This window comes from Equus quagga, unplaced genomic scaffold (genome assembly GCF_021613505.1).
Source record: "Equus quagga isolate Etosha38 unplaced genomic scaffold, UCLA_HA_Equagga_1.0 235_RagTag, whole genome shotgun sequence".
NCBI classification, from domain to species: Eukaryota; Metazoa; Chordata; class Mammalia; order Perissodactyla; family Equidae; genus Equus; species Equus quagga.
Genome location: NW_025799850.1, coordinates 1,647,922 through 1,720,010, shown reverse-complemented (window position 1 = coordinate 1,720,010; position 72,089 = coordinate 1,647,922). Strand labels below are relative to the sequence as shown.

Genomic DNA, 72,089 nt, shown 5'->3' with positions numbered 1-72,089 from the left:
ATGAGGCTCATGTCAGACCTTTCAAAGCTCAGCTGCCCCCTTCAGACATAGTCTTACATACACGATGTTAAAGAAGTCTAGGATGTGGTCTTGCTTGAATACATACTGGAGGCAACTGCACCGGGCCAGGTGTACCTCATTTATCCCAGAGTCACAGGACATACATTAGGTTTGCAGTAGCAGAACATACAATACTCATACTTCTGAATAAACTGCTTGTTCATCACTCTTAAACTCTCCAAGCGAAAATAGTTTGGGCCAGATATAACCTTGAATTCCACGCTGTGGAGTTAGAGCAAGCATATGTTACCCAGATTGCCCTGGGAGTCACGCTAATAGACCCTTGGACACGCCCTAGGGTCTAATCTGCAAGTCCCGACTTACTTATGTTGACAAAGAATAACGAGATTAAAGAAGAAGATTAAAAAAAAAGACTCCAAATATCTACCCCAGCCATAGACTGTCCAATTATGTAGTCATGAGGCATTGCAAGACAATTTTTCTACATCATTATTTTATATGTGGTTTTATTTTATTTGTTTTTTGCCTTCTAAACCTATGCATTGAGACATGAAGAAATTTGTATCCAGCATCCTTCATCACCTGGGGGCATGATTTCATTACGTGAAACACTCACTTGCTTTGGACATGTCCTTCCTTTCAACTCGGTTGTGAATGACAGGATGCCAAATTATAGTGTCTCAATGAAATCCCAGCAATTTGGATTCATCATTAGCTTAATCCATGATATTTTAATCAGGGAAGAATTGCTAGAGGTGACACACCTCCGCCTAAAGCTTAGTCTACCTTAGCTACACTTTCATGCTGAAACTCTTTCTCATCCTGGATCACTCTGCTGAGGCAGAGAGCTGATTTGGACCAGAAGCCAGGCTCAGATCCTGGCTTTACCACTTACTAACTTTGTGATTTCTAAGTCCCATAGACCTTGAGCTTTGCTTTCCTCATCAGTAAAGTGGGATTAAATCTACCTCAGGGGTTTGTAGCAACAGTAAAGATAATGTTTGTAACCTTATCCAGAACAGTGCTTGACAAATAGTCCATGCTCATTAAGTATAAATGGAGTTTAAATCTGACAGTTTAGTCTTCTGGAATTTAGCATGTGCAGAAATTCTTTATTGTCTATGATTTTTACTGCCATGGATGGGTTTTATTGAAAAACCTCTAAATTTCAGCAATAAATTAATTGTTAGGGTTTTAGAGGATGAGTTTGTTGTGTTCTGAACCAAAATAAAAGTGCTTTCCGCTAAAAGTATTTCCTTGTACGTGAAATTAAGGTATGTGACTACATGCCAAGCAAATGACAAATAAATATCATATTCTGGGCCACGACTTGCCCTTTTGGAAGCTTTTTTGAGAAAATTAATGAATGTATCCATGAATTTGTTGGACTCAAGCAAATTTTCACTGAGCTGTTGGATCGCTGACTGTTAGATGGATTAAAGGTTATTGGAGAGGGGCCACAGTTGACAGTGTAGCTGATGGACCAGGAAACAGTGAGCCTGAACAATGATGCAGGCGAAAGAAAATCACTCCATATAGGGATTAAGACTTTAATTGGCTTCTCAAGGCACTTGCAGACTCTATTCAGGAGTTAATTCTGAATCTTAAAGGAATACTGGAAGAGTGCAGTCATGATCATTTAGGGCTTTCTATTTTACATTCATAAATATTAATTGAACCTATTACCACTGTCTAAAAGTGGTCTAATAAATATTTACTAAGAGCAGCCGGTTATTAGACTTCTCAGTGCTTCCAACCGTGTTAATTTTGGCAACGAATGCACAAATTACTAAGGTTGTTTAGGGATTCTAAACTTGGAAGGGGCAAAGGTGGGTGCATAGGAGGGAGTTATTTGAAAATGAGCAGGCAAGGGACAGGATAGTGGCAGGTGGTGGCTCAACTCCCTCCATCGATAGTTACCGCCCAGTCTCTTCATCCACTCACACGATCCAGGCTCTGCTGATCAGAGGTGTCTGCCTTGAGCTTCTGAGCCAGTGATGCAAAGAAGCAGGGACTACAGGAAGCCTATGGTGGCCAAGTGGGAGCAGGGACAGCAGTGCTAGCAGCAGCAGCTGTGTCTGCAGTGCAGGCTGCAGTGTGTGTCCCGTGAGAGTGATGTCTGTGCAGTCTTGACCGGATAAGTTGGCTCTGCTGTGTGATTTTGGGTGGTGTTCCTGGCTGCATGGCCTGAGTCTGCTTTTCCATCCTCCTTTGGATTCTGGGGCCCAACAAAAGCATGTTCACAAATTCCTTTCTGCTAAATAAGCCAGAGTCAGTTTCTCTTGCTTGTAACTAAGAATATAATGTGATGAAGAAATTAACTCAATTTTTAAAAAGCCAGTGTTAGGCTGTCAAAAATTTCCATGGATTGGATTTGGTATGGCACAGCAGTTTGAGACCTCCCTGATAAATTATAAGCTCCTTTATGAATCAAGTGGGAGAAGAGAAAATAGGAGCAGAATCCATACATTTAGGTTTCTTCAATTTTTTCTCCTCATTATCAAAGCAATACATCATCCTATCTTTTTAAAATGTTATTTTTAACAGAGGAATATTATAAAGTAATTGTTTAACAAATTGTTATAGGTTCAAAGAAAAGGCAAGGGTCAGGGGTGGAATGGCTGGTGCACAGGGCATGTCTAGTTTGCCCAGTGCCTGGGACAGACCACGGTGCCTGTGACAAGCTAGCTGGAAAATGCATATTCCAGAACACCGAGAACCACCGTGCAGCCTGGTGAGAAAGACAAAGGAGGCTTCTCCTTTTCTTTCTTTTAACAGTCGTGCCAATCAGTAAATGTTTTCTACTTTGGGCAAAACATTTGCTAGCAATCTGGAGAAACTCAGAGAGGTCTGAGTCACCTGACTGGCCTTAAAGGAAACCCATTCACTCATTCATTCATTCATTCATTCATCTTTCAAATGTTTGTTAGCCTCTACCATGTTCAACCCGATGGACACAAAGGTGGGGTAGGTATCACCCTTGTCCTCTGAGGCTTCCAGTTAACAGGTATAATTGTTCACCTGCCTAGAGGCTTGTGTGGCCTCCTGGGGCCTCACAATACACATGAGCCTATTAGATACACTTATTTACTTATTTTTGGTTAACATTTTAAGCATGTACAACCAATTACCATAGCCTATGGTGGTTTTTTTAAAAAATTGATATTCACAGCAGTATCTTGAGTTCACAGATTTAAGCAGTATATAATCAGAAAGTTATAAATATCTGAGATTATACAGGCAGAGGTATGTTCCCAAAGGTGACATGTACAAGTGCATTAATTAAAAGCATGCATCTAAAATTATGACCAAGCTCTTTTTAAAATGCAGAAATGTAAAATTACACTTTTGTTAAAAAATTTTTTTAAAGATTGGCACCTGAGCTAACATCTGTTGCGAACCATTTTTTTTTCCTTCTCCCCAAAGCCCCCCAGTACATAGTTACTTACTGTAGCTGTGAGTGCCTCTGGCTCTGGTGTGTGGGACACGCCTCAGCATGGCTTGATGAACAGTGCCATGTCCGTGCCCGGGATCCGAACGCGAGAAACCCTGGGCCGCTGAAGTGGAGTGTGAGAACTTAACCACTTGGCCACGGGGCCGGCCCCTATATGTTTTTAAAAAGTGAACAAATTATCTGTACACTTCCAAAATCAAACGTGGCTTATATCAGAGATGGATAACAGCTACAGGCTTGTTTTCTTCAAAGCCAACTATCTAATATTTTTCTTGTTACCTAAACAATAGCAATGGTGTTAAAAGAAAATTACACCTCATTTTAATCGCCAGTCTAGTGTTAAGGAAGTTCTGCAAGAAAGTAATGCAACTAGGGGTCGGCCCAGTGGCACAGCGGTTAAGTGCGCACGTTCCGCTTCACGGTGGCCTGGGGTTCGCCGGTTCGGATCCCAGGCGCGGACATGGCACCGCTTGGCAAAGCCATGCTGTGGTAGGCGTCCCACATATAAAGTAGAGGAAGATTGGCATGGGTGTTAGCTCAGGGCCAGTCTTCCTCAGCAAGGAGAGGAGGACTGGCAGTAGTTAGCTCAGGGCTAATCTTCCTCAAAGAAAGTAAAGCAACTGAAAGGCTTCAAACTTCAAATTAAAAACCTTCCAGGCTCAGATTAAAATATGGAATGTTTCAGATGAAAAATAAACATACAATTGGTTTATTAAATGGGATCCAAAGTTGTTGACATTTATTTGAATCTTGGAACTACTAAATTTCATTTCTCTAAATATTTCTTTCTATTACTTTCGTCTTAGTGCAGTGCGTTTTCTCAAATAGCTTACGAAGTTATTCTCTGCAAAGCACTTCTGTTTGCTGCTGTTAAGACTGAACAAAAACTATTTTGCATTAACTTGATACATGTATTTTTGCTATCAAATTTTATCATGACAGATATCTAACAATTTTCCAATAACAAAAAATAGTATAATTTTGTTCTATCAGCACTGCATTAAAAAATGTTAACGTTAGCACAAAGAACCAACATCTTCTGTGGTTATTAGATGTTGAGTTGGATGAACCTACAGTTCTCCTGTGTTTCAGCTTCACTCTCATACTACGCCACACTTGTAACACTTCTGGTCACCAAATGTACAGGGATTTTCCCCCAGACCAAGCAGTTCTCCAGGACACAAGCTTGGTATCCTATAATTTAAGTCAATTCTGACACTGTCTACCTGGAGGTAGCATCAGAAGCCACAGTCTAAGGGCTCAGTCCCACAAGACTGCCCCCACCCTACTTCAGAGGTCAATATCAAGTAGCAAGTCCCCAGGTTACCCACAATTTCTGTCCATCTTGGCTACAAATCTGAGGTTCCCACAAACCCCTCCTTGGGTTCCATTAATTTGCTAGAGCAGCTCACAAAACTCAGGGAAACATTTACTTACATTTACCAGATTATTAAAGGATACCGTAAAGGATACAGATGAACAGCCAGATGAGATCCACAGGGCGATGTCTGGGAGGATCCTGAGCTTAGGAGCTTCTGTCCATGAAGTTGGGGTGTGTCACCTTCCTGGTACGTGGATGCCTTCACCCACCTGGGAGCTCTCCAAACCCCTTACTATTGGGATTTTATGGAGGCTTCCTCACGTAGGCACGATCAATTATTAACTCCATTTCCAGCCCGTCTCCCTTCTCTGGAGGATGGGGTGGGGGATGGGGGACTGCAGATCCTAAGCTTCTGATCACGGCTTGGTATTTGTGGTGACCAGCCCACATCCAGGGCCCATCCAGGAGCCCACGCAGAGTCATCTCATTGGGACAAAAGATGCTCTTATTCCTCTTATCACTTAGGAATTTACGAGGGTTTTAGAAGCTCTGTGTCTGGGCGTGAAGACCAAATATGAATTTCGTATTATAAATCACAATATCATATATATATTTTAAATCTCTTACTAGAGAGAAATCCTATGAACAGAATGCAGAATTTCTTGAAATTTAAAGACTGAAGAACCTCAAAAGGCAAAATCCAATCAAGTGATTGAGCAGCCTGAAAGGAGGTTAAAGACACTTAAATATCTTAAGACCTAAGTTAGCATCTGGGCTTCCCCTCCTTCCAGGTACTGCACCCTCGCTAAGTAACAACCTCTCTGAGCAGTTCCTCCACCTGTCGAATGGGGATTAATACCCACTTCACAGGACTGTTGTGAAAATTAAATTAGTGAGTGTAAGATGTCTGTCTTGTGAGACAGGGCCATCTGCAAGGACTCTGGCCTAACAAGATAAGGCCTCTAACCAATTAATATGTTAGGAGAGTCAGGTAGAGGCCACCAAGATCCACATTCCGCAGTTTGGGCACTTTCCTGGGCTTACACATGGCCCCTAGCACCTAGAAGTCATGTGAAGGTGATCCTAGCCTCATTACCATAGTAAAAATCACACTCAGGGGTGGAGAGCTAGCGTGCTAATGATACATGCAATGCACGTGGTGGCGTGTCGAACAACAGCGCAAGCGCAAGGAAAACCCCATCTCCACAAGCCATGATACTACACTCTACAGGCACTCCTCCTCAGCCTTCGCCTAATAAAACCCCCATAATCCTGCTCCCTAACTAGTCAGTCACTTGCCCTTTCCTTTCCCACAGGCCCCCTTGTGCCTCCCTTGTGCACAAGCTAATAAACTTTCACTTTTCTACTCCCGTCTGTTGTCTCTCCTGATTTCCATCCTGGGGGACAATAAAAACCCAATGTTCTGGTAACAGTAGCAAGTAACTCAACAAATATTTATTCTTTTTCTTTTCTTTAGGAGCTTAAGATCCAGTTGGGATGATAAACTGTAAACCCCTGAAGAGGTAAAGAAAAATCCAAGCGGTAAGCCACAATTCACATGCACTGAGGTGGCTGGAGAAGATGATCTTTAGTGTCCCTTCCAGCTCTAAACATCAATTATTCTCTGGCAGCCGCATGAAAAGTGTCACCGGGCAGTGCATGATGAATTGGCAATTGGGAGGTGCAGACACTAAGGGCTGTGAGGTCGAAGAGGGGAGGGGCTGCCCCTGGCCAGAATGGTTTAGGAAGACCATTAAAAAATTCCGAGCTGTCTGAGCTGCAACAAAGCCCAATTCAATTAGAGCGCCTGGCAAGAGTCTGATGATAATACAAATTCAGGCCAAGCTGAGGAGAATAAGAAACATAAAATACCATAGAGAAAGAAGAAAGGAAAAGGCAGTATCAGCAATTTGGTTTGGGAAACACACAAAGAATACTAAACAGCTTCATGCTTTTCATCCTGACAATAGTCTTGGAGGGTAGGCAAGTATATCAGCCCTGCTGAGAATCCCCTGTGAGTGAGCAATCTGGTAGAAATATGTTCGATGACAATAATAGACAACCTGGCCAACAATGGCTTAAACCAATCAAGTGGGATTTTTCCCTAAAAAGAAAGAACTCTAAAGGTGGACGGTCCAGGGTTGATGCCTGTGCATTATAACACAGCCAAGACAGGGCTCCTTCCAGCTCTCTGCCTCCTCTTCCTTCGCATGATGGCACTTGTTGCCTTCTGGTCAGCAGATGTCTGTTGTGCCCCCAGGCATCACATTTGCAATTCAGACAGGAAGCAGAGAGAAGGGCAAAGGAGCAAAGCGTGAGGGCAAAATGGCATACCCACTGAGTCTGTGCCTTTTTATTAAGAAAGCTAAAGTGTTCCTGGAAGATTGCCCAGTAGATTTCCTCTTGCAGCCTGCTGGCCAAAATTGTGTCTCATGGTTGTTCCTAGTGGTAAGGAGAGTGAGGAGAAGGGGAATGTGGACGGGTTAGTCAGGCGACCAAGGATGAGGCGAAAGTGTTGAAGCCTTCTGAAAAAAGTTACTACAAAAGATAAAACCAGGGAGTTGTTTTCCTCAAATAGAAATTTATATCCTATTTTTTTTTTTCTTGGTGAGCAAGATTGGCCCTGAGCTAACATCTGTGCCAATCTTCCTCTATTTTCTATGTGGGACACTGCCACAGTATGGCTTGATAAGCAGTGTGTAGGTCCACACCTGTGATCTGAACCAGTGAACCCCAGGTTGCTGAAGCAGGGTATGTGAACTTAACCACTATGCCACTGGGCCTATTTTTTTAAAAATCAAACTTTTAAAAACCTTGTGATAATTGGAGATTCACAGGTAGTTCTAAGAAACAATACAGAGAGGTCCCCTGAACCCTTTAACCTATTCCCCCTGTGGGGACCTGGAATTGGCCACCCCAAGATATGTCTCTTTGGCATCAGGATTATTTGAGGCTGATTGCTTTTGATAAACTGGCACAGGGGAGGAGGCTCTGAGGAATGGAACTTGCCCTTTGTTAGGACACGTTTACATTTGTAAGGTAAATCTCTATCTGTAAAAGGTGTCTCCCTCTCTGTACCAGGAAGAAGAAAGGAGATGACCTTCTCTCTAAAAACTCTTAATCAATACCAAAGGCAAGGACTTAAAATCTGCATTTTATTGTGCTAGTCTGGTAACCTCCTGTAACTGACTTCCCTCCTCCTCCCAACGTTGGCATTTCTTTAAGGATTAAGCATCTTTCCTTAGGCTAGGAACTGATTGCTGCGCTCACCTGTGACCACCCAGTTCCAGACAATTGACTAGCCTCCTGCTACGCCCACCGAGATAGCCAACCACTACCTGCTGTGTCCATTAAGCACTGTGCCGACAGGGCAATCTTGTGACTATTGTGGGAGGGACATTTCAATCACATGTGAAACACCCTGTTTGGGGGTATATAACCACTCTGTGCACCTCACTTCTTCGGTGCCCTTTCTTCCTTCGGGAAGAAAGGCCCCGGGCCATGGTTCCTCGTAAAGCTTTGCTTAATTTTCTCTTGCTATTCTGTCTCATGTGAATTTACTTCGTTCTCCGGCCAGACGAACCCCCATTTGGGGAGAGGAAATGTCCTCCTCCCCTACACCCCCAAGGGTAACATCTTGCAAAACTACAGTACAATATCACCACTGAGACTGACATGGATACAGTCCAAAGACAGAACATTTCCGTCCCCACAAGGATCCTTCATGTTGTCCTTTTACAACTGCACCTACTTCCCTCCTGCCCTTTGCCTTAATCTTATTTTCCGGCAACCGCAAATCTGTTCTCCAGCTTTCTAATCTTGTCATTTCAAGAATGTTATATAAATGAAATCAAACAGTATGCAACCTTTTGGAATTGGCTTTTTTCACTCAGCATAATTCTCTGGAGATTCATCTGGGTTGTTGTTTGTGCAATAATTCATTTCTTCTTGTTGCTGAATGGTATTTCATGCAGTGGATGTAACACAGTTTGTTTAATTGCTCACCTGTTGAAAGACATCTGCGTTGTTTTGGCTGTTACAAATAAAGCTGGTATAAACATTCGTGTACAGGTTTTTATGTTAATATAAGTTTTTCTTTCATCACTGTAACTGTGTAGGAGTACAATTGCTATGTTGTATGGTAGTTGCATTTTTGGTTTTTTAAGAAACTGCCAAGTTATTTTCTAGAGTGGCTATACCATTTTACGTTCCTACCAGCAGTGTACTAGCAATCTAGTTTCTCTGCATTTTTGCCAGCATATGGTGTTATCACTACTTCTTTTTTTAGCCATTCTGATTGATGGGAAGTGACATATCATTGTGCCTTTAATTTGCATACCCCTAATCACTAATGATGTTAAACATTGTCGTATCTGCTTATTTGACTACTAGATGCCCTCTTCAGTGAAATGGCTCTTCATATCTTTTGCTCATTTTCTAATTGAAGTACTTTTTCACTTTCAAGTTTTGAGAGTTCTTTATATAGCCAAGATACTAGTCCTTAGTTAGATATCGTTTACACATATTTTCTCTTGGTCTGTAGCTTGTCTTTTTATCTTCTTAACATAGTCTTTCACAGAGCAAAATTTTTAATTCTGTTGATGTCCAACTTACTAATTTTTCCTTCTATGGATCATGCTTTTGGAGCCAAGTATAAGAATTCTTTGCCTTGTCCTAGATCCCAAAGATTTTCTCCTGAGTTTTTTGTAAAAGCGTTATAGTTTTACATTTTATCTTAAATCCGTCATCCATTTTGAGTTAATTTTTATAGAAGGTGTGAGACCTAAGTCAAGGTTTATTTTTTTCCTTATGGATGGATATCCACTTGCTTCAGCACCATTTCTTGAAAAGGCCATCTTTCATCCATTGAATTTCTTTTGTACTTCTGTCAAAAATTGTTGGGCATATTTTGGGGGTTCTATTTCTGGTTTCTTTATTCTGTTTCAACCATCTGTATGTCTGTTCCTCCACCAACACCACACAATCTTGAGTACTGTAGCTCCAAAAACAAAATCTCGAAATTGGGTAGAAAGATTCCTCCCACTTGAGGTTTTTTTTTTTAAGATTTTATTTTTCCTTTTTCTTCCCAAAGCATCCTGGTACACAGTTGTGTATTTCTAGTCGTGGGTCCTTCTAGTTGTGGCATGTGGGATGCCATCTCAGCATGGCTTGACGAGGAGTGCCATGTCTGTGCCCAGGATTCCAAATGGCGAAACCCTGGGCCGCCAAAGCGGAGTGCGAGAACCCAACCCCTTGGCCATGGGGCCAGCCCCTTCCCACTTGAGTATTTTCCCCCAAATTGTTTTAGCTATTCTCTTTCCTTTGCTTTTCCACATAAATTTTAGAATAATCTTGTCTACATCTACAAAAAAACCTTATTGGAATTTTGACGAAATTTCATTACATTTATATGTTAATTTGAAGAGAATTGACGTCTTTACTATGTTGAGTCTTTCAGTCCATGAATAGGGTGTGTCTCTCCACTTATTTAGATCTACTTTGATTTCTTTCACCAGCATTTTGTAGTTCTCAGCATACAAGTTTTGGACATTTTGTTAGATTTACCTAAGTTTTTCCTTTTTTGAGCAACTGTAAAGGGTGTTGTATTTTAAATTTCAGTGTCACATGTTAATTGCTAGTGTATATAAATATAATTGACTTTTAATGTTTATCTTGGATCTATGACCTTAACGATCTCACTTATTAGTACTAGCAGATTTTTCTTTTCTTTTTTTGTAGATTCTTTGGAATTTACCCATGTAGGCAGTCACGTCCTTTGCATTTAAGGGCAGTTTTATTTCTTCCTTTCTGTTCTGTATGCTTATTTCCTTTTCTTGCCTTACTGCCCTGGATAGAACTTCCAGCACTATGCTCAATAAGAGTGGTGAGAGTGAATATCCCTGTCTCGTTCCCAATCTTAGGAGAGAAAACAGTCACTCTTTTACCACTAAGTATAATGTTATCTGTAGATTTTTTTGTTGATGCTCTTTATCAGGTTGAAGAAGTTCCCCTCTATTCCTATTTTCCTAAGAATTTTCATTATGAATGGGTGTTGAGTTTGTCAAATGCTTCTTCTGCATCAATTGATGTGATCATGCGATTTTTCTTTTTGAGACTGTTAATATAGTGGATTACATTGATTTTCTAGTGTTGAACCAGGCTTGTATCCCTGGAATAAACCCCACTTAGTCATGGTGTACAATTCTTTGTATATATTGCTGAATTCTACTTGCTAATACTTTGTTAAGGATTTTTGCATCTACATTTATGAGGATATTGGTCTGAAGGGTTTGTTTTGTACTGTCTTTGTCTGGTTTTGCTATCAAGGGAATAATAGCTTCATAAAATGAATTGGGAAGCGTTCCCTTCTCTTCTCTTTTCTGGAATAGAATTGATGATAATTTTTCTTTAAACATTTGGTAAAATTCTCCAGTGAAATATCTGTAGGTTTTTTAGGACAGAGTGGGGTTTTTAAAGTACAAATTCAATTTCCTTAGTAGTTATCAGGTTATTCAAATTATCTACTTCATTTTGGATGAGGTGTGGTAGCTTGCGCTTTTTGAGGAATTGGTCTATTTCATCCAAGTTTTCAAATTTTAGTGTGTAAATTTGTTTGTAGTATTTCCTTATCAAAATCCAACTCTTTCCCAGTTGTCTAAATCTTCAAGATATTCAGAAACACTGCATATGTTGTCAATTTTTAGTTCCTTGTAGAAATCTCTCACAGCCAGTCTGGAGTGAAACCCCTCTGTGCAGCACACAGCTGTCACCTTGGGATTTTGCTAAACTTCTCTCTTGTTTCCTGAGTCCTGTCTCTTCCTTTTTCTTGGTTTATATCTGTCAGTAACTTCCTCAGAAGGGAAACTGAGAATACCAGTTCTACACTCACACTTTATTGATAGTTTGATGTAGAATAGAATTCAAGGTTGGAAATAATTTTCCTTCAGAATTTTCAAAGTATTTCTCTATTGCCTTCTTGTTTCTGATGGTGTTGTGGAGAAGTCTGAAATTATTGTGAGCTTGATCCTCCGTATGTGACCTGGTTTTATCTCCCTGGAAGCTTCCAGGATCTTCCTTTCATCACAGTGCTCTAAACCTCATGATAATAATCTCTAGTGTGTGTGGGCCAGCCCAGTGGTGCAGTGGTTAAGTTCACACGTTCCACTTCTTGGCGGCCCAGGGTTTGCCGGTTCAGATCCCAGGTGCAGACATGGCACCGCTTGGCAAGGCATGCTGTGGCAGGCATCCCACATATAAAGTAGAGGAAGATGGGCACGAATGTTAGCTCAGGGCCAGCCTTCCTCAGAAAAAACAGGAGGAGTGGCAGTAGTTAGCTCAGGGCTAATCTTCCTCAAAAAACAAAACAAAACAAAACAAAATAATCTCTAGTGTGTACTTATTTTCAGCTATTTTGATGGGAATACGGTGGATCCTTTCAATCTGTAAATTCATGTTCTTACATTCTGGAAAATATTTCTTGGATTATTTCTTCAATAGTAATAATTTTTATAACAACGTGGGAGAGCAAATGGAAGGCTTTTCAACCAACTGAAAAGCATCCTAAAGTAAATCAGCTACACACCTAGACATTTCAGAAAATACTTTTTTCTGACATCCAAATCTGCTTACTTGCACTCCCTGTACATCCTTGGAATCTTGCCTGAAACTTAACTTCAAATGATATAAAATGTCCATGCATGGGCTGACCCTGTGGCCGAGTGGTTAAGTTTGCATGCTCTGCTTTGGCGGCCCAGGGTTTGGCTGGTTCGAACCCTGGGCGTGGACATGGCACTGCTTGTCAAGCCATGCTGAGGCGGCATCCCACATGCCACAAGTAGAAGGACCCACAACTAAAAAAAATGCACAACTATGTACCGGGGCGCTTTGGGGAAAAAAAGGAAAACTAAAATCTTTAAAAAAAAAAAAAGTCCACCTAGGCAAAGTAAGTTCATTTCTAAAGTGCGTGGGGAGGCAAATTCTCCCTATCACCGCCACACTGGCTGGTCATTACAAGTGCAGTTTTGCTGTCTTCTGCATTCTTGCTACACAGGTGAAATGAGAAAACAGAGCACCAACCATCTCTGAGACCACCTGAGGGGAGGAGGGGAGGAGGATTTCAGCACGATTGAGACAGTGACATGATAGCAACTGCCGAAAAGAAGGATCAGAGCAAAAATGTCAGTCGAGTATCCCCGGGTTCTTAGTTCTGTGAGACCCAGTGCATATGAAGTTTTATTGTTGGAAGATATGTTGGTGCATCTAAATTTGTTCATTTCTGGTTTTTTCTTTGTTCATCTTCTCTTTTACCATATCTACAAAATTTATCCTTATAAAATATTTCTTCATCTATGACTATAGGAGTAGTTCTCTCATCACTAACATCTAAAAGCTAAAAGTCATTCAGAGATTCTGTCTTTTAAAAATTGCAGTAAAACATTAAAAATTCAATCTCTGATATTTTGGAATTTGCAAAAGTGGAGAAATTTCTCAAGTATTACTATTGCAATTTTATTATTTTTTTCTGTTTTATTTCTTTTGATTCTATTTATTTCCTGAGATTTTATTTATATCTTTTAAACTTCTTGTTGAAGTATAACACACATGGAGACAAACACACAGATCATGTTATAGCTGAATGAATTTCACAAAATGAATACTCAAATTTTATTTTGTTTATAATTTCTTTATATCATAATATAATTTCTTTATATTGTAAACTAATAGTGAAGATTGCAAGGGAGATGTTTCCAATTCTGTACATTGGATGTATCAAATACAAACCATTCCTTGCTATTTAACGCAATTGTTGTTAAGGAGCTCCACCTGAGAATCACACGCCTCCATCCACAATAGCTTTTTGCAGTTTACAAAGCACTTCTTTTTGTGGCTAACTAACGCTTCTACATACCTTATCTCAGTCTGTTCTCACAACTTTATGAGGTAAGGGTTATTTCATGGTTTTAGAAAGAAGGAGACAGAAGTTCAGGGAGGTAAAGCAACTCCTTCAGGCCACAAGGTCTATAGGTCACAAACGTTGGACATGAAGCAAGGCCCTTAAAGCTTGGGTCTGGTATCAGCTTGAGGAGACACTGCTTTTCTGTGGTGAAAGCTGTGAGGTGCTGCCCAGACCCTCTTCAGGAATGAAGGACTTACTCCTTATTCCTGCTGCTGCAGGAAGCTCTCCGTTTCACCCACTTCTGTGACCACCTGGCTGAAGACAGAAACCTCACCCAAAGTTACGCCTCCTTCCGGGGGCAGTCGCATCCAATGACTCCTGGATGAGCAAAGGCCTAACCCCCTGGGGAAACTCTGAATGGTCCTCTCAGCTTCAGAGCTCCCTGTGGTTGGGGATGGCCGCCCTCAGACTGCCCCGCTGCACGACTTCTCCCTCTACCCAATTGTGGTTCTGGTCCTTCCCTCCCACAGGTGATGATTCCAAGTGTACTTCCAATAAACCTCTCCTGTGCTAATCTCCAATCGAAGACATCCCGGTATCCCCAATGTGCTGTCACATTCGATAGTGTGAAAAAATCACACCACACATTTGAAAGTTCTGTGCAGAATTTTATTGATTGGCAGACATTAATTGAGCATTTACTACTTGCTAAGTATTGAAGATACTTAAAGTTAATAAAAGTCTACCTATTTTAAAACATTCATTCAATCTATCTACTAGAAAGTTATGTTTAATTTAAAACAAAAGAGGTAAAAATCAATAACTATATTTACCTAATCGTATGAGGAGATTTTATGGATTCTGATCTAATTTCTTTTCATTAGTTTGTGGATAACGAATCTGGAAAATGAACCTGTAATGTGCTAGAAGGTCACAATCATCTAGTCCTTCTACGAATTCCATTTTAACACCAACGTCAAACACACAGAATTTAAGATTGTAAAAACATACTAAAGCTAAGATTTGAATAAGGACAGATACATTGAATGTAAGGACTATAGGACAAAAGAACCCATTTTTCCAAGGTGAGATTTGAGGATTAAATAAAAAACTGCAAAATGAGTTTCTCCGTGGTATAATTTGCCAATATTATCCCACTCTGAGACTAATCCTAGCAAGTTCATCCTAGGCTTGTGGCACTAAGCACTTACTTCTGACATCTGGAGATCTTAATATGAGGGGTGGGAAGTGAGAAGAAAGATACAGGTACTTCCTGCCACATGAGTATTTCATTTATCAAAAGCCTGTGGCCTTTTAGCACTAATCAGAGAGGGGTCCATATGGCACTGTTCTGAGTTCCCTCTTGTAACTTAAAGGGAAACTTTCACCGTGTCTGGAGCCTTTGATGTCCTGCAAATGAAGGAGGAGGATGTCTTCAAATACTTTGCAGCAGAACCCACTTAGATGGTGGCCCCAACCTTGACTTCCAAATGGAAAAGTACATCTACAAAAGGAAAAGTGATGGCATTACCTCATAAATCTGAAGAGAAGCCTGGAGAAGCTTCAGCTGGCAGCTCGTGCCATTGTTGCCATTGAAAACTTGGCTGATGTCAGTGTCATGTTCTCTAGGAATACTGGCTGGTGAGTTGTGCTGCCACTGGAGCCATTCCTATTGCTGGTTCTTCACTCCTGGAATCTTCATTAACCAGATCCAGGCAGCCTTCAGGGAGCCGTGTCTTCTGGTGGTCACTGATCCCAGGGCTGACCACTGGCCTCTCCCAGAGGTGTCTTATGTTAACTTGCCTACTCTTGGCCTGTGTAATACAGACTCTCCTCCGTGCTTTGTGGATATTGCCATTCCACGCAACAAGAAGGGAGCTCACTCAGCCGGTCTGATGTGGTGGATGCTGGCCTGGGAAATTCTGTGCTCGTGTGGTACCATCTCCTGTGAACACCCATGGAGGCCATGACTGATCTCTACTTCTCCAGAGATACTGAAGAGACTAAAAAGGAAGGGCAGGCCACTGCTGAAAAGGCTGTGACCAAGGAGGAGTTTCAGGCCCCGAATTTACTGCTACTCAACCTGAGGTTTCAGACTGGCCTGAAGGTGCAGGTGCCCTCTGTGCCTGTTCAGCAGTTCCCGCTAAAGACTGGAGTGCTCAGCCCACCACTGAAGACTGGTCTGCAACTCCCACTGCTCAGGCCACTGAATGAATAGGCACAACCACTGAGTAGTCTTAAGGTGTTCTTCCACAGACTCTTAAATGGAAAATGGAAATAAGGTTGATGAAAAATAAAGAGTTTCTTAAAAAAAAAGCCTGTGGATAAGAATAGACGGCTTACGCCTCGGAAGGGCAGGCGGTCTTGTATGGTGGTAAGGGCACAGGGTACAGAGTTAGACAAACTATAGTTCAGGCCCTGCCTCTGCCACTTAGTTGCCATTAGAATTTTCAGCAAATTACCTAATCTTTTGGAATATCAGCCTCCTCTGTAAAACGTAATCTCCATGAGGACAGGGACCACGTCTGTGTTGTTCACTGCTGTATATCCAGTACCTAACAAGCCTGGCGCTGTGGCACTCGGTGCCAGTCAAATATGGTATTATAGGGGTATAGTGAGAAAGAAACAAAGAGTAGCCCCTGACATTCAGAGGCTGGCCTGGACTCACAGGGAGGCCATGTTATTTTCCTGTTAGACAAACAAGTTCGTCAAATACCAATCTCAAAGTTACCCCGAGACTATGATAAAACGAGACAAAGCAAGGCCACTGCATAACTTTGTCTAAGCACAGATAAATACAAGGTCACTGCGCCACCCACAAGATACCAAACACTCCCTCTGTTGGCCAAAATGAGTGACTGCTACTTCTTTACTAATTGTGCCTTATCCTTCTGGCTCTCTTCCTATACATATGATTTATTGAGATATCCAGTCATAGAATTGCGTCTGCTTTCTGACAGCATCCAATCCAGAGAAACCCCTGCTTTTTTAGACCCTCCCTCAGTCACCCAACCAAAGCCCAAATTCAGTGATAGGTTTTTTTCCTAACAATCCCTTACTGCGATGCTCCGTGATTCCTCATGGTGTGTTTGCATTCACTTTGATAAATAATTAACACAATCTGTTTAACTAGTGGTGTTCCCAGTGGTATTTGGGTGAAGGGAAATGATAATGCAAATGGAAAAATTGGGGAGATAAACAGTGTCTCTTCAGAGCTGTTGTGAGCATCAAATGGATAATTAACTTACCGACATATGTCGAGGGTCTGTTTTGTGCCAGGCACTGTGCTGGGTGCAGGAAATACAGAGAACAAGACCCGGACAACTCTCCAGGAGTTTGAACCTGTGGGACTTGCAGAGTAGGAAATTTATGATCCAGTTTAATGTCGTTAGCACTATTACAGAGGCATACACCTGCTATAAACATGTTACAGTGATGAGGATTTTTAGGCTGGTTACTTTTAAAACTGCAGATAAGAAGCAGGCTCCGAGGAGTGGAATTTGCTTGCCCTTTGATCAGAGACAGTTGCATTTGTGAAGGAAATCTCCATGCCTCCCTCTCTGCGCCAGGAGGAAGGGGGGATGGACTTATCTCTGGAAACTCTTAATGGGGAAGGCAAGAACTTAAGTTGTTTACTGTCTGGCAACCTCATGTAACTGACCCCCCACCCCAAAATCCTCCTTTGTCTTTAGTTGAAGACAATATTTGAGCAGTGACTTCTGCCATTTACTCAATCCGGTTTGATCCTTATCTAAAAGTTGTGGGACCGCCCAATGGCCGGACCCTACCGGCACTGGTACCATTTTAACTTTTATTGCTTTGTCTTGTAAAGAGATGACTCACATACCCATGCCTTAAATTTAGCCCTAACCCTCAACTCGGGGCAGCAGCAGGAGCTCTGACTGCCCGTGGGTCCTGTCCCCACACACCAGCTCTGCCTGCCCATCGGTCCTGTCCCCTTGCCAGCGGGGGCAGCAGAAGCGGTGGCAGCAGAAGCTCTGACTGCCCATGGGTCCTGTCCCCATGCTATTCTATACTATTCTCTAAATAAAAGAGCACTACTGCCAGATCTTGAGAGTCTAAGAAATCTTTCTTTCGACTCCTCGGCTCACCGACCCCGCCTCAATAGGACCATACATAACGGAGGAGCATGTTTTCAGACTTAGAACTTCCATTAACTGTAAGATAAAGTTGTGTTGTTTTAAGCCACAAAATTTGTGATAATTTGTTACAGCAGCAATAGAAAACTAATACAGGATTCTCGAGCTTAATCTTTAAAGTGGAGCGCCACAGGTATAAGCAAAGGGAGACCAATTCCTGCAGGACCTGCCAGTTTTTCTGCACAGCTGTGTGCTTAGGAATGTGAAAGAGTACGTCAGGGTTAGAAGCTGATCAGTCTCCTATGCAGAGAAATTGGAAATAATCCGGAAGGCGATCAGAGACCACTGAAGGATTAAAAGCAGGGAGTGTGACAAAATCAGATTAGCGTTTTAGAAGGAGGGATGGAGTCTGGAAATAAGCAGAAGGTATGAGAGACTCCTTAAGTCCCCTAGGCAAAAAATCGGAGGCCGCCTTTGATCACCTTCGACAAGATGACCTTACTTATTCCTTGAGATTTGGGGTGAGAACGCAGAAAAAATACGGTTGTGCTCTTCAAATATTTGAAATTCTGTCATGAGAGAGTGACCGACACGGTCTGTGCTGCTCTAAGATCAGGTACAAAGTCATAAGGAAATATTAAGCAAGCACATTCTAATAAAGAGAGAAGTCTAAAAATAGACTTCTTCACAAATAATTATGCCGTCCGTTTCTTTCATCTGTTCAACACATCATTTGCGAGGTTCGGATGTGGCAGGCATCAGGCACACGATGGTGAACAACAGGCGAAGGCGCTGCCCGTGGTGGACTTTAATTCTTTGCGTGACGCGGGGCTGTTTACAGATAACTTTTATACAGTCATTTGACTAAGAAGCAAGCTCCCCATCCGGATATCTGGAAAGTGATTTCTACACGTGGGCCAGGCTGACTTGGAGTGAACCCTGGCCAGGGAGAACCGGCAAGGAGAATAACCCAGTGGCGGGCTGGAAGGTCTGCGCAGTCTCAGTCACCCTAGGACTAGGGAACCCAGGGCGTGTCCCCCCGTTGTCCCCCGCAGCTCCCGGCTCTCGCCCCGCCCCACCCCCGCCGCTCGCCGGTGCCCCGCCTTCCCCCGCCCACACCCGCCCCTTTAACTCGCGTCGCTCGGCCCACGGGATTGCGAGCTCTTCTCTCGCGAGATCTTCACTGTACCGGTGCTGGCTGCGTTGGCTCCACCAGGCGGCGGTAGGGAAAGGTTCCGTCGCGATTTTTCCGCTCACCTGGGTCTGGGCCAGAGGCCCTGGGTGGTTCTGGGGGCCGGGACCGTGCGGCTGTCGCGCGGGGTCCCGGAGGAGAGCGTGGGGCGGACTCACCGGGCTCGGGCCGGCCTGGGCCGCGTGCGCGCCGCGTGTGGCCGCCGTGTCGGGCGGGTGGCCGGCGGGCGCGGGGACACTGCCCGGAGACTCGGGCGGCGGGCCGCGCGGTCCGGCCGCCGCAGGGCCAGGGCGCCCAGACGACGCCAGGGGTCCGCGGGCAGGCCTCGCGGGGCAGGCCCCGCCATCCTCTGGGCGCTGGTGTCAAAGGAGTTCCCTCTTCCACAGTCCCCGCCCGGAATTGCCGTCTGTTTGCCGCGTTGTGGCGCTTGGCTGCCTTCCTCGGAGAGGCGGGAGGAGGATCGGGTCGCGAGGGGAGCAGACGAGGCTGAGATCCCGCGGCGCGCTCTCGTAACATCGGGGGCCCCGGAAAATGGAGTACATGGCGGAGGCCGCCGAGCGCAGCCCCGGACACATGTGAGTCGCGGCCGGTTCCCAAGCCGCTCCGACGTAGAGATGCTAAAGTGACTCTTTGACACCTACGGGGGGGAGAGCTTTCTTTTTTTAGAGAGGGGATTTATTTTGTCTTCAGTGGGAAAAATGACAAGCCGTATTTCCTGAGAGAATAGAATTCATTTTTAGGTGGCAATTTGTTGTAGTAAATACTTGCTTTGAGAGTGGTGTTCACCATACATTCTTCTAGCTTGGCGCTGGCCCCTTCCATAGCCATTAGCCTCCTGTGGCTGTTTAAATGCAAAGTAATTGAAATGAAATAAAATTAAATATTCCGTTCCTCGGTTATACGAGCTGCATTTCCAGTCCTCGTGAGCCACGTGTGCCTGGTGGCCACCATACTGGACATCACCAATTATAGAGCGTTTCTTTTCAGTGATTCTTAAACATGTTCTGCCCCCACTGCACTTGGGGTGATGACAACCCCGTCGCTGGTCCTGAATCACTGAACACGGTACTCTTTCCCTGTTTTAAAACGTTTTCTGCTCTAGGTAAGTGTTTACACTTGGGCAGTCCCTGTGTGATGCTGAGGCTTTAAAAAGATTGCCTTTGGACCGTAAAGCTGTCTCGTGATTACTATCAGAAATAATTTAGACTCTTTAGACATGGGCCGTATTCATTCAGGATTTTTTGCAGTTGTGGCCATCCTTGTTTTTTTGCCCTAGTTTTCCAGGCTTGTTCTTTATCTGTTACATCTTTGAAGATTGCTCTAAGTCAGTTTTTAAAAAAGGGCAGAGATGCGATAGCCTAACTTGAAAGCCTTTGTTTGTTTGATAGTTTTTGAATTTAACCAGTGCATTTATGAAATCTAATTTGAGAAATTTATGCTTTATTTATTTAAGCTTGTGCTGCGAGTGTGGTGTCCCAATTAGTCCAAATCCTGCCAATATTTGTGTGGCCTGTTTGCGAAGTAAAGTAGACATCAGCCAAGGCATCCCAAAGCAAGTCTCTGTGTCTTTCTGCAAACAATGCCAAAGGTACGGTGCGGTATTATTTTATCCTACTTAAGCTGGGATTCATATACAGGAGAGCCACAGGGATATGCCGAGGTTACGCCAAGAGACAGAGAAAAAAGCATGTAAAATTGAGATTTAATTTTTATTTATGTTGGTGTCACCAAAGATTTTAGAGTTTGCAGTTTTGTAGTGTACTTTTCTAGTTTGTCCTGCTAATCTCGTAAGATACTATAAAGGTATTTGAATCTGTCGTTTTCTGTTAAGGGAGTAATAGATTTGATGTGTACAGTTAGTAGATATGAGTTGATGTTTGTGAAAGTGAGAGCAGATCATTAAGGACGTGTTACTGTTATTGCCATGATGGTTTGTCACTGGAAGCTATGTACAATAAAAAGCATCTTATGTTTTAAGTAATTTAACAGTGTGTTTTAAGAATTATATCTGTTAATGTTCCCATGTAACCAAAATGACTGTAGTTGATGGAAATAAAGCTCAGTAAACCATATCTGGGGTGGTCTGAAATAAAGACTGGATTTGAAGGCAGACGTCTTCTTCTGAAAGTTAGTGTTTTATCCCTTTGTTTTCTTTAGTAGTTGGCATAAACAGCTTATATCTAGTAGGCCTTTGAGTAACAAAACTGCCCAGTGAAACTGCCCATATAAAATTATAATTTTCCAAATGGATTAGGACTCGAGTGGTTCTTAACTTTTTTGCGGGAGAGGGGTTCATGAGAGAATTTGGAAACTCTCTCTCCAGAAAAATGCTTAAAACATGTACTTAGGTGCAAACAGGTGAAATTGTTTTAGGGAGTTTACAGTTTGCAAGCTTGGCGAGTGTGAGGCTTAATCTGTTGTAAGTATTTGCTATTCTTAAAAGCATGCTGGAATGAGACAGCACTGAATCAGGAGACCTGATTTGTCTTGGATTTCTCACAAGTTAGTTTTTTGAAACTCTTGGCCAGTTAACCTGAGTCTTAATTTCCTCATCAGAATGAGGGGGCTTTGTTAGATGACACATGATGCTCTTTCTAATGCCAAAAGCATGCTTATAACAAAGGGACCTGTTTAAAGTTTTTGAATAAACCTTTACAGGTAAAAATGAGAACATTCACTTAACAAGTATGGCAAAAAGAATCATTGACATGACATTTTTAGGAGTATTATGTATTTAACAAACACTGAGCACTTACTGTGTGCTAGGCACTGTCCTAAGGCCTGGGCGGGCTGGGCTAAATAACTTCAAGCACATGCATGAGGGATTTAAGTTTTAATTTAGTCAGGCTTTATGTAAGATTCTAAAAGTTGATTTTTACCATTTAAAATTTGGAAGAGACTTGAGATAGGCGAATAGTCTGAACTATTGTTGATACATGGTGTGAGGTACTAATTTCCTTGTTTTGTGTGTGAGAAATAAGCAGTTCTCAAACATTTTAGATGTACATTATAACTGGTTTAATGCTGTTTTGAGATGATTTCTACCTGTTTTTCAGAGCATAGCTTCAAGGAACTCTTGGGCATTTTGTCATCCTCACTGGAATTCTTACTGGTGTCTAAAGTAATCAGACTTCTTTAATAGGTTATTTCAGATTGGCTTTCTCAAATACTCAGAATTTTACCTTTTCAACTACGGCGACTGGTCTAATTAAAAGTTTTCTGAAACTATTAAAATTTATTTGGGATAAGTGCTTCAGATCACTCATGGGTATTGTTATATCTGGTTAATAATCAGTGTTATTTGGATATTTTTGTGTTTCCTGAGAGATGCTGGGTTTCAATGTATTATCTTCTCTTTTAGATATTTCCAGCCACCAGGAACTTGGATACAATGTGCATTAGAATCCAGGGAACTTCTTGCTTTGTGTTTGAAGAAAATCAAAGCTCCTCTGAGCAAGGTAGGTCAAGTAGCTAAAATCAGTTTTTATAGGTGTGTTGTTTTCTTTTTATAATCTATCCTTTTCAGGAAATCCTTGTATGAGTAGGTCTTTCAATGGTTGCTAATAAATACTATCGGTAAGCACTCTACTACAAATGCTGTTTTCATTTTTAAAATTATATATATTATTTTCTTATGGAAATTAAAATCTTACTTTACAAGATTTAATATAGAATCAATTTTTTTATTCATGATTTATTGAGATCCTCATGTACAATATTTTTTTCTGAAAATATTTATATAAAACCATCACTAAACATAATTTAGGAGGTTATAGTATTAGGGCTCTGGTATTCAGTTTCTTTTTATTTTCATTACTGCCCTGGAAAGAAAACATTTGTGCCTGTTACTTAAAATCAGTGCAAGGGCCGGGCCCAGTGGCTCAGGGGTTAAGTGTGCACATTCTGCTTTGGTGGCCTGGGGTTTGCCCATTTGGATCTGGGTGTGGACATGGCACTGCTTGGCAAGCCATGCTGTGGTAGGCGTCCCGCGTATAAAGTAGAGGAAGATGGGCATGGATGTGAGCTCAGGGCCAGCCTTTGTCAGCAAAAAGAGGAGGATTGGCAGCAGATGTTAGCTCAGGGCTGATCTTCCTCAAAAAAGAAAAAAAAAAAACCAGTGCTTAAATGTCTCCAAAAGTCAAATAGATTTGTCAGTCCAGTTTACCTCTCTACGTAACACTTTCAGTTTTCTTTATGTTAAACTTTATGACTCATTTCCACTAGGTGTGTTTTTAGTTGAAATGGACTCTTTTGGTTTGACGGCCATCAGATTGTCTTTTAAGCTCTGATAACATTTCTTGTAATAGTTCTTTGAAATTTCTCACTTTATTTTCCTCCCTGGAGTTTCTGTTATTCAAATGTTGGCCTTACTGGCCTAAAACTTGGTCTTTCTTTGTAATCCCTTGGTCTTTTTTCCTGGGTTCCTGGATATTTCCTTTTCTTTATCTTCCAATCTTTGTATTGATTTTTTTCCAGCAGTAATATTTTTAAGTTCCAGACTCTTTAATGTTCTTGATGCATTTTGTTCTTGAATTTTTCTGAAAGTTTGATAATTTTTTTTTAATTTCTTTCTGTTCCCTGATTTGTCTTTGGTTTTTTCCTGGAGTCAGTTTGTTGTGTAACTTGGTCTTTCGCTTTCATATGTCAGGCTTTCATCAAATGTCTACTGAGCTTTAATATTTCATTAGTTTATTCAGAAGCTGTTTATTAGGTGTCAGGTCTGTGCCAGTCTGCTTTTGGTGTTGGGGATCTGGCAGTGAATGAGAGAGACAAAAACCTCTGTCTTAGGGAATTTTTATTTTAATTGGCGGGGAAGGTGTGGAGTAGGCAAGGAACAAGATAAGTAAGTATAAATTCTGGGGAGGAAAAAACCAGGAAGGGGATAAGACTGGCACAAGGAAGAGTTGCAATTTAAAATAGAGTTGTTGCGGAGGCCTCACTGATAAGGTGACATTTGACTAAACAGTAAAGGCCAGTAAGGGAGGGAGCTGTGCAGAAATCTGGAGAAGAGCATTGTGGGTAGAGAAAAGAAGTGTAGAGGCCAGAGGCAGGAGCATACCTGTGTGGTTAGAGCGGAGCGGGGAGGGGAAAAATAGTTGGGGATGAAGCCAGAGAAGTCATGGAAAGCCAGAGTAGGTCAGGCCTTGTAGGCCCTTGTAAGGACTGGTTTTTACTCTGAATGTAATGGGCATAGAGGATATAGGGTGGAGTACAGAGATGAATGATTTACGATTTATCAGGATCCCTCTGGCAGCTGTGTTTAGAATAGATGTGACGGGGTTGGGGGCTAGGATGGAAGGTGGGAATCTTTAGATTTTTTTATTTTTCCTTTTTCTCCCCAAAACCCCCCAGTACATGGTTGTGTATTTTTAGTTGTGGGTCCTTCCAGTTGTGGCATGTGGGGATGCTGCCTTAGCATGGCTTGGCGAGCAGTGCCATGTCCGTGACCAGGATTTGAACCGGTGAAACCCTGGGCCACCGAAGCGGAACACGCGAACTTAACCACTTGGTCACTGGGCAGCCCCGGAGGTGGTGAGAAGTGGACAGATTCTGGATCTGTTTTGAAGGTAGTAGGATTTAGTGATGAAGCTGGATGGGTTTATTGAGACGGAAGGGAGTTGCTGTTATTGAGGTAGGAAAGGCTTCAAGAGGAGCAGGTCAAGGCGGGAGAGATCAGAGGTCATCTCAAAGTGTTGCTTAGATGGCTGTTAGATATGGAAGTAGGAAGACTGAGTTGGCAGCTAGGTAAATAAACAAGAGAGTGGTCTGGACTGGAGATAATGAATTTGAGATATAGATGGTATTTAAAGCTATGAAACTGAATAAGATATCCTAGAGTGTATTGATAGAGAAGGGGAGAAATTTGAGGACTGAATCCTGGGGTCTTTAATGATAAAAGTTTAAGAAATCAGCAAAGGACACTGAAAAGGAGCTGCTAGTGAGGTAGGTGAAAAATTAGGTGAGGTGTCTTGGAAGGCAAAGGAAGCATTTTACAAACGGAGTGACTGGCTGTGTGATTTGCAGCTGATGGGTCAAGTAGTGAGTTCTGTAGGTTTAGCAATGTAGAGATGGTTGGTGACTTTGAACAATTTCTTTAGTGGTGGAGGTAAAGACCTGATTTGAATGGAAATGAGAGAATAGGAGGAGAGGAATTGGATGCAGCAAGTGTAGATAATTCTTTTGAGATTTGCTGCAAAGGGAAACAAAGAAATGGGTTAGTGGATGGAGAGAAATAAGGAGAAGGGACACATTTCTTAAGATGGGAGGCGTTACAGTATATTTGTAAGCTACTTGGGAAAGAGTACAGAGGGAAAGATTTGTGAAACTGCAGAGGGAATAATTGGCTGGGGGATGTCCTTGAGGAGTGGAAAAGAGACAGAATATAGCATACTAGTGGAAGAGCATGTTTGTTTGTTCATTCAGCAAATATTCGGCACTTAGTCTCTGCCAAGCACCATTTTGGGAGCCTGAAATATTTCATGGAACAAAACAGATCTCTGCTCTCTAATGGGGCATTCTAGAGGTTGCTCTTGATAGGCACATGGACGGCTCATCTGTGGTAACAGATGTGGTAAGTGGAAGCGTCTGGAGAATCTCTTCTGATTGCTTTTTTTATTGAGGGGACAGAAGCATGGGCAGTAGCTATGAGGGAAAAGCTACTATTAGATGTTTCAGGAGAGAGGAGAAGGTATGAAATAGTCCTCTAGGAGAGTAGGAGAGAGAATTTTTCCAGAATGATGATGTATGGTTGCTGGGCAGTGCTAAGGGTTACTGTTACAAATTTAAAGACTAACATGGTGTGTATTGATTTTTCTAGGCCCATCAGCTGCACAGGTAAGCTGTAGAGCAGGCAAGAACATTGGATTTAACCAAGGTTATGATTTAGCCAAGTGACTAAGGTGAAATGAGAGAGGGACCAAGGGAATTGAGTGTGTGAGTGGGAATGATTTTGATGACTGATCTTGAGATTAAGCTGGGATAGTATGGAAGTGAGTACATAACGGGGGATGAGGGATGATGAAAAGTCCGTAGAATGAATAGATTTTAGGTTGCAGTGGATTGAAGGGTTTCTGGTGCCCAGGAACTGGAGAAAATGAGCTGGAAAAATGGGAGGTGGTAGCCAGGGAGTGAGGGGTTTGGAATTGAGATTTTGGAGAGATTTCACTTATTGATAATAAAAAGGGTATTGAGTAGCTGAGATAGGAAAGAGGATGGGATCTTGAGGGGAAAGGAATTCAAAGAATGGAAAGGCCGTGGTATTGTGGGGATTGTCTATGAGGAGATTGAAATCACGAAGTGTTAATATTATTGTTGGAAAGAGTGACAGGGAGCCAGGAGCTAAAGTCTTTGAGAAATGAGAGCAGGTGGCCCAAAGATTAACAGATGACTATAACAAAGAGAGGTGGGTGGCATAGCCTGAAGACTTCAGGTTCAAAGCTGGATGTATTTAAGGAGGAGGCAGGGAGAATGATTTACAACTAGCAATTAAGAGCAAGGAGGGTGCCTGTCTGGCTCCTGGTCCAGTGATAGGAAGAAAATGAGAAAAAAAAAAATCACTTATTACTTTAATTAGCCACAGGGGGAGCAGTGTATATAATCAGGACATCTAAAAGGTGGAGGGAATGTTCAACAAAGAAATTGAGGATTTAGGAGGTTTTATTGTTAGTGAATATTGAGTTCCAGAGGGCACAGTAAAAGGGTTTCAGGATTTGGGGACAGAATGGGGAGTGTGTGGAACCATGTGGAGATGGGAGTGTGGGAGATGAGGGATGGCTGAGGTGTCTGGGACTGTGGTAAAGAAGGATAAAGGGTCCAGTAGGGTTGGTTAGTCCTGCTTGGTTTAGGACAGATAGAGTGGGGAGGGTTTGTTGGGGAATGGTGAAGTAGATGTCCAGGGTCCTCTCTCCATTACTGCAAATGGGGCTTGGAGGCTGAGGGAAGGACAGGTTTAGATAGTGCCCGTGGGCCTTCCTCTTGACCCCTGCAGGTGGAGACTGCACCCTAAGAAGCTGCCTGTCACCTTTGTACCTGGTGTGGCTTGTTGACTACTAGGCTTTGTTTTAGGGGGGTAAGTCATATGAGGAGGGTTTTCCTCTAGAGTGCTGCATCTACACCAGCTGGTCTAGTTCTCAACAGATGCGACTTGATAAAATTATTGTCTGCCCACTGATGTCTCCCAAATCTGTCATCTACAGTTCAGATTTCTCCATAGAGCTTCAGACCAAATGTGGATCTTACTATCTGCTGAAAAACTTCACTTGGATGTCTCATAGATAAATCCTCTTAAACTCAAATGTCTGAAACCAAATGCAGCATCTTCTTCCCATCAAAACTGTTCTTTATTTGTGTTAGAAAAATAGTATCACCTAGATGCCCAAGCTGGAATCTATTGAGCATCATTCCAGAATCTCCTTTTCCTTCTTCCCATGTCCTGTAATCATTAAATCCTATAGATTTTATGTCCTAAATAGCTCTTGGATCTTTCCACTTCTGTTATTTCCAGAGCCTCTCAGTCACTTAGAATTCCTGCCCAAGTTATTGAAACAACCTCCATTCTTCTTCCCCCACCCCTTTCCTCAAAACACCCATTTTAGCCATATTGAGCTGCGTTCAGTTCCTCACATATAGCTGACTGTTTTTGGCGGCCTCCTATCCTGCTGATTTAGCAGTGAATTACCATTGTGGATTCAGTATTCAGTGCATGAGACAAACTCTAAGGAATGTTTATTCCTTTTTGTTTTTTTAAGTCACATGTGGCAAGAGTAATCCAAGTATATACTTTTTTCCCCCAGTAATTTTATTGAGATCATAATGGTTTATAACATTGTATAATTTTAGGTATACATTGTATTTATCAATCTCTTCATTGTGCTCACCACCGTTAGTCTAATTTTTGTCTGTCACTGTTCATTTGTGCCCCTTAACCCCTTTTGCTCACCCCCTTCCCCTCCGGTAACCACTGATCTGTTCTCTTTATCCATGCATGTGTATCTTCCACATATGAGTGAAATTATGCAGCATTTGTCCTTCTCTGTCTGACTTATTTCACTTAAGATCATACCCTCAAGGTCCATGCTTGTTGTTGCAAATGGGATGATTTCGTCTCTTTATGGCTGAGTACTATTCCATTTGTATATACCACATCATCTTTATCCAGTCATCTGTAGAAGGGCACTTAGATTGCTTCCATGTCTTGGCTATTGTGAATAGCGCTACAGTAAACATGGGATGCATAAATCTCTGGATCATTGATTTCAAATTCTTTGGATAAATACCCAGTAGTGGGATAGCTGGATCATATGATATTTCTATTTTTAATTTTTTGAGAAATCTCCGTACTGTTTTTTTTTTGGTGGCTGCACCAGGTTGCATTCTCACCAGCAGTGCATGAGGGTTCCCTTTTCTCCACATTGTCTCCAACATTTGTTGTTTTCTGTCTTGGTAATTATAGCTATTATGACTGGTGTAAGGTGATATTGCATTGCAGTTTTGAATTGCATTTCCCTAATAATTAGTGATACTGAACATCATTTCATGTGCCTATTGGCCAACTGCATATCTTTGGGAAAATGTCTGTTTATATCCTCTGCCCACTTTTTGATCGACTGGTTTGTTTTTTTGTTGTTGAGTTGTGTGAGTTCTTTATATTTTTTGGAGATCAACCCCTGGTCAAATAAATGATTTGCAAATATTTTCTCCCAGTTGGTGGGTTGTCTTTTCATTTTGTTCGTGTTTTCCTTTGCTTTGCAGAAGGTTTTTAGTCTGATGTAGTCCCATTTGCTAAACTTTTTCTTTTGTTTCTCTTGCCTGAGTAGACATGGTATTTGAAAAGATGCTGCCAAGACCAGTGTCAAATAGTGTGCTGCCTATATTTTCTTGTAGGAGTTTTATGGTTTTAGGTCTTACATCCAAGTCTTTAATCCATTTTGAGTTAATTTTTGTGTATGGTGTAAGATACTGGTCTTTCATTCTGTTGCATGTGACTGTCTAGTTTTCCCAACACCATTTATTGAAGAGACTTTCCTTTCTCAATTGTATGTTCTTGTCTCCTTTGTTGGAGATTAACTGTCCTTAGATGTGTGGTTTTATTTCTGGGCTTTCAAATCTGTTCTGTTGATCTGTGTGTCTGTTTTTGTGCCAGTACCATGTTGGTTTGATTACTATAGCTTTGTAGTATATTTTGAAGTCAGCGATTGTGATGCCTCCAGCTTTGTTCTTTTTTCTCAGGATTGCTTTGGCTATTCAGGTCTTTTGTTGTTCCTTATAAATGTTAGGATTCTTTGTTCTATTTCCATGAAGAATGCTACTGAGATTCTGATTGGGATTGCATTGAATCTGTAGATTGCTTTAGGTAGTAGGGACATTTTAACATATCCATGTTCTTCCGACCCATGAGCATGGAATATCTTTCCATTTCTTTATGTCTTCTTCAATTTCTTTCAATGTCTTATCGTTTTCAGTGTATAGGTCTTTCACCTCTTTGCTTAAGTTTATTGCTAGGTATTTTATTCTTATTGTTGTGATTGTATTCTTGATTTCTCTTTCTGCTAGTTCATTGTTAGTGTATAGAAATGCAGCTGAGTTTTGTAAATTGATTTTATACCCTGCAACTTTGCTGTAGTTGTTGATTATTTCTAATACTTTTCTGTAAAGAGTGAGAACTTCACTTATTCCTTTCCAATTTGGATTCCTTTTATTTCTTTTTCTTGTCTAATTGCTCTGGCCAATACCTCTAGTACTATGTTGAATAGGAGTGGCGAGATTGGGCACCCTTGTCTTGTTCCTGTTCTCAGAGGGATGGCTTTCAGTTTTTCACCATTAAGTATGATGTTTGCTGTGGGTTTGTCATATATGGCCTTTATCATGTTGAGGTACTTTCCTCCTATACCCATTTTATTCAGAGTTTTTATCATAAGTGAATGTTGGATCTTGTCAAATGCTTTTTCTGCATCTATTGAGATGATCACGTGATTTTTATTCCTCATTTTGTTAATGTGGTATATCACATTGATTGATTTGCAGATGTTGAACCATCTCTACATCCCTGGAATAAATCCCACTTGATCGTGGTATATGATCTTTTTAATGTATTGCTTTATTCAGTTTGCCAACATTTTGTTGAGGATTTTTGCATCTGTGTTCATCAGCAATATTGGCCTGTAATTTTCCTTCTTTATGCTGTCTTTGCCTGGTTTTGGTATCAGGGTAATGTTGGCCTCATAGAATGAGTTAGGAAGTGTTCGTCTTCTTCAATTTTTTGGAGCAGTTTGAGAAGGATACATATTGAGTCGTCTTTGAAGGTTTGGTAGAATTCTCCAGAGAAGCATTCTGGTCCTGGACTTTTGTGTTTTGGGAGGATTTTGATTCCTGTTTCGATTTCTTGGTTTCTTCATGATTGGTCTATTCAGATTCTCTGTTTCTTCTTGATTCAGTTTTGGGAGGTTGTTTGAATCCAAGATCCAAGAATTTACTCATTTCTTCTAGGTTATCCAGTTTGTTGGCATATACTTTTTCATAGTATTCTCTATAATCCTTTGTGTTTCTACAGTTTCTGTTTTATTTTCTCCACTATCATTTCTAATTTTATTTATTTGAGCCCCCTCTCTCTTTTTCTTGGTGAGTCTGGCTAAGGGTTTGTCAGTTTTTTTATCTTCTCAAAGAACCAGCTCTTAGTTTCATTAATCCTTTCTACTGTTTTTTTAGTCTTTATTTTATTTATTTCTGCTCTGATTTTTATTTCCCTCCTTTTCCTGACTTTGGGCTTTGTTTGTTCTTTTTCTAGTGCTGTTAGGTGCAGTTTAAGGTTACTTATTTGAGATTTTTCTTGTTTGTTGAGGTGGGTCTGTATTCCTATGAATTTCCTTCTTATGACTGCTTTTGTTGCATCCCTGTAAGAGTTGGTATGTTGTATTTTCATTTTCATTTGTCTCCAGATATTTTTAAATTTCTCTTTTGTGGTTGTTCAGTAGCATGTTGTTTAGCCTCCACATATTTCTAACTTTCCCAGTTTCTTTCTTGTAGTTGATGTCTAGTTTCATAGCATTGTGGTCGGAAAAGATGCTTGAGATGATTTCAGTCTTAAATTTATTGAGGCTTGCCTTGTTTCCCAGCATAAGGTTTATCTTTGAGAATGATCCGTGTGCGCTTGTTTGTGTATTCTGCTGTTTTTGGATGGAATGCTCTCTATATATATCTCTTAAGTCTATCTGATCAAGTGTTTCATTTAAATCTACTATTTACTTGTTGCCTTTTTGTCTGGATGATCCGTCCACTGATGTGAGTGGGGTATTGAGGTCCCCTACTATTGTTGTGTTGCTGTTGATTTCTCCCTTTACATCTGTTAAAATTTTCTTTATGTACTTTGGTGCCCGTTTGTTAGGTGTGTATATATTAATAAGTGTTATGTCCTCTTGGTGGAATATCCCTTTCATCATTATATACTGCACCTCTTTGTCTCCCATTGTCTTTTTTAACTTGAAGTCTGCTTTGTCTGATAACGGCAACATCTGCTTTCTTTTGTTTGCCATTAGCTTGGAGTATCATCTTCCCTGTCTTCACTCTCAGTCTCTGTTTGTCTTGAGAGCTGAGATGTGTTTCCTGGAGGCAGCATATTGTTGAATCTTGTTTTTTAATCCATCCAGCTACTCTGTGTCTTTTGATTGGGAAATTCAACTCATTTACGTTTAGAGTGATTATGGATATTTGAGGGCTTAATATTGCTATGTTATCTCTTGTTCTTTGGTTTTATGTTTCCATTGTTTCTCTTCCTTTGTATTTCTGGCTGCCATTTCATTTTGGTGGTTCTCTGAGGAGGTTTTCTCAGTTTTCTCAATTTTTGTGAATTGTAGCTCTACTCTAATTTTTTGTTTAGTGGTTACCATGACATTTGTATAAAAGATCTCATAGATGAAATAGTCTATTTTTTCATAGTCTCTTATCTCCATTAACATAAGCAGGTTCCATCTCTTTCACCTTCCTGAGTTATTGTTGTTAGAAATTATTCTGTTTTGTTTTTGTTTTTGAGGAAGATTAGCGGTGAGCTAACATCTGCTGCCAGTCCTCCTCTTTGCTGAGGAAGACTGGCCTTGAGCTAACATCCGTGCCCATCTTCCTCTACTTTATATGTGGGACGCCTAGCACAGCATGGCTTACCAAGTGGTGCCATGTCCGCACCCGGGATCCGAACTGGCAAACCCTGGGCCGCCAAAGCAAAACGTGCGGACTTAACTGCTGCGCCACCGTGCTGGTCCCAGAAATAATTCTGTTTTTAATGTTGTGAGTTTGTGACTAATTTGAAGTATTTATAGTTACTTTTGAGGCTTTCTTTCCCTCCAAGTATATACTTTTGCTCATGCGATTTCTAGTAGATGATGAGGTTACCAGGTCTTTGTTTTCTTCTGGAAAGTACAATTTCCATTCAAAAAACAGTGCACTTTTTTTTTAGGGAAAAATGTTTTTTTCCTATGCAAATATTTTACTTTTTGCTTGAATTATTCCAGTTGTATTAAAATAGTCATCAGATTGTCCTTATTCGCGATTTTTGTTGTTGTATCTCTGCTGATAAATCTTTTTTTTTATTGGTGGTGTTGGGTAGTGATGTTAATCACAGATTCCTTAAGCATCTTATGAAATCCATTTACCAATGAATTGTTCTTTCATCTTTTTTCTCCTCAGATTGGAACTTATGTTGCTTCTTGTTTGTGTTTTGTTGAAGGTACGGCTTGTAGATGCTGCCTTTGTTTGGACTGAGCCCCATTCTAAGAGACTTAAAGTTAAACTAACTATTCAGAAAGAGGTAAGCTATATGTAATTTTCTCAGCATGGTTAAAGTGTAGGGAGTGCACATGAGGGGCTGTTGGTGCAAATGAGTGGCTATTGGTAGGTTGGCTTCAACAGCTTAAAAGGAAAAGAATACACTCTTAATTTTAACCCTTTGTTTGCAGAAGCTGTTGCTCATGGTTAGTGGGCTAAGATAATCTTTTCAGTTAGTTTCTTTAGGAAAAAGATTGAAGTAAAAACGTGAGCTAAGGCAGTGCTTCTCAAACTTGGCTGATCATCATGACTCACAGTAACTGAACCAAACTGGGTTCAACTAGATATGAGTTGGAATCTATATGTTTAAAAAGCTTCCCAGGTGATTTCTGATGATTAAGCTATGATTGGGAACAATTAAGTTAAGGATTGTTTTCTTTTTTGAGAGTTTTTTTTTTTTGTCTTATTTTTTTTTTTGAGGATGAATTTTACACATAGACACACACACATAGATATCAAAATTCTTCAAAGAATATTCTTACAACCTCTTCAGCTAAAGGTAAATTTGAAATGTTAATCTAATAGATCCTGCAAATTAAACCTGTATGTCTTTCTTGAAATAGTATAACTTATGACTTTAAATATAACTGATTTATTGTTGATGTCTTCAAAGCATTTATGGAAAAATATTTTAAGTTAAATATTAAAGCATCTTCTTCTCTTTTATTTTGGTGAGGAAGATTGGCCCCGAGCTAACTTCTGTTGCCAATCTTCCTCTTTTTGCTTGAGGAAGATTGTTCCTGAGCTAACATTTGTGCCAATCTTCCTCTGTTTTGTATGTGGGATGCCGCCACAGTGTGGCTTGACGAGTGGTGCTAGGTCCACACCAAGGATCCGAACCAGTGAACCCCCGGCCGCCGAAGCAGAGTGTGTGAACTTAACCACTCTGCCACTGGGCTGGCCACTAAAGCATCTTCTTTTAAGAAAAATATTTGTTGTTAAACAGAAAGGAAAGAATGAAGGAGTGTGATTGTTTTCTTTATCAGGTGATGAATGGTGCTATCCTTCAGCAAGTGTTTGTGGTGGATTATGTTGTTCAGCCCCAAATGTGTGGAGATTGCCATAGAGTAGAAGCTAAGGATTTCTGGAAGACTGTGGTTCAAGTCCGGCAAAAGGTAATGAGAGAATGATGATGAGTGATTCCTCCATCTTGTATTTTCTCTTTGTCAGTCATAAATAGCTGGTAAAACCTCCTCCTTTCCCTTCTGTGCAGATCCTTCCGTACCAGGGGTGGTGTAGGTGTGTGGAGCGTCTCCCTGTAGAAATAGGTCACTGTAGGCTTTCACATAACCTCAAAGACTGTTCAGTGTGCTGTGTCTATTGACGGCCTTTCTTTCCATTTCACCTATTAATCTAATAATGCACTTGTGTTTAGACTTTGCACAAAAAAACTTTCTACTATCTGGAACAGTTGATTTTGAAATATGGAATGCATCAGAATACACTTCGTATCAAAGAGATTCATGGTGAGTTAAAATTTAAAAGCATTTGAAGTGATGTTAGAATTTTATTTCAGCTGACCTGTGGAGCGTTTTTTCCTGTACTGTCCGAAAGAACTTTCTGTTAGAGAGAAAAAAAATCTTAGTTCTTTTGCACTGTCCAGTATGGTAGCCACTAGCTGTGTGTGGCTATTGAATACTTGAAAGGTGACCAGTGCTACAAAGGAACTGAATTTTTAATTTTTTTCTATTTTAATTTAAATTTACACCAAGTAGCTGCCGATTGAGTAAACCAGTATGTAGCTACGTTAATGGAAAGTAAAATGCTATGATAGAAAGCTCATTAAAAACTTGTTTTATGCAGAGATCAGTTTCTGACTGGAAGAAAATTATTTTTGACATCTGTAAGTTCTTTTGTAATATTTTTGTTTTTTAGATGGCTAGAGGCATCTGTGATGCATACATTAAATCAGAAGCCTAAACTCAGTAATAATAAACAGTGATGTACAAATGATTTAACTAGATTTCTTGAAGATGGAATTAAAAAATTTTGCATTTAGTTTTATAATGGCTTCTTAGAGTGTGTTATATCTCAGCATTTACTGTTGATGTACCACACTTATACATGCTAGTGATGGATGAATATATCTTTAAATAATAGTAGAAAACATAAATATTCTTTAGCAAACTCTTAAGTTTCTTGCTAAAGTTTAATATTTTTAGATGGTGCTTGCTACTGGTGGACATGTATGTTATTTTCCTAGTCTCTAAAGAACAGGTTTAGAGAGAGCTGTTCTTGAAGGAATGACCAAATTCTTATATTACACTCCTTATTTTTTATTTTTGTTTTTTGATGAGGAAGATTGGCCCTGAGCTAATGCCTGTTGCCAATCCTCTTTTTGCTTGAGGAAGATTGTCAGTGAGCTAACATCCACTCTAGTCTTCCTCTGTTTTGTATGTGGGTCACTGCCACAGCATGGCTTGATGAGTGGTGTAGGTCTGTGCCCAGGATCCGAACCCACGAACCCTGGGCTGCCAAAGTGGAACATGCTGAGCTTGACCACTATGCCACCTGGGGGACAGCCCCTATATTCCTTATTTTAAAACTGAGTTCTGGGGTTGGCCCTGTGGCTGAGTGGTTAAGTTTGCATGCTCCACTTTGGTGGTTCAGGGTTTCACTGGTTCAGATCCTGGGCACGGATATGGCACAGCTCATTAAGCCATGCTGAGGCGGCATCCCACGTGCCACACCTAGAAGGACCCAGAACTAAAAATATACAACTATGTACTGGAGGTATTTGGGGGAAAAAAGGAAAAAAATAAAACTAAAAATTTGTTTCTTTTAAAAGAAAACAAAACATAAAACCTGAGTTTCCCTGTTAACTTATTGATCTGTTAATTCGTTTATCTTGTATGTCTTGGCCAAAGTGCTCAGAAGTTGGTCTTGGGTCCTTAAATAGGGGGAAAGTGATTATCAGTTATGTCACCTGGAGAAAATCTTTTAAGCTTTCTCTCTGACCTGAGTGCATTACCAGTACGTATAAGGTTAACAGTCTAAATTGGTGAAACACAGTTTAGTGAATACTTCTTGTAGGTAAGGTACCTTGCTGCCTGTTTGAAGTAGTACCTGGTTGTGTGTGGTTAGCCACCAGGCAAAAATACACGCTTGTTCTGAGTAACTTTGTTTTGAGTAACACTTGGGATTAAGGAGATTCAAATATTCTAGCTAAGGAAGCAAAACACTATATACTCACACAGTATATACTCACAGAAATATACTCACACAGAATTTTTTTTTTGTAGCAAAGACTTGCATACATTCTGGGATATACGTTTGTAGTCACTTTCAAAACCAAAAATGTTACAAGTTTAGCAACCTTTTTTTTCTTCCAGAGGAATCAATCTCTTTTCTTCCCCCTACTGGTTCTTGGTTTGATTTAAATGAATCTTTTGTTTGTTTGGTTATTTGTGACTTTGTTTTTAAAATCATAATAATCGTAAAAATTTAAACATAGAAGCATGTATAAAGGACTGCTATGTCCCATTTGTATGCTTGTTATCCCCAGAGGTAGCCCTTAAAACAAGATAGTACAATATGTGCTCTGTATGTAAATCGTTAGTGTTGGTTTCCCCCATATTTGGGATCGTTCTGTAATATTCTGTGACTGCCATCTTACGTAGTATATTTGGAAACATTTCCGTGTCATTGCGTATAGTCCTATTTCATTATTTTTAACCAGTGTGTGTGTATTCATTAATTAATGTATATTTATTTAGTTATTCCTTATTGATTGGCTTACAAGATGTTCCATTTTTTTACTGCTACAAACGGCATTGTAATAAATATCCTATGCATATTCAGTGATTTTTCTGTGAGATTGAGTTCAGGAATTGAACTTACTAGGCAAAAGTATGAAAATATTCAGTTTTTATATGTATTGCTAGGTTGTCTTCCAAAATCATGTTAGTTTACGGTCCCATCACTTGTGAGAGTTTCCATTTTCCACACACTTGCCAACAGTGCATAAGATTGTATTGGCCTTTCTAAGTTTTGCTGTTCTAACGTTAGAAGAAAATAATGGCATCTGGTTTTAATTTGCATTTTCTTGATTACTAACGAGGGTTAACATTTTTATATGTGTATTAGCCATAATGTTTATCTCTAATGTGAATTGTCTGTTCTTCATGTATCTGTTTTTTCCTCATTTATTTTGTGTCTTATTCAAGATATTGATCTCATGTGTGTGCGCATAGAGAGAGCGGGCCAGCATGCGTTTGAGCATGAGCCTGAGAGAGCAGATACTTTCTTATAGTTGCGTCTTTTATCATTTGAATTTTTCATTTCTTAGTTATGTAGCTGTGGTTTATGACTTTTGTGTCTTACATAGGACAGTTTTCTATACTCCCAAGATTATTTTTAAAAAAGTAAATTATAGTTTTTGTTTTACTTTTCGATCTTTAATCTTACCTGGTAGGAGTTTTTCCCAGAAGGTTAGCTTGCATTATCTCAATACCTGTCTGCTGAATAGTTTATCCTTTCCCCACTGAGTTGAAATATCTCCTTGTATGTACTAAATTCGTTTATATACATGGTTCACCTCTGGCTTATTTTGTCTTACTGTTTCTGCATACTTTGTAAATTATGCTTTATGATATGTGTTCCCTTACTAGTATTTTTGCAAAACTTGGTTGATACTGAGTAAGAGCATGGATTCTGGAACCAAATTTTTTGGATTTGACTCTGTCCCACCAGTTTTTTGTTGTGTGTGACCTTAGGCAAGTTAATTAACTTCTCTGAGCCTCAGTTTTCCCATCAATAAAATAGGATGATGATAGCACCTACCTCATAGAATTATTAGTACCATGCTTGGCTCATAATCATGTTTATTCAGTTCTTTTCTCTACTTCAGTGGCATTTTATAGTTTTCCTCATAAGTATTTTGAGTATTTCTTGTTGGTTTTTTGGCTATTCTATACTGTTTGTTCTTGTGGATGGCAACTTTTTTCATCAGATTTTCTAATTGATTAATTGGAAAGCTCTTGATTTTATATATTGATCTTTCTGAAATTTCTTAATATCACTCATAGTTTCAGTTGATATTCTTTATTTTCTAGGCAAACAGTTATCTGCAAACAATTGATAGTTTTATTTCTTCTTTTGCAGTATTTTGTCCCTTGTCTTTTCCTTTCTCTTTTTCTATTTGGCTAGGAGTGGCGAATAGCATTGAGTGGTAAGGTATCAGGCGTTATCATGTTTCTATGTTTCACCCCTAAGTATAGTATTTGAGATTTTTGTTTGATATGAATGCATATGTAATTATGTACCTATTTAAGCTGTTCTATCCAGTCTTGCTATCAGTTATGTTAGTGGCATTGAAAGAGTTGGAAAGTTTACTCTCTTTCTACCTAGTGTTTATCAGCCTCTTAAAGTTTTCTGAGAACTTGCCTGTTAAGCCATCCTGTTTGGTATGGGGCGAGGAGTAAAGGTTTTTCAATTTCTTTTATTAGGATATTAGTCTCTCAGATATTCTATTTCTTGAATCAATTTTAATAGCGTTTTCCAAAGAAATAAACCATTTCATCTAGCTTTTCACATTTGTGGCATAAAATTGAATGTAGTATGTATATATATATATCATAATGTTAACTCTCATCCTTAACTATGTTATGTCCTCTTTATTGTTCTAATGTCTTTTCTCATCTTCCCTCACCACCCCATCAGGGCTGCCAAAGTTTTGTCTATTGTGTTAGTTTTTTCAAAGAACTAGCTTTAGTTTTATCAGGAAAGTCTTAGTTTTTCCTTTTTCTTAATTTTTGCTTTTATTACTAATTCCTTCTACTTTTTAAAAATTTACTTTTTTAGTGAGATATGATTGACATATAACATTCTGTTAGTTTCAGGTGTACAACATAATGATTCAATATTTGTATATGTTCTTAAATGATCGCCACAGTAATTGTAGTTACCATCACCATACATAGTTACAAACATTTTTTTTCCTCTACTTTCTTTAGTTTTATTTGAATTAATTGAAAGCTTAGTTTGTTTCTTTCAGTTTCTAATAAATATGCTTAAGGTTACAGATTTTCTTCTGAGTACCATATTGACTCTAGGTGGTATTTATGGCTACCTTTATCCACTAGCCATTGCTATTTCTTTTATTCTCAGCAAACATCTCAGCTATTTTATTGTCTTGAGTACATACCTAGGTGTAGAATTGCTGAGTATATGGTAAATTTATGTTTATCTTTTTAAGAAACTGCCAGACTGTTTCCAAAGTGGCTGTACCATTTTACATTCCCGTCAGCAATGTTTGAGGGTTCCGGTTTCTACATATCTTCCCCAACACTTGTTATTGTCTCTTTTTGTTTATGGCTATTCCAGAGTGTGTTGTGAAGTGGCATCTCATCATGGTTTTAATTTGCATTTCCCTAATGACTAATGATGTTGATTATCTTTTCATGACCTTATTAGCCATTCTTGTATCTTTTTTGGTGAAATAGCTATTCAAATCTTTTGCCCATTTTTCAGTTGGATTGTTTGTCTTATTAAGTTGTAAGAGTTCTTTTTAATATATTCTGGGTACAAACCCCTTATCGCATACATGATTTGCACATGCTTTTTCCTAGTCTATAGCCTGTCTTTTCATTTTCTTCATGGTATCTTTTTTTTCCCAGTTGTGGTAAGAATACTTAACATGAGATCTACCCTCTTAACAAATTTTTAAGTGTATAATACATTATTGTTGACTGTAAGTACAGTGTTGTACAGCGGATCTCTAGAGTTTACTCATCTTGCTTAACTGAAACTTTATGCTCATTAATTAGTAACTCCTCATTTCACCCTCCTCTCAACCCCTGGCAACCATAGTTCCACTCTTTGATGCTGTTAGATACTTTATGTAAGTGAAATTATGCAGAATTTGTCTTTCTGTGACTGGCTTATTTCACTTAGCCTAATGTCCTCAAAATTCATCTGTGTTGTTGCAGATTGTAGAATTTCTTTCCCTTTTAAGGATGAATAATATTCCATTGTATGTATATACCACATTTTATCCATTCATCTCCTGTGGAAACAACCTGAATGTCCGTCATTTTGGCTGTTGTGAATAGTGCTGCAATAAACATGGGATTGTGGGGCTGGCCTGGTGGCGCAGCGGTTAAGTTCGCACATCCCACTTCTCGGCTGCCCGGGGTTCACCTGGTTCGGATCCCGGGTGCGGACATGGCACCACTTGGCAAAAGCTATGCTGTGGTAGGTGTCCCATGTATACAGTAGAGGAAGATGGCCATGAATGTTAGCTCAGGGCCAGTCTTCCTCAGCAAAAAGAGGAGGATTGGCAGTAGTTAGCTCAGGGATAATCTTCCTCAAAACAAACAAAACAAAACAAAAAACCATGGGAATGTTAATAGCTCTTTGAGATCCTGATTTCAGTTCTTTTGGATAAATACCTAGAAGTGGGGTTATTGGATCACATTATGGTAGTTCTATTTTTAAATTTTTGAAGACCCTCCATGCTGTTTTCCATAGGGGCTGCACTATTTTGCGTTACGGGTTCCAGTTTCTCCCAATCCTCATCAATGCTTACCTTTCTTTTTTTTGATAATAGCCATCTTGACAGGTGTGAAGTGATATCTCATTGTGGTTTTGATTTGCATCTCCCTGAAGATTTGTGACATTGAAAATTTTTTATATACCTGTTGGCCATTGGTATGTCTTCTCTGGAGAAATGTCTATATAGTTCCTTTGCCCATTTTTTAATTGGGTTATTAAGTTTTTTGCTAGTGAGTTGTGGGAGTTCCTAATATATTTTGGAGATTAACCCCTTATCAGATATAGGGTTTGCAGATATTTTCTCCTATTCTGTAGGTTGCCTTTTCACTGTGTTGGTTGTTTCTTTTGCTGTGCGAAAGGTTTTTAGTTTGATGTGGTCCCAGTTTTTCATTTTTTTGCCTGTGCTTTTGGTGTCATATTTATGAAATCATTGCTATGACATATGACATATCATTGATATGTCATGAAGCTTTTCCCCTGTATTTTCTTCCAAGAGTTAACATTTGAGTCTTGAATCTATTTTGAGTTGATTTTAGTATATGGTGTAAGACAAAGGTCCAATTTCATTCTTTTGCATGTGGATATCCAGTTTTCCCAGCGCCATTTGTTGAAGAAACTGTCCTTTCTCCACTGTGTATTCTTGGCACCCTTGTTGAAGATCAGTTGACCATAAATGTATAGATTGATTTCTGGGCTCTCTGTTTTGTTCCATTGGTCTGTAGGGCTGTTTTAATGTCAGTACTATACTGTTTTGATTACTGGAGCTTTGTAATATATTTTGAAATCAGGAAGTGTGATGCCTGCATTTAGTGGTGTCTTTTTGAATTGCAGAAGTTTTAAATTTTGAGAACCAATTTATCAGTTTTTTTCTTTTATCTGTCCTGCTTGGGTGTCATGTTTAAGAACTCTTGTCTAATCAATGTCACAAAGATTTTTCTCCTGTTTCTTTCAAATGTTTTATAGTTTTAGCTTTTATATTTATCTCTAACCTTTTTGGGTTAGTTTTTGTGCATGGGGTGAGATAAGGGTCTAAATTCATCTTTTTCCATGTGGATATCCTGTTTTCCCAGTGAAAAGACCATCCTTTCTCAATGAATTGCCTTGGATCCTCTGTCAAAGATGTATTGACAGTAAATGTGAGGGTTTATTTGTGGATTCTCAAGTCTGTTCAGTAGGTCTGTTATCTATTCTTATGCCAGTACTACCCTGTCTTGATTGCTTAGAGTTGTCAAGTTTTGAAATTGGGAAGTGTAAGTTCCCAACTTCATTCATCTTCAAAATTGTTTTGGCTATTCTGAGTTATTTTAGTTTCCTAGTTAGCTGAGTTGTTTGGAAGAATATCTGTAAACATTTCTTAGGTAGGTTTGCTTTTAGTTATCCCTTTGTTGCTGATTTTTAATGCTTCTGCATTGTGATTGGATAATATCTAGTAATTTCTACCATTTGGAATTTATTGAAGTGATTTTTTTTTTCTTTTTTTGCTGAAGAAGATTCACCCTGAGCTAGCATCTGTTGCCAAACTTCCTCTTTTTTCTTGAGGAAGATTATCCCTGAACTAACATCTGTGCCAGTGTTCCTCTATTTTCTGTGTGGGTCATTGCCACAGCATGGCTGATGAGTGGTATAGGCCTGCACCTGGGGTCCAAACCCACGAACCTGGGCCACCGAGTGGAATGTGCCAAACTTAACCACTATGCCACAGGGCCAGCCGTCTTGAGTTTTTTCTTTAATCCTAGTACATGATGATTTTATGAATGTTCTATAAGTTTTTGGAAATAATATATATTCTTTCTTAGGACCATGTTTTATAATCGCAATTAAATCAACCTTGATAGTTGCTTATTCAAGTTCTATGTATCCTTCTTATTTTTGGTCAGTTTAGTTATTTTGGTATTGATAGTCTTATACTAGTTCCCCACAATGACTGTGCATGTTTTAACATTTGTTAATTTCTTCTTTTCTTTTTAATAGTTTTTGTTTTCTGCATCTCAGTGCTGTGTTATTAGATGCATTCCTATTGTCTTTTTGGTAGATTGTTCCATTTAGTACATAAAATATCCTTCTTTGTTCTGTTTAGTGTTTTTCTCTCCCCCCTTGACCTTGACTTTTATTTTGTCTGAAATTAAAATTGTGAATCTTGTTTTCTTTTGTTAGCATTTGTCTATCCTTTTGTCACACAAGTCTTAAGTGATGTATTATCCCTAATCTGTTATGACTGCAGTGTAATATTTTTTATATTTTCCTAATAATTTGGTTGTTTATTTAATTTCTGATATAGTCATGTTAATTGAAAATCTTATTTTGCAGAATTATTTTCATATGCTTTTTTTTTTTTTTTTAAAGATGGTCTGGATTTCTATTATTCCTCAAAACAACATGCTCAGAAGATGGTAGAATTTCTTCAATGTACAGTTCCCTGTAGGTATGTTGTGAACCATGGATGTGGATGTAGATCATATCCATTCTTCAGGCTTAGACAACTTCTCTTATGTTAAAACATTTAAAATTGTGGTAGGAATACTTACACAGTTGGCAAGGAGTTATTGGATTAGCCACCTTAAGAGTTAGCCAAACAGCATGTAAGGCTCTGGGGAGCTAGACCTCATCCTGTGATAATAAGCACTGTAGTACTTGAATTGAATTGAATGAATACATTGATTGAATGTATTTAAATAAGAGAAAAAGAGAGATGGGGGTAGAGGGTTTTGGGGAGAAGCTTCATGGAGGAGGAAGGACTTAAGCTCCTGAAATGGGAAATTGTCAAAGGTGGAGTTTCTGTTGAAAGGTGAGATTAGTGTGAACAAAGACTTGCGGTGGGCATTAGTGTGGCTTTTACTGGATACCATATATAGACGAGATAGGTCTGAACCAAGGGCACGTTTTAGAGGTTTTTGGTAGATAAAGGTGAAAATAGGTAGGGTGCAGTCAGATTGGTGAAGGTTTTGAAATGTAAGTGGATGAAATCAGGCTTCACCACGGCAGACATCAGGAATCTCAGACCTTGGACAGTGGTGATTTGATTTGATAAATAATCAATATTCTCCAAACTATTCGAGTAAGGACCTTTGCCTTTTTATTGCTATTAACTTTTTCTCTTAATAGATACAAAGCCTCACAGAGACTGATCTCTCAGGATATCCATAGTAACACGTACAATTACAAAAGCACTTTTTCTGTGGAAATTGTTCCAATATGCAAGGTACTTTTCCTCATTTAATTAATCCATGTCTATAAAAGAGTACAAGTAACTAATTGGTTTATATGTAATTATTAGCTCCTGGTTTCCTTTGGGATTGGTTAAAAATTTAGAATAACTTCCTTCTTAAATGATTTCTGACACATTCAGCCATGTTAAAATGATGTTAAAAAGTAGTCATGCTTAAAATTATAAATTGGCTTACCTTTCATTTTGGTGTACTAATTAAAAGACCTGGTTACAGTTCTTAATGTCCTTATTCCTTAAAATTTGTCATCCTAGTGGACACATGACAGTTCTCTGAAACTTTGAATATAGGAAATGACATTAAAATAAATATCTGTGAACCACTTTGTGGAATATGTGCAAACTGGATTTAGCATGGTGAAATTAGATAGTATTGTGGAAGTGAGATCATTTTTGTGATTTAAAAACAGTCTGAATAACACTTAAAATGTAGAATATCATTTCATTTAATTGTATTAAGGTAAAAACCCTACTTCAAAAATATAAATGAATTAAAATTCAACAAATATTTATTGAGGATCTACTGTATTAGAAGACTGTGTGTTAAGGATTATTTATCTAGAGGTCTTTGCCATATAGGAACTTATATGTCCATACTTAAATCACTAATAGGTAAGTGCCATGATTTATTGTGAGCATTCTATATAAAGTTAATATCTGAGAACTTGGGTATATTTTACCTCTTCACATCTCATAATAGCTAGTGTAAATCATATTGTCATTTTGAAGATGAGGAAATTGATGCTGAGGGAGGTGAGATGACTTGCCCAAAATTACATGACTACAAAATGATGAAGCCAGGATTTGTGCCTAAGTCTGTGACTCTAAAGCTTTAAAGCTGTCACTATTTTATGTTAGCACAGTACCAGAGATGAAATGATGGCTTAACACAGGGTCAGCAAACTTTTTCTGTAAAGGACTAGATAGTAGAGATTTTCAGCTTTCAGGCCATATAGTTTCTTTCGCAACTACTTAGCTCTGCTGTTGTTGCAAAAAGTAGCCATAGATAATAAGTAAACGAATGGCTGAGGCTGTGTGTCAGCAAAATTTTATTTACAGAAATGGGCAGTGGGCCTAATTTGTTCAGGGGTCATATTTTGCAGACCTGTGGTTTAAAACAGTGAACATTTTCCTGGTGCAAGGCCTAGGAAATATGATTCTAGATGTGAGGGCATGTTTAGGCCTTGTGTATTAAGTGCTTTGAGGGATTCATACAAGTAACTGGATGAATACACACTGTGGAGTATTTTCATTCATCTTTGGAGACTCTTATTAAGTTAAAAGTGAAGAGCCAGACTAGGTGCTATTAGGGATGCATAGAATGTGCCTTCAGTGGAGGAGCCTATGATCGTGAATAGATACAGCTTAAAATGTAACCCAGATCCTTTATATATATATATATATATATATTTATTCCTAGGGAAGATTAGCTCTGAACTAAAATCCGTCCCAGTCTTCCTCTACTTTATACGTGGGTCGCCACCACAGCATGGCTGACGAATGGTGTAGGTCTGTGTCTAGGATTCAAACCTGTGAACCTGGGCCACTGAAGTGGAGCATGCTGAACTTTACCACTACATCATGGGGCTGGCCCCCTTTTTATATTTTAATATAGTTTAAAAATAGATAACCATATGGCTGGTAGTTTCTCCCAATGTAGACTTAGAATATGTGCATTTTTGAGCATTAAATCTTCGATTCCATACTGGTACATGTAGCCATGAAAGAGAAACGTGGCTCCTCTGAAGTTTGGTTGTTTTGGAGGTACAAAGAAGTCACAAGTAGATTTGGAAAATCATTCTCCTCCTGATGTTTATAATCCTTGGCTTAGAACATGATAAGCAAACATTCACACTTCAATAAAATTGACATAAACTTCATAACTTGGCAAATAGGATCTGGGAAAATTTTCTTATAGCATTTTTAATAAGACATATCCCCGTCTGAAGAAGGTGTAGCTTATTTTCTGTTTCTGTAAGGTCTGTTCTTTTCTTGAGGCCTTTTATTGATACATAGAATTAATAATAATGTTTTGGTTTGGGCAAATGCACTTGGATGCCTTTTACGTTGATGAGTGTTTATTGGAGACTGTTATTTAGGATTTGCTTCACTCTAAAATGTTGGTTCTTATGCCTAGGATAATGTTGTTTGTCTGTCTCCAAAACTGGCACAAAGTCTGGGAAACATGAACCAGATTTGTGTGTGTATTCGAGTAACCAGTGCCATCCATCTCATAGATCCAAATACCCTACAAGGTAAGTTATAGGAACTGTTTGCCTTGACACTTCTGGCCACTAAGTGGGGATAATATATGTTAATTTTATCAAACTTTGTCAGTAATATTGTTTTGAAAAACTAGTTAAAACTTTTTCTTCTGTTTAATTCTTACAAAATACTGGAATTTTAAAAGCTCTTCATAAGTTACCCTTGTATTTTTTATTTAAAAAAACAATTCTGTGCACTTTAAAAAATTTACTAGTTTCATTCCCTTTAGTTTTACTGAAATTGACTTATTGCCTCTTTTAATTTTTGTGGTTAATTATTTAAGTTCATTGCCAAATTTTAGTGTAGCAGATATTTTAGAGTTTGGAATATTTGACTTTTTGTAATCCAGTAGAACATTTGGTTTTCAATATGAATTTTAACTAACTTCATCCTTAGTGTACATAAATTTTAACATTCCCTTTATAAACACTGATTTTTAAAGAAGACCCCATATTGATACTTGGTTGCATCTCCTACTTCTTAATCTTTTTCATTTATTTCCTATAATGTAAATATATATAAAAAATTGAGTTTATTTTGATATTTTCCAGAAAGTCATTCGTTATGCTTGTCAATTAGAATTCATCAGTCAGAGGTCTGTTTGCAATATTGGGATGAACATCTGTCAGGTAGACTTTATTTCCCATAAACTAAGCAGCTAGGATGACTGATAATGTTTCTAAAATAAAATGCTAGCACATGAACAACTTTTAAAGGCACTTTAGCTCTGTGGTGTTCTGATAATAGTTCCTACTTAAGAAGTGTTTGACGCCTGACACTTCTCTTGTGCTGTGAGAAGTTTGGGGCTGATTTATAGGAATAAAAGACCTAGAGAGAGGGTTTCCACTGTGGTTCCTGTTGACCTGATGCTTCCCAGTTCATATATAGCAACTTCTTTCTAGCTAACACTTTTGATGACTTTTGAAATACTTTCATTCTCTTGTTCTTTGATGTTCTCTGTTTGTTCTTAGTTGCAGATATTGATGGCAGTACTTTCTGGAGTCAGCCTTTCAATAGTTTATGCCATCCCAAACAGCTGGAAGAGTTTATTGTGATGGATTGCAGCATAGTTCGAGATCTAAAACGCAGTGCAGGTGCTGGAATGATATCAAAAAAGGTAAGTTTCATCCTGCCCACCTCCTTCCCACCCCCTCAACTTACTGTTTTGGTCCCGTCTTTTTTTGGATATTTTTGTTTTTTTTAAATCTATTTGTAATTCCAAAAATGTGGTTCTAAATAAAATTAAAACCACTTTAGGTTAAAAATGTATTGCATGTTTGATTGTTGTTTGCTCTTGACATGTGGTCATTGTGAAAATTACCAGATTTATACTATCTGATAAGTTAATTTTTTCTCTTTGATTTTGCGGACATTTTAAAAAATGTTTACTCTGTTGTTATGAAAAAGCGTTTCCTTTTGCTTTTGTACAGGAGGACCAAATGGCAAGCTAATCTTTTTGACTTTTTAAAAATTTTGAAATATTTTGAATTAAATATATGCTATATTATCACTAAATACTGAGTACTTCAGTATGCATCTCTAAAACATAGGAACATTTTTCTATACTTCAAAATATTATCATACATATAAAGTATTTAGTTTGTGTTCAAATTTCCTCATTTGTCTCCAGATTTCTTTTATGGTTGGTTCAAACTAGTATCTGTTATGGACCATACACTGAATGTGAACATTATACCTCTTAAATCTTGTATTTAGTAATAGCCACCCCCCCCTTTTTTTTTCCATGATACCAGCTTGTTAAGCAACTAGGTCATTTATCTTGTGGATATATCTTATTGTTTCCTCATGATGTCATTTAATTTGCTTCTTAATTTCTTGTCTTTCCTTTAAACTGGAAAGTAGACCTAAAGGTTTGCTTAAATTTAGGTTAGTTATTTTTGGCCAGAACATTTCAGAGGTGATTCTGTGTGCTTTTTACGATATATCAAGAGACAAGTAATGTTTGGCTATTTCACTGATAGCCAGATCTCTCTATTGTAATGTTAGGATTTTTTTCCCTTGTTACTTGCCTGCCTGCCTTCCATTCTGCCCCAAGTTTAGCCGTGGGAGCCCCCTCAGAATAGTTTCTATGTCCTTGTTTAAAAAAAAATTTTAACAACTTTTACTTTTTTAGAGCAATTTCAGGTTCACAGCAAATTAAGAGGAGGTAAGAGATTTTTTCCATATACCCCTAGTTTCCATACATGCATAACCTCCTCTATTATCAGTATCCCTCCATCACAGTAGTACATTTGTTGCAGTTGATGAATCTGCACTGACTTGTTGTGATCACCCAAAGTCCATGGTTTACATTACATTTCCCTCCTGGTATTATACATTCTGTGGGTTTGGACAAATGTATCATGACGTGTGTCCATCATTATAATATCATACAGGATATTTTCACTGCCCGAAAAATCCTCTGTGCTCTGCTTATTCATTTCTTCCTCCCTCGTAATCCTGGGCAATCACTGATCTTTTTACTGTCTCTATAGTTTTGCCTTTTCCAGAATGTTGTATGGTTGGAATCATACAGTCTTTTCAGACTGGCTTCTTTCACTTTGTAGTGTGCGTTTAAGCTTCCTCCATGTCTTTTCATGGCTTGAGAGCTGTTTTTTTTTTTTAAGTGCCCAATCATATTCCATTGTCTGGATGTACCATAGTTATCCATTTACTTACTGAAGGGCATCTTGGTTGCTTCCAAGTTTTCGCAATTATGAAGAAAGTTGCCATAAACAACCTTATACAGGTTTTTGTGTGGACATAAGTTTTCAGCTCCTTTTGGTAAATACCAAGGAGCATACTTCTTGGATTGTTTGGTAAGAGTATGTTTAGTTTTGTAAGAAACTGCCACACTGTTTTCCAAAGTGGTGGTACCATTTTGCATTCCCATCAGCAATCCCCTCTTGATCCACATGCTCATCAGCATTTGGTGGTGTCAGTGTTCAGCATTTTGGCCATTCTAATGAGTGTATAGTGGCATCTCATTGTCAATTTAATTTGTATTTTCCTGATGACATATGATTTCGAGCATCTTTTCATGTGTTTATTTGCTGTTATCTTCTTTGGTGAGGTATCTGTTAAGGTCTTTGGCCCATTTTTAATAGGATTTTTTTTATTGTTGAGTTTTAAGACTTATTTGTATATTTTGGATAACAGTCCTTTATCAGATGTCTTTTGCAAATATTTTCTCCCAGTCTGGATTATCTTCTCATTCTGTTGACATTGTCTTTTGCAGAGCAGAAGTTTTTAATTTTAATGAAGTGTAGATTATGAGTTATTTCTTTTGTGGATAGTGCGTTTGGTGTTGTATCTAAAAAGTCATTGCCAAACTCAAGGTCAACTACTTTTTCTCCTATGTTATCTTATAAGAGTTTTATAATTATGTGTCTTACACTTAGGTCTATGATCCATTTTGAGTGAATTTTTGTGAAAAGTGTAAGGTTTGTGTGTAGACTTTATTTTGCATGTGGATGTCCAGTTGTTCTCCAGCATTGTACTGCTTTTCTTCGTTGTCAAAAATCAGTTGACTACATTTATGTGGGTCTATTTCTGGGCTCTCTGTTCTGTTTCATTGATCTATTTATCTGTTCTTTTGTCAGTACCATACTGTCTTGATTACAGTAGCTTTATAGTAAGTCTTGAAGTTGGGTACTGTCAGTCCTCCCGCTTTGTTCTTCTCCTTCAAAATTGTATTGACTAATCTGGATCTTTTGCCTCTTGATATAAATTTTAAAATCAGTTCTTCGATATCCACGAAATAACTTGGGATTTTGATTGCATTGATTGTATAGATCAATTTGGCCAGCACTTACATCTCGACAGTTTTTTTCTTTTTTTTTTTTAAAGATTTTTTTATTTTTTCCTTTTTTCTCCCTAAAGCCCCCCAGTACATAGTTGTATATTCTTTGTTGTGGGTCCTTCTAGTTGTGGCATGTGGGACGCTGCCTCAGCGTGGTTTGATGAGCAGTGCCATGTCCACCCCCAGGATTCGAACCGTCGAAACACTGGGCCGCCTGCAGCGGAGTGCTCAAACTTAACCACTCGGCCATGGGACCAGCCCCTTTTTTCTTTTTTTTTTTTTTTGCTGAAGAAGATTCTTCCTGAGTTAACGTCGGTTGCCATTCTTCTTCTCTTTAGTATGTGGGTCTCAACCACAGCATGGCTGCTGATAAGTGGTGTAGGTGTGTGCCTGGGAACTGAACCTGGGCCACTGGAGTAGAGTCTGCTGAACTGAACCACTAGGCCACAGGGCTGGCCCATCTTGTCTATTGAGTCTTCCTATCTGTGAACGTGAAATATCGCTCCATTTACTTGGTTCTTTGATTTTCTTCATGAAAGTTTATCAGAGTTTGATAGTTTTCCTCAGACGGGTCTTATACATACAATCATGCACTGCATGGCGACATTTTAGTCTACAGTGGAGTGCATATATGATGGTGATCCCATAAGATTAGTACCACATAGCCTAGCTATACCATCTAGGTTTGTGTAGGCTCACTCGGTGGTGTTTGCACAATGATGAAATCGCCTGACAATGAATACATTCTCACCATTAAGCGATGCATGATTGTATTTTGTTAGATTTATACCTAAATATTTCATTTTTGGGGTGCTAACATAAATGGTATTGTGTTTTTAATTTCAAATTACACTTGTTTGTGTTGATATGTGGGAAAGTGATTAACTTTTGTTTATAACCTTGTCTCCTGTAGCCTTGCTATATAGTTCCAGGAGTTTTTTTGTCCATTTGTATTTTCTACATAGATGATCATGTCATTTGCAAACAAAGATAATTTTATTTTTTCCTTCCCAAGCTATATACATTTCATTTCCTTTTCTTGTCTTTTGCGTTAGCTAGGATTTCCAGTGGGATATTGAAAAGGAGTGGTGAGATGGGATATACTTGCCTTGTACCTGATCTTAGTGGGAAAGCTTCAAGTTTCTCACCATTAAGTATAATGTTAGTTGTAAGTTTCTTATATATATTCTTTATCAAGTTGAGGAAGTTTCCCTCTGTTCCTAGTTTACTGGGAGTTTTCATTATGCATGGTTGTTGGGTTTTGTCAAAGGCTTTTTCTGCATCTATTGATACCATCGTTTGATTTTTCTTTTTTAGCTTGTTGATGTGATTAATGGGTTACACTAATTGATTTTCAAATGTTGAACCAGCCTTGCATACATGGGGTAAATCACACTTGGTTGTTGTATACAATTCTTTTATATATATTTTTTTGTTTGTTTTTTTGAGGAGGATTAGCCCTGAGCTAACATCTGCTGTCAATCCTCTTCTTTTTTGCTGAGGAAGACTGGCCCTGAGCTAACATCTGTGCCCATCTTCCTCTGCTTTATATGTGGGATGCCTTCCACAGCATGGCTTGCCAAGCGGTGCCGTGTCCACACCCGGGATCTGAATCAGTGAACCCTGGGCCGCTGAAGCAGAACGTGCGAACTTAACCGCTGCGCCACTGGGCTGGCCCCCAATTCTTGTATATTTTGATGAGGGTTTTTGTATCTAGGTTCATGAGAGATTATTGGTCTGTAGTTTAGTTTCTTTGTAATGTCTTTGTCTGGTTTTGATATTAGGGTAATGTTGGCCTTGTGAATGACTTAGGAAGTATTCCCTCTGCCTCTGTCTTCTGGAAGAGATTGTAGAAAATTGTTATAATTTCCTCCTTAAATGTTTAGTAGAATTGACCAGTGAGTTTATCTGGGCCTGTTGATTTCTGTTTTGGAAGGTTAATTATTGATTCAAGTTCTTTAAAGGATATAGGTTTATTCCTGTCTTTATGACATGACTTCCTAGTCTTTGAAAGTGTCCTTATTTTCTGGCACAACATCGTAACATTCAGGTGTTCCAGAATCACCTTGTATAGTCTTACCTCATATCTGAAATAAGGTATTTTTTTCAAGGATACAAGTCTAATTTCTTTTACTGTGAAATAGTATTTAGAAACGCCCAACCTGGATACTTATGGTGCTTGTTTCTGTTGAGGTAATAATTGTGTCTTGAGATAAAAATAACTTCTGATGATTTGGGAAAATCAGTGGAAATGGAAGACAGATTACTTTTCACATTTTTATTTAAAATAATTTAATAATATGGTTACAAGCAAACTTTTGTCGTTTATAGTAAATGTTGAAGAACACCACTTCTCCCTAGACGTATATAAAACCATATATTTCTTTGGTTTTTGAAAAATACATTTAGCTTGAACAGTTTTATAACAGAAGCAGTCTAGTAGCTAGAAAGTGAATCCTGTTATAAAGAATTTAGTCCCTTGTAATTCACTTTTTTTTCCGGTTCTTTCCTCAATCTGAGACCTGTCTTTTATTTCAGTTTGTCCCTCTATCTCTACCTCTGCGAGATTCCTTAATTCTATCTATAACTCTTAGTATTTTACTCTCGTTCCCATTTCACTTGGATCTGTTTTGTCAGTAGAAGGTGTTGCCATGTGCTATGCTTAATTCAGCCTGGAAGTTTGAAATGTCAGTTTTAGTTAGTCATGCAGTCCTATGCTGGAAATAGACTCCAGTGGTTATCTAGTTTAAAATCTCAAACTTGGAATGTTGTTTTTGCAACAAATAGAAAAAAAAAACGGGGCTGGGATTATACTTCAAAATAGTAGACATCAAAAAAATTAATTTGATAAAGATTTGGTTCTCCAGTAGTAGTAGAGCCACACTGGGAATGCTCGATTGTTGTGTCTCAACCCTGGTTTTTTGAACCTTATGTGTAAAACCAAGGGATTTCTGAAGATATTTTCTGGATTTAAGATTCCCCTACTTTTTCAGTTATTTTTTTTGCTCAGCCTATATTGGCTCATTTCCCTGTGAAAACATTCTTTTAAAAATTCTACGTATGTCTGTTTTTAGGTAACATTGCTGATGTTTTTGTAAAAGCCTTGAATAAAATCTTAACAAAAATATTTATGAATTTCTTGTGGGTCTTTTCCTTACTCATAATTCAGTAATTTTTTTAATTTTGGCATTGTTTCAGAGATGTGAAAAATAAAACAATATCTGTCTTTAAAATGAAAATTAGAAAACCAGAATCAACATTGTATTTAACTTCTATGAGATGCGTTTTGAGTTATGCTTAGATTACTGAAGAGTGCATTTTCTTTCCTGTTAAGCATACCCTCGGGGAAGTCTGGGTCCAGAAAACGTCTGAAATGAATACAGATAAACAGTACTTTTGTCGTACTCATTTGGGACATCTTCTGAATCCTGGAGACCTGGTGTTGGGGTTTGTATTACTTTATAGTATTTTTAACTGCCAATTAGCATTGCAAATTTTCTTTGGGAGCCAGCAGAGCTGTCTGAAATACTGATGTTGTTTATTCTAAAAAGAATTTGAGTTCTTGGGAGACTGATGGCTTGTTTTATCATTGATAACTACATTAAACTGTTGATGGGACAGACAGAAGCCTACGGTTGCTGCATTTTGACCATCATCTTAAAGAGTCGTCTGTTCTAAGATTTTTGAGTAATTGAACCCTGAAGTTGTATGGTTAGATTATATTTACATTTTTCATATTTCACATTCAAAAATTTACACATTTGCATCTTTTGGGAGTGGGTAGTTTTTTATTATGTAAATGCTACTGCTCAAATATTTCACTTTTAAAATATGGCAGCCTTATATGTAATGGGTCTTTACAAGCTTAGGTTAGTCCATTCTGATACAAAGCTTATCAGCATGCCCTAAACTTTACTTTTGTTCTTATCATTTCAGTTCCTTTTATTAGAGAATGAAGTTTTAATTTTTTTTATAAACTAAATGGAACCATGTAACTGAATCTTAGTGTTGGACTGATATACAAGTCTGTTTTGTTTCTTGTACAAGTATATGGTAAGGTGGACAGTAACAGATAACATGTGAAACTCAGAGATAGAGCGCATTATCATCCTTGCTAGGGTCTGTAGAAGCATGTTCGCTATATAGCAAACTGAAGAACTTTTCAAGTGGGAGAGCATATCACATGTTTGCTCTTAGGAGGAAATTGTAGGGGATCATCCGTAAAATTAAAAGTTACATGGGAAGAGTAAATGTTTTTGTCGTTAAGTGTTTGATTGTTTTCATTTCAGGTTTGATTTAGCCAACTGTAACTTGAATGATGAGCATGTCAACAAAATGAACTCGGATAGAGTCCCAGATGTGGTAAGGCTTTAGAGTTTACTGTTTTTTCCTCTGGTAAAGAGGATTGTTGTAACTCTTCTGGGTAAGATGCACGAGTTCACATTTTTGAAAATAACGGGTCCATTTGGAGGTTTCTTTTGAAATTGCAGTTAAGGTATAATAGCAAAAGCCTTCATTTTTATATCATTTTTCTTGGTGGGAAAAATCAAAGATTTATTGAGTTTTTTTGTTGCTCTTATAATCAGATTTTCATTCTCTGTCAAAATGCTTGATACTATCTGTAGAAGAAAAATAAATTTGCAGCTAAAAATGACCTTTAGAATTTATTCAGGTTTATTTTTTTAGGCTCAGCTTAGTTCATGTATTGTTCAGTTAAGAAGGCATTTAGAGTTAAAATTGTTATTCAGGTTTGAAAATAATTGCAGTTGAAAGTAATCTTCACAGTATCAATTCTTAGAGAAAGAATGTTACTTCTGAAAAACCTGTTAAATTCTGACGTGAGTTTATAAGAATCCTCAGCAATAGTGAACGTGCAAGACCCTCTCTCCTGTGTGCCTGATCGTTTACAATAAACATTGATTTCTTCAGCTTTGAGCAAAAATAAAGTCATGGTATAAGAAGGACTCTCCTCAACACTCAGCTGTGCTTTTATTAGTTCATAAAGTAGGCAGTAGAAGTATGGTTTAGTCTAAATAGGTATTTATGGTAAGTGTAAATAGGTATTTCTAACAAGGTCATAGAGGACTTCAAGATGGTCTTACAAGATTTTGTATTGTATAAAATTATTTTCATTTATTCATTCTACAGTTTATTAAGCTGTTCTAGGACATAGAGTTTTGAAAGATATATATTGTTCTGTAAGTGCTTATTAGTAGGAATAAAAGGGCAAAAAAGTGCTTGCCTGTGATAATGTTTCAGAATGATTTATATGAATGGGAGCTGAAAACTGCACTTTGGTGTAAAACAAAACAAAACACCAGAAACCTGAACTCTTTGTTACAAAAATAATTTGATTTTCAGTCACTGGAAAATTTCAATTAGTAAATTTTGACAGTTATACAAATAATGTTTGAATGTATTCTCATAAAAAAGTACACACAGAAAAATGTTAGAAGTTCTCTTGACACTGCCTCTTGACCCCTGCTCTGTCGCCAAGGTGTAACCACTGTCATCAGTTTGGTGACTTCCTAGCGTTCTCCTAACCTTTCACTTTTTAACTTTATTGCGTTTTGAGGCCCTATTACCTAGTTCCCATTTTTCATAACTTTGCAGATATTTCTCTTACTTTTAGGTGTTAATTAAGAAAAGCTATGACCGTACCAAACGTCAGCGACGTAGAAACTGGAAACTGAAGGAGCTTCCAAGAGAGAGAGAAAATATGGATACAGATGATGAAAGGTCCCACTTTTCTTTAAACCTTATATTTTTGTCTCAGAGGAAATCTTTGTGATACATCTTCATGGTTTTTATATTATAAAGAAATAGTTGTCACATAATTGATCCTTGTACTCAATATTAATTTTGTATTCTTACCAATGTGTTGATAGAATCAGTAATAAGAGAATATAATGACATTTAACACAGATTTGGTTATTATTTCCTGGGTTATGACCTGACAATTGCAGTGTTGTTATAAACAATTCATTTGAAAAGTTAAAATATAATAAGTAAATTACCTTGTGGATATCACAAATGGCAAATGAGTAGTTGTGACTTGGGATAAAAAGAAAACAACTCATTAATAACAAATAACGCCATTTTCCAAACAAGTTAAGGAGAAATTAAGATACTGTGTTCTGGAAAAGTGGACTGGATGATTTGAAAAGTGGCCTTGATGGTGAAGACACTGGTGTCTCAAAAAATGAAGAGTTTAAATAAAATTGTATTATGAAATATGAATAGGAAACAGCAATATTTCTCAAATATAACCCTCATAATGTAATTTAAAATAAGTACATATAAATATATAATGTTAAATTAGATATGATAAATACATATTTGACTGTTTCATCTGTAGTCTTAGAAGTATATGTATCTCAATTTGGCCTTAAGGCTTTTGGGGGAGGGTAAACTAGGAAGAAGTCTTTTCATTGTCTTATATTTAACGTCCCCTTATATTCAGTTGTGTATTTTTTTGTCATGTAATCTTGAAAGAAAGGATTTTTTTTAAACTTCTCAGTATTTAACATCCATATTTGACCTTCAGCTATTTTTAAAGATTTTAATACTTGGAACAGATTTATCTTACAGTGCTGAAAATGAAGAAAACATAACTTTATACTTTCTTGGCAAAGATGAAATATTTAAATGTTTTTTTATCCTTCTATAGGCAATACCAAGATTTCCTTGAAGATCTTGAAGAAGATGAGGCAATTAGAAAAAATGTAAACGTATACAGAGGTTGGTATTTTAGAAGTGTTTGATTTAAGTTATATCTTCTGTATATAGATATATTACCCCAGTATGAGTATTTTAGTATCTTAAACTTTGATCTCATAAATGACTTTTATTGTGGTGTTAAAACTACCCCAGTTAAACATTTACCAAAAAAAAAAAAAAAACTGCAGAACAGTAAAACTTAAAATGTTGTTTGCTGTGTGTACCACACTTGATATCATTTGCATCCTAGCATGATCCCTATGCTAGTAGATAGTTATTCATATATTTATGTAGTTCAGTCATTCAATGAATATTTATTTTTTTGGTGAGGAAGACTGGCCCTGAGCTAACATCTGTTGCCAATCTTCCTCTTCTTTTTCTTTTCTCCCCAAATGCCCAGTGCATAGTTGTATATCCTAGTTGTAAGTCATTCTAGTTTTTCTATGTGGGATGCCACCACAGCATGGCCTGATGAACAGCGTGTAGGTCCTCGCCTAGGATCCGAGCCAGTGAACCCTGGGCTGCTGAAGTGGAGGGCATGAACTTAACCACTCAGCCTCTGGGCCTTCCCTATCAATGAATATTTAAATGCCTGCTCCAGATTTGATACAAGAGCTGTGCATATAGTATGATTAAATAATAGTAATGATGGTGGGGACAGGTATTTGTATATTTCCATATTTGCATTTGTTTGGTATACTGCTTGTAATGTTTCAGATTCAACCATCCCGGTAGAAAGTGACACAGATGATGAAGGAGCGCCTCGAATTAGTCTGGCTGAGATGCTTGAAGACCTTCACATTTCCCAAGATGCTACTGGTGAAGAAGGTGACTCGATGATGACATAATGAGATCGTGTTGTAGACGGTTTCCGCATCTGTAGGGTTGGGATATTGAACAAAATAACTTATTGTCTATCCCATCTATGTCTCTATGTTAAAAGAGGAGAAATTTAGTTTTAAACCTAAATAAATGACTATTCTGATTTCTCACTCAGAAAACTGAAAAAGATAGATGGCTTTGAAGTTTTAGATAACGATAGATTATGGAGAATGTAATTATTGATATTTAGGCCATTTTATGTTTTGAATATTAGTGGTTCACTTTATATGAGATACCAGTATTTTCACATACTGTAGTGCTGGATTTAAAAGCTCAAAAGTTGTGATTTCTTGGAGGTTACCTAAATTTTCAATCATAAAGCAAGCTTTTATGTTCTTTTTATATTGATTGCTTTAGTGAAAGAAAGAAAGAGTTATTTTTAATTTGAACTTGCTATGCACTTTGCTCCACGTTAGATCATTTTTTATGTCCTTGGGGCAGGGAAGTTGGGGTTCATTTTATCACTGGACATTCAAGTGGAAAGTTAATCTTTTTTATTCATAATATTAACATCTTTAAAAGCTAATAAACTGTTAATTTTTATTACAGAAGAAAATATATTTAAAATATTTATGGATTTGTAGCAAACATAGACTAATTATTTAAGGGTTAAATAACAATTTGTGCCTTTGTTATTTTTGTCTGTGCCAGCAGCTTAGGACAGTAGCTGCTTATGTCATAAAAATGTCTTGCTATCACTTCAAGGATTTTGCTTTTAAAATTTTGATTTACAAATTGAGGAGGAAGGAATTTTCTCTATTTGTTTGTATCATTGAACACGTCACTATCAAGAAGAATATTAAAATCCAGCATATAAGATGATGAAGTAATAAAAATCATCTTCATTCTTCATAAAATTATGAATCAAATTTGAATGAGGAATGAGTTCCACATCCTTGAAAGAAAAACCTTGGCTTGAGTTTTAGAGTTTTTTGAGAGTGAAGTATTAAGATCCTATTTCTATAAGCAAGGTCAGACTTACTAAATATTCCATAACTAAGCTAATTCATAAATTCTGTGTTTACCACTAAATAATATTAAGATTGAACTTCTCAATTCTGAAGTTAGGAATAAAGGCCTGAACTTTCCACAGTGGCTCCTTTTCTGTCTGCATCTTTGGTTAAAGTTTTCGCTTGTGGTCTGTGTTTACCTATTCTATGTCAAGATGTTAAGAAGCATGAAAAATAAAAACATTCCCCCCCTTTTTTGTGTCCTTGAAGTGATTGTATCACTGTCATATTTAAATGACAGAGTATCTCTTGCGGTTTTCCAAAGTAAGATTGTTAAGTACTTGTCACATGATTTTCCCACTGAAATAATAGAGTTTCTCACCAACCTTATTTAGTCTTAGGATTTTTGATGTTGTGTTTTTATGAGTAATGAAACCTGTTAGTTGAAAGAAGGCTGTGACAAGGCAAAGGAATGTAGCTAAGACAAGAGCTGTTAGCCAAGAGCTTGCAAGAGTTATACAGCCTTGATAAATCTATCATTTTAGAGTATAGTTGCCAGGCTTATGGGTCCCAAAATACTCTTGTTGATGTCCCAGAGTTGATACAATTTGGAAAGGCTGGTATTAATCATATTCACAAGAAGCTGATTTATAACCCAATTTCTAAGTACGAGTAATTTCTAAGTCGGTATAATCAGTTATCTTCTTTTGTATCCAGATCTGCACTTGAAGCTGCAGTTTTACAGGCAAAAGTTCACTTGATGAGCAAAGAAACAGTTGAGGAGAGAGAGTTGCTTGTGTGATTCAGATGTTTAACAGTATCAAGTATCAGCTAATTCATTGCTGTAGTAGAACCCAGAACTCCAGTCTGTGTGCCAGGACACACTTCTGTGGTCAGTACTGAGTCAGTATTAATTCTTTATTTTTAATTTTGACATAATTGCAGACAAAGAAAAGTTGCAAGAATAGTATGAAGAATTCCTAGATACCCTTCAGTCAGTTTGCCAAATGTGAATACTTACCTCATTTACTTTCTTTCTCTCTCGTTTTTTTTTCCTGAACCATTTAAGAGTGAAGCTCCCTAAATATTTCAATGTTACCCCCCACCAAAAAACAAGGAATTTTCTTACATAACCACAGTGCAGTGTTCAAAATCAGGAAGTTAATGTTGACATAATACTGTTATCTAATTGATGGGCCATACTGAGATTTTGTCATTTGTCCCAATTCTAATGTCTTATAGAAAAAATAAACCTGAGATTGTGTATAGCATTGGGTTCTCCTATCTCTTCAGACTTCTTTCATCTGGACCAATTCCTGAGTTTTTATGTTTTAGGTAATTGACATTTTTGAAGCGTCCAAGCCAGTTGTTTTGTAGACTGACCTCAATTTGGGCTCATCTGGTGTTTTCTCATGATTAGATTTAGGTTAAGGCCTTTTAGCAGGACTACTCCAGAAGGAATGCCAAATTCTCGATGCATTGTATTAGGAGACCTGTGCTGTCCATTAGTCCAGATGTTCCCAAACTTCTTGTTTTTGTTAGTTTTCTGTTTTAAGGAATTAAAGGATGTTTACAGTCATTATTTTCACTTGATTTCTCTTTTTAAATTCATTTTTGACTTAGTGAAGGTTACTCTTTTGATTTACAGTTTTATGAATTTTAACACATGTAGATTCATGTAGTCACCACAATCAAAATACAACAATTCTATCAACCCCCCCAAACCCCTAAAAATTCCCTTTGCTACCCCTTTGTTTTCACACCCTTCCCCCACCCTTAATTGCTGGCAACTTCTGATCTGTTCTCTGACCTTATGGTTTGCTTTTTCCAAAATATTTAAATGAAATCATATAGTATGCAGCCTTTTAAGTCTGGCTTTTTTTCCTTAGCATGGTGCACTTCAGATTCATCCAAGGTGTTATGTCTATCAAGAGTTTGTTCCTTTTTATTTTGAGTAATATTGCATTGTATGGATGTACCATGGTTTGTTATCCATTCCCCTGTTGAGGCACATTTAAATTTCCAGATTTTGATTAGGAGTACAGCTGCTGTGAACATTTCTGCACAGGTTTTCATTTTACTGAGGTAAATAACTAGGGATGGATCTCATAATAAGTGTATATTTAACTTTATAAAACTCTGCCAGCCTGTTTTTCAAAGTGGTTTGTGCCATTTTGCTTTCCCACCAGCAGTGTGTGAATGTTTCAGTTACTCTGTGTCCTCGCCACCACTTGGTGTTGTCAGTTTCTTTTTTAAGTCATCCTAATAGGTGGATGGTGGTTTTTTTTGTGGTTTTAGTTTGCATTTCCCTAATGGCTAATTATGTTGAACATGTTTTTATGTGCTTATTTGTTATTTGTGTATCTTCATTGGTAGAATGACTGTTCAAATCTTGTCTACTTTTAGAAATTGAGCTGGTTTTTTATTGTTAATTTTTAATTTTTTAATTTTTTATTTTTTTATTGAGTTATTGATAGGTTACAATCTTGTGAAATTTCAATTGTACATTAATGTTCGTCAGTCATGTTGTAGGTGCACCACTTCACCCTTTGTGTCCACCCCCCACCCCACCTTTCCCCTGGTATCCACTAAACTGTTTTTGGTCAATAATTTTAAATTCCTCATATGAGTGGAGTCATACACAGATTATCTTTCTCTCGCTGGCTTATTTCACTTAACATAATTCTCTCAAGGTCCATCCATGTTATTGCAAATGGAATGATTTTGTTCTGTTTTGCAGCTGAGTAGTATTCCATTGTATATATGTACCACATCTTCTTTATCCATTTGTCTGTTGCTGGACACTTAGGTTGCTTCCATGTCTTGGCTATTGTAAACAGTGCTGCAATAAACATTGGGGTGCACAGGACTTTTGGGATTGCTGACTTCAAGCTCTTTGGATAAATACCCAGTAGTGGGATGCCTGGATCGTATGGTAGTTCTATTTTTAATTTTTTGAGGACTCTCCATACTGTTTTCCATAGTGGCTGCACCAGTTTGCATTCCCACCAGCAGTGGATGAGGGTTCCTTTTTCTCCGCAACCTCTCCAACATTTGTTGCTGTTAGTTTTAGGTATTTTTGTCATTCTAACGGGTGTAAGGTGATATCTTAGTGTAGTTTTGATTTTCATTTCCCTGTTGATCAGCGATGATGAGCATCTTTTCATGTGCCTATTGGCCATCAGTATATCTTCTTTGGAGAAATGTCTGTTCATGTCTCCAGCCCATTTTTTGATTGGGTTGTTTGATGTTTTGTTGTTGAGTTGCAAGAGTTCTTTATATATTATGGATATTAAGCCTTTGTCAGATATATGACTTGCAAATATTTTTTCCCAGTTAGTGGGTTGTTTTTTTGTTTCAATCCTGTTTTCATTTGCCTTGAAGAAGCTCTTTAATCTGATGAAGTCCCATTTGTTTATTCTTTCTATTGTTTCCCTTCTCTGAGAAGACATGGTGTCCGAAAAGATCCTTTTAATACTGATGTCAAAGAGTGTACTGCCTACGTTTTCTTCCAGAAGCCTTATGGTTTCAGGTCTTACCTTTAGGTCTTTAATCCATTTTGAGTTTATTTTGGTGAATGGTGAAAAAGAATGGTCAATTTTCATTCTTTTACATGTGGCTTTCCAGTTTTCCCAGCACCATTTGTTGAAAAGACTTTCTTTTCTCCATTGTATGCCCTCAGCTCCTTTGTCAAAGATAAGCTGTCCATAGATGTGTGGTTTTATTTCTGGGCTTTCAATTCTGTTCCATTGATCTGTGCACCTGTTTTTGTACCCGTACCATGCTGTTTTGATTACTGTAGCTTTGTAGTATGTTTTGAAGTCAGGGATTGTGATGCCTCCCGTTTTGTTCTTTTTTCTCAGGATTGCTTTAGCAATTCGGGGTCTTTTGTTGCCCCATATGAATTTTAGGATTCTTTGTTCTAATTCTGTAAAGAATGTCATTGGGATTCTGATTGGGATGGCGTTGAATCTGTAGATTGCTTTAGGTAGAACGGACATTTTAACTATGTTTATTCTTCTAATCCATGTACATGGAATGTCTTTCCATCTCCTTATGTCGTCATCCAATTCTCTCAGAAAGACCTTGTAATTTTCATTATATAGGTCCTTCACTTCCTTAGTTAAATTTACCCCAAGGTATTTTATTCTTTTTGTTGTGATTGTGAATGGTATTGTATTCTTGAGTTCTTTTTCTGTTGGTTCATTACTGGAGTATAGAAATGCTACTGATTTATGCAAATTGATTTTATACCCTGCAACTTTGCTGTAGTTGTTGATTACTTCTAACAGTTGTCCAATGGATTCTTTGGGGTTTTCTATATATAAGATCATGGCGTCTGCAAACAGTGAGAGTTTCACTTCTTCCCTCCCTGTTTGGATTCCTTTTATTCCTTTTTCTTGCCCGATTGCTCTGGCCAGGACCTCCAGTACTATGTTAAATAAGAGTGGTGATAGAGGGCATCCTTGTCTCGTTCCTGTTTTCAGGGGGATGGGGTTCAGTTTTTGCCCATTGAGTATGATGTTGGCTGTGGGTTTGTCGTATATGGCCTTTATTATGTTGAGGTAGTTTCCTTCTATGCCCATTTTGTTCAGAGTTTTTATCATAAATGGCTGTTGGATCTTGTCAAATGCCTTCTCTGCATCTATTGAGATGATCATGTAGTTTTTATTCCTCAGTTTGTTGATGTGGTGTATCACGTTGATTGATTTGCGGATGTTGAACCATCCCTGTGTCCCTGGTATGAATCCCACCTGATCCTGATGTATGATTCTTTTGATGAATTGCTGAATTCTGGTTGCCAAAATTTTGTTTAGAATTTTTGCATCTATGTTCATCAGTGATATTGGCCTGTAGTTCTCTTTTTTCGTGGTGTCCTTGTCAGGTTTTGGTATCAGCATGATGTTGGCCTCATAGAATGTGTTAAGAAGTGTTCCATCTTCCCTAATTTTTTGGAATAGCTTGAAAAGGATAGGTATTAAATCCTGTCTGAAAGTTTGGTAGAATTCCCCAGGAAAGCCATCTGGTCTTGGGGTTTTATTCTTTGGGATGTTTTTGATTGCTGTTTCAATCTCTTTCCTTGTGATTGGTCTGTTCAAATTGTCTGCCTCTTCTTGAGTGAGCTTTGGGAGATTGTAGGAGTCCAAGAATTTATCCATTTCCTCTAGGTTATCCATTCTGTTGGCGTATAGTTTTTTGTAGTATTCTCTTATAATCTGTTGTATTTCTGCAGAGTCTATTGTTATTTTTCCTTGCTCATTTCTGATTTTGTTTATTTGAGCTTTCTCCCTTTTTTTCTTTGTAAGTCTGGCTAGTGGTTTGTCAATTTTATTTATCTTCTCAAAAAACCAGCTCTTTGTCTCATTGATCCTTTCTACTGCCTTTTTCGTTTCAATAGTATTTATTTCTGCTCTGATTTTTATTCTCTCCTGCTGCTGACTTTGGGCTTCATTTGTTCTTTTTTCTCTAGTTCAGTTAGGTGTGCTTTAAGGTTGCTTATTTGGGATTTTTCTTGTTTGTTAAGATGTACCTGTATTGCAATGAATTTTCCTCTTAATACAGCTTTTGCTGTATCCCATATGAGTTGGTATGGCATGCTATCATTTTCATTTGTTTCCAGGTACTTTTTGATTTCTTCTTTAATTTCTTCAATGATCCATTGCTTGTTCAGTACTGTGTTGTTTAGTCTCCACATCTTTGTGCCTTTCTCAGCTTTTTTCTTGTAATTAATTTCTAGCCTTATAGCACTATGATCTGAGAAGATGCTTGTTATTATTTCAATTTTTTTAAATTTGTAGAGGCTTGCCTTGTTTCCCAACATATGGTCTATCCTAGAGAATGTTCCATGTGCACTTGAGAAGAATGTGTATTCAGCTCCTTCAGGGTGGAGTGATCTATATATGTCTATTAAGTCCAATTGTTTTAGTTTTTCATTCAGCTCCACTATTTCCCTGTTGATTTTCTGTCTGGATGATCTGTCCATTGATGTGAGTGGGGTGTTGAGGTCCCCTACTATTATTGTGTTGTTTTTAACATCTTCCTTTAGGTCTGTTAATAGTTGCTTTATGAATCTTGGTGCTCCTGTGTTGGGTGCATAGATACTTATAAGCGTTATTTCTTCTTGATGAAGTGTCCCTTTGATCATTATATATTGTCCCTGTGTGTCTCTCTTTACCTGTCTTATTTTGAAATCCACTTGGTCTGATATGAGAATTGCAACACCTGCCTTTTTTTCCTTGCTATTTGCTTGAAGTATTGTCCTCCACCCCTTCACCCTGAGTCTGTGTTTGTCCTTGGGGCTGAGGTGTGTTTCCTGGAGGCAACAAATTGTTGGATCTTGTTCTTTAATCCATTTTGCCACTCTGTGTCTTTTTATTGGAGAGTTCAATGCATTCACATTGAGAGTGATTTGAGTGATTATTGATGCATGTGGACTTAATGCTGTCAATCTGTCGCTCATTATCTTGTTTTCCTCTGTTTCTTTTCCTGTATGCTTTAGACTACCCATTTCTGCAATTTCTTATGCTGGGTTTCTTAGATTTTTCCTTATTTATGATTTGTGACTCTGTTCTGTACTTTATTTTAGTGTCTACCCTGAAGTTTGTATTTAGAATCTCGTGTATAATACAGTCTATTCTCTGGTGGTCTCTTACCTACTTGACCAATACTGATTTAGACCCTTTGCTCTTCCCCTCCTAAATAATTATTTTCATGTTTTATTCCAACTTGTCTTATTCATTTGTAGTTAGAGTGCTAAGATCGTCCTTGTTTTGGTAGTTTCCTTATTTTTACCCTAATGCTATAGTTGAATATTTGCTATCCTGTTCTGGTTCTATCCATCGGTCTCCCTAGTCTGTGGATTGTGTCCCCTTTCTCCCTTTTTTCTTTTTTCAAGTATGAGAGCCTTCTTGAGGATTTCTTATAATGGAGGGCTTTTAGTTACAAATTCCCTTAACTTTTGTTTGTCTGGAAAAGATTTAATTTCTCCCTCATATCTGAAGGAAATTCTTGCTGGATAGAGTATTCTTGGCTGAAGGTTTTTATCCTTTAAAGCTTTGAATATATCACTCCATTCTCTCCTAGCTTGTAGGGTTTCTGTAGAGAAATCCGCTGACAGTCTGATAGGGGCTCCTTTATAGGTTATTCTCTTTTTTTTTCTTACTTCCCTGAGTATTCTTTCCTTATTCCTATTTGCCAACTTTACTATTATGTGCCTTGCGGTGGGTCTTTTTACATTGACAAATCTAGGAGATCTAAAACCCTCCTCTACACACATTTCTCCGTTGATCCCTAGATTTGGGAAGTTCTCTTCAATAATTTCGTTAAGCACACTTTCTGCTCCATTTTCCTTTTCCATATTCTCTGGAATTCCTATGATCCTTATGTTCTTACTCCTCATTGAATCCATTATCTCTCGGAGATTTTCCTCATTTTTTAAATTCTTAGTTCTCTTTCTTCCTCTGTCTGGTGCCATTCAGCCTGTCTGTCCTCGATTATGCTAATTTCCTCCTCTATGTTGTCTACACGGGCATTCAGGGAATCTGTAGTCTGTTTTATCTGGTCCATTGTGTTTTTCATCTCAAGTAATTCTGTTTGATTCTTCTTTATGATTTCAATCTCTTTTGTGAAGTAACTCCAGAACTCGGCTTGTTTCTCTTTCTCTCTACCTCATTGAGTTTTTTGATTATAGCTGCTCTGAATTCATTATCACTTAGTTTACCTAATTCCAAGTCCTCAGGACTTAATTCTGTGTTTTTATTGTTTTCCTTCTGGTCTGGGGCTTTTATAAATTGCTGGATGGTAGAGGAGTGGTTTTTTCTCATGGTGGTAGAATTCAGTTGCAGTTACAGCCTGTCGCCACTAGATGGGGGTCGAGAGCGGTGTGTTAGCTCTGTGCCTTGGGGCAAGATGGCTGCGCCCACTGGCTTTGCTGGGGGGGAGGGGCTGTTACTCACACACACCGGTCTGGGTTCAGATCAGTTCTGTTCTCTGGTCTCCCAAGGCCCTTGATTTATGGGGTCCCCGCAGACGGAAGCTTTCCCCCCGTCAGCAGGTGTCCACTGAATCAGTGGCAGGAGTCCTGGATGATCCCCTGGTCGCACGGTCCCTCCCCCGCTCCTTCCCAACCCGTGCCGCAGTGATCGCAGACTCTAGAGGAGGGAGCGATGTTCTCTCTACCATTCCAGTGCCTCCGAAGGTGTAAGCAAGGTTTATGATCTCCGCCTTCTTGGTATTGTAGGTCTCTAACGAGCTGGCATTATGTTTATTCTCTGAAATTCAGTTCTTCCAATCTTTTGTTGTATTTTGGAGGGGAGAGAATCCCGGGTCAGCTCACCCCGCCATTTTGCTCTGCCCCCTCTCCTTATCGCCGTTAATTTTTTATTTTGATGTTCACATTAAATATTCAGTTTTAGTTCTTTGACTTGATACATTTTGAAAGAACTGCCTTATTGCCTAGGGTGAAACAAGATCTCTGTAGTGTTTAAAAATTATTAGGAGTGAGTTTGGGAGCCACTGTGTTTCTGTAGCAATGCAGCTTGCATTGTTTTATTTGATGGAGATTTTGTTTTTGGTGGCGTTAGTGCTTGTCACACATTTTTCTTTTGACTCAGTTTCACATTAATGTGGGTATCTATGACCCTCTTCATAGCGCTGTTGTGAAGTACTGCAGGATAATGTATGCACTAGCAATAGTTGATGAAGTGCCGAACAAGTGCTTGTTGTAGGGAAGCTGTGTTACACAGAAATAACGGCATGTGTCGGAGCCTGCTTACCTGCTACCTGTTAGCTGTGTGACTTAAACTTCTCTGAATGTCTGTTTCCTCATCTTTTAGAAAGGAGGAGCACTGTTCACTACAGAGTATTGCTGAAATTCTTAGCATAGTCAGTGTGCAACAGATTGTAATTATTCAATAAATAGTATCGGCTTTTAAAATATAATCATAGTTCCAGTGTTTAGTATTTAAACAAGTTGAAAAAAAAGCCCTGTATGCGTACACTTTTTAGAGCATCAAAGCGCTTATTGTAGATAATGTGTATGGTGCAGAGAACTAAAAATTCAAAAGCATAAATTACCTATATTCCCACTATAGGGAGATTATCACTTAACATTTTGGTATCTTTTTCTTTTTTAATAGACTTTCTTTTTTAATAGTTTTAGATCTTCAGGAAAATCAGAAAGATAGTATAGTGAGTTGCCATATATGCCACACTTCTATTCTTATAATAATATATATAATATAATAATACCATATATAATTATATATAATTATAATAGCTGCTTCTATTATTAACATTTTACATCAATATGATACATTTTTTATGCTTAAAGAGCCAGTATTGATATATTATTAACTAAAGTCCATAGTTTATTTAGATTTCCTTAGTTCTCATCGAATGTTATTTTTCTTTTCCAGGATACCACATTACATTTATTTGTCATGTTTCCTTAGGCTCCTCTTGGCACTTGGCAATTTCTACACCTTTTCTTGTTTTTGATGACCTTAACAGTTTTGAGGATTACTGTTCAGGTGTTTTGTAGGATGCCCCACTATTGGAATTTGTCCAGTGTTTTCTCATGATAAGACTGGGGTTATGGGTTATTGGGAGGAAGACAACAGGCACAGTGCCATTTTCATGACATCATATCAAGGGTACATACTACCAACATGATTTATCATTGTTGATGTTGGCGTTGATCACCTGACTGAGGTAGTGTTTCTCAGCTTTCTTCCTTGTAAAGTTAGTCTTTCTTTCCTCCTTTCTATAATGTACACTTTGGAAGGAAGTCACTATACACAGCCCACACCTAAGAAGTAGTGAGTCATGCTACCCCTCCTTGAGGGTAGGATATCTACATAAGTTATTTGGAATTCTTCTGTATGGGACATTTGTCTGTTTTCTCCTATTTCCTAATGTTCAATCATTTATTTCTAGCAATATGGACTCACGAATACTTAGGGTTATTATCTAATACCACTTAATTTTGTTGTTTGAGTTTTTCCGGCTTTGGCCATTTGGAGCTCTTTTGATTGACTCCTGTCCTATTTGACATAACTTGTGTGTATGGTTTTCTTTTTCCTCCCTCCCTTCTTCCCCCCCTCTCTCTCTTTCTCTAGCATTTCCTTACTTTCTGGCACTACAAATTGCTATGGACTAATTTTGTATACTTCTTTAGAATCAGCTGTTTCTCCAAGAAACTGGTTTCATTTTTTTGGTGAATGGTTTTAGAAACCAATATCTAGTCGTAAGGTATGCTTGTTGCTACTGGGGTGTCATTTCTTTTGGGCCCTCTCAGCTGACCAAAAAAATGTTTTTATACTAACCTATGTATTTACACATATTTATAAATATTTATATATATAACAATCTCTATCTACATTAAGCTAAACATGAATTCATACTGTCTCCAACTCTAATTCGTTACTTCATGTATCAGTCTAGCTTCTTCCCCTTGTTTACCTGTAAACTCCCACTCCAACAGTAAAAGTCCTGGTTCCCGTTGTCTGCCATCCATCTACTTAATTGTTCAATTCCAGTATACATGTATAGCAGGATCAGGATTGTTTACCTGTAACCTCATGAAAAACAACTTTATTTATTACAGTAAGTGTTTATGGGCAGTTCCTTTTGCCTTTAGTCTTACAGACTGCACTCATCTCCAGAGTTATTTAGATCAGCACCTTTTCCCCAGTCCCCTTCAGTGAGGTGGTTTTGTATGTTTGTAATACAGTTAGAATATCTTGTCACAATCTGCATTCAATCTCCTGACCTCCTAAATGGTTTTTAAAAAATTTCCATACATTAAAGTTCATTCTTTGTGCTGTAGAGTTCTGTGGGTTTTCACAGATGCATAGTGTCATACCCACCACTACAATATTGTACGGAATAATTGTACTGCCCTAAGAATCCCTGGTATGTCACTTATTCATCCTGAACTCCAAACCCTTGGCAACTGCTGGTCATTTTACTGTCTATAGTTTTGCCTTTCCAGAGTATCATATAATCGGAATCATGTAATATGTAGCTTTTCATACTGGCTTCTTTCACTTAGCAATATGCCTGTAATGTTTTCTGGATTTTTGTGGCTTATTAGCTCTTTTCTTTTTATTGCTGAATAATATTTCATAGTATGGATGTACCGTACTTTGTTTATCCATTCACCTATTGAAAGACATCTTGATTACTTCCAGCTTTTGGTGATTCTGAATAAAGCTGTTGTAAACTTTCATGTGCAGGCTTCTGTGTGCACATAGGTTTTCATATCAGTTGAGTAAGGACCTAGGATCCTGGTTGCTGGATTTGATGGTGCCACTATGTTTAGCTTCTGGAGAAACTGCCAGACTGTCTTGCGAAGTGGCTGTACCATTCTGCATTCCCACCAGCAATATGTAAGAGTCCTGTTGCTCTGCCTCCTTGTCAGCATTTGATGTTGTCAGTGTTTTGGATTTTAGCCATTCTAATAGGTATGTAGTGGTATCTCGTTTTAATTTGCAATTTCCTAATGACAAATGACGATGAGCGTCTTTCCTTATGCTTATTTGCCATCTGTGTATCTTCTTTGTTGAGGTGTCTGTTCAGATCTTTGGCCCATTTTTAAATTGGATTGCTTGTTTTCTTATTGTTGAGTTTTAAGAGTTCTTTGTGTATTTTGGATACAGGTCCTTTATCAGATATGTATTTTGCAAATATTTTCTCCCAGTCTGTGGCTTGCCTTTAGAAGTATAAATGAGTTATTTATATGTAATATATTTGTTACATGTGATTATGTACAACTGAGATCATACTGTCTGTATAGATTTTGTACCTTCTTTTACTCTTTAACATTATTTTATCTTGCCTTTTCTAAGCCATTAAAAATCCTTAAACATGTTTAATAATAAAACAATATTCCACTGATAGATTGCAGAAATAGCTCCTATTCTCACTTTTCTCTGTGTCCATTCTCTTTATCCTATAAGTCATGACAGGACCAAATAAAACGCATTTAAGACTCTGCAGGTCATATGGTCTCTGTCACAGCTACTTTGCTGTTGTAGCACAAAAGAGCCGTAGACAGCATGTAAATGAAAGGGAATAATAGCTATGTTCTAATGAAGCTTTACTTAAAAAAACAGGCAGTAGGCTGGATTTTACCTGTGGCCTGTAGTTTGCTCCCTCTTGATGTAACTTTGTAGTGCCCTTTTATTTTTACTGTGCGCTTTAGTGATTAGAATGAGGTATAAGCTCTGAGCTTAGGCCTCAAGAGGGCTTGGGCCTCTGTCATAGTTGTCAGAACATGGCTGGTTGAATGTTGGAGGAAGAAATAAAGGTGGCACAGGCCAAGATGCCCCTGTCACCCTAGATGAAGCCAGCCAACCCACAGACACATGAGCAAGCCCAGCCAAGATCAGCAGAGATACTGAGCCAACCCCTAACTGTCCCCAGACATGTGAGCAGTAAAATTTTATGCCGTCAAGGGGATGTGGTGGTTGTACAGCATCATGTGGCACTAGACAATTGTTAGACTAATATATGTACATTTAATTAACCAAGCTCTGAAGTTGGGCATTTGTAGGTGTGTTTTTTCCATTTTCTATAAAAATGTCCATTTTACTTATTATTTTCTTAGGAATGAAATTATTGTGTCAGAGAGCATATAAGAATCTCAGGACATATTACAAAAATCCTTTCCAGAAAGATACATACCACATGGCATAGTTTATGAGACTGTCTCTTTTACAGTCTTACTGTTCTTGATGCTTGACGTATTCTCTCTTTTCACTTAGTGTTTTCTAGGCTTAACTCAGGCCCACTCCACAGTGATGTGTTTGTTGAACTTCTGTAGCAGTTATCGTCTGTCCTACTTGGTTAGTTTTTACATGCCTCCTGAGTTATTATCTATTTTACTATTACTACTATTTATTATCTATATTACTTTTTTTTTTTTTTGAGGAAGATTAGGCCTGAGCTAACATCCACCACCAATCCTCCTCTTTTTGCTGAGAAAGATTGGCCCTGAGCTCACATCTGTGCCCATCTTCCTCTATCTTATGTGGGACGCCTGCCACAGCACGGGTTAATAAATGGTGCGTAGGTCCACGCCTGGGATCCAAACCTGTGAACACTGGGCCACTGAAGCGGAGTGTGCAAACCTAACCACTATGCCACTGGGCCAACCCCTCTGTGTTACTATTTTTGTATGTGTTTGTCTTTCTTGCCAACTAGACTACACTTCTCTTGAGGGTGTAGATGCAGTGTAGATCTTCAGATACATAGTTGTAGTATGATCTGCTTTAAGTCAATATTTTGAAAAATGGGTGGAAATTTTTGTTGGGTATAGTTTTGCTTTAAATAATTCTTTATGAGTCTGTCCCTGAAATAAGAAATCAAGCAGGTCTTAATGGTATTGGAGAGGTGGTAAATGGAATTTATAGGGAGAGTTGTCCTTATTGGTCTTCATTTTATTTATAGAAACAAAACCTGCACTTAATTCTAAGGTTTGGTCAATTTTATGTGAGTAGTGCTGATTAGTTAACTGCGGAAGTCTGATGTGGTGGTAACACAAACTGTTCAGTTTAACACAGCAAATTGTTTTCTTCCTCTCAGGTACTTCATTGTATGTAATACAAATGCTATTTGTAAATAACCATGTGGATAGAGAAGGTAACCTATAATCAGAGGCAGAACTATTGGGCAGTATTCGAGAAGTACAAAACATGTCTTATAGTTTTCCTGTATGTGTACAAGTGGATCAGAGTAATGTTGAAAGGCGGATTACTTGACAAAGGCTGAGACAAATCGGTGTTCATCTGGGTTCAAGAGTGTCAGCTTAAACGAGGGCTGTCAAGTCTCTGTGGAGTGTTGCCAGGCAGGTTCCTGGGGTGGTGACACTCTGAATGGTCTGGAATATGGAATTCTGTGTTTCAAAGAGGACCATTAAAATATCCGTGTTCTGGTTGTAGAGTTCTGTTTTGGT

General features: G+C 38.2%; 1 protein-coding gene and 1 pseudogene across 1 annotated transcript; both read left to right on the top strand.

Annotated features, from left to right (window-relative positions):
• The first annotated feature begins 14,109 nt into the window (after window positions 1-14,109).
• Window positions 14,110-15,927, top strand: LOC124233798 (40S ribosomal protein SA-like; annotated as a pseudogene).
• Window positions 15,928-19,025: 3,098 nt separating this feature from the next.
• Window positions 19,026-58,388, top strand: LOC124233801 (60S ribosomal export protein NMD3). The gene is made up of 15 exons (XM_046651009.1): window positions 19,026-19,559; window positions 20,438-20,572; window positions 22,346-22,442; window positions 32,699-32,779; window positions 33,783-33,911; window positions 34,172-34,262; window positions 42,634-42,712; window positions 43,393-43,489; window positions 45,651-45,768; window positions 46,750-46,895; window positions 52,915-53,027; window positions 53,870-53,942; window positions 55,213-55,319; window positions 56,251-56,321; window positions 57,018-58,388. Exons 1-15 carry the CDS (start codon window positions 19,516-19,518, stop codon window positions 57,146-57,148), a joined length of 1,512 nt encoding a protein of 503 aa, XP_046506965.1. The 5' UTR covers window positions 19,026-19,515; the 3' UTR covers window positions 57,149-58,388.
• The last annotated feature ends 13,701 nt before the right edge of the window (window positions 58,389-72,089 follow it).

Bases quoted from the DNA above. Each gene is read 5' to 3' on its own strand.
- LOC124233801 (XM_046651009.1), top strand. From the start codon at position 19,516: ATGGAGTACATGGCGGAGGCCGCCGAGCGCAGCCCCGGACACAT. The intron at 46,896-52,914 runs GTAAGTTTCATC...TTTCCTGTTAAG, and splicing joins CTGGAATGATATCAAAAAAG to CATACCCTCGGGGAAGTCTG. The intron at 56,322-57,017 runs GTTGGTATTTTA...GTAATGTTTCAG, and splicing joins AAATGTAAACGTATACAGAG to ATTCAACCATCCCGGTAGAA.